This window comes from Mauremys reevesii, linkage group 19 (genome assembly GCF_016161935.1).
Source record: "Mauremys reevesii isolate NIE-2019 linkage group 19, ASM1616193v1, whole genome shotgun sequence".
Taxonomy (NCBI): domain Eukaryota; kingdom Metazoa; phylum Chordata; order Testudines; family Geoemydidae; genus Mauremys; species Mauremys reevesii.
In genome coordinates this window covers 19,187,312-19,259,400 of record NC_052641.1, presented here as the reverse complement: position 1 = coordinate 19,259,400, position 72,089 = coordinate 19,187,312, and the positions used below count along the sequence as shown (strand labels likewise).

At 44.6% G+C, this 72,089-nt stretch overlaps 1 protein-coding gene across 3 annotated transcripts; it reads right to left on the bottom strand.

Annotated features, from left to right (window-relative positions):
* Positions 1-18,781: 18,781 nt before the first annotated feature.
* On the bottom strand, positions 18,782-70,687 carry OLFM1 (olfactomedin 1). 3 transcript variants are annotated; one of them, XM_039507098.1, is made up of 6 exons: positions 69,806-70,687; positions 48,400-48,549; positions 42,601-42,756; positions 39,429-39,648; positions 27,051-27,157; positions 18,782-20,490 (listed from the first exon to the last, which is right to left on the bottom strand). In XM_039507098.1, the coding sequence occupies exons 1-6, from the start codon at positions 69,899-69,901 to the stop codon at positions 19,816-19,818; spliced, it is 1,404 nt and encodes a 467-aa protein (XP_039363032.1). In that variant the 5' UTR covers positions 69,902-70,687; the 3' UTR covers positions 18,782-19,815. The 3 variants fall into 3 exon arrangements, with proteins under 3 accessions (XP_039363032.1, XP_039363030.1, XP_039363033.1); XM_039507096.1 differs by lacking the exon at positions 69,806-70,687 and adding an exon at positions 51,856-52,257; XM_039507099.1 differs by lacking the exon at positions 69,806-70,687 and adding an exon at positions 49,703-49,823.
* Positions 70,688-72,089: the final 1,402 nt, after the last annotated feature.

Here is a 72,089-nt window from a genome sequence, read left to right as displayed (position 1 = left end):
CACTAGACTGAGACTCTGCCCACTCTTGCCTCAGATGTTCACTTCACTTGTTCCTCAGGATTCTTTCCTGTGCTTGCTTGCCTCCAATTTTTGCACAGGCTTCTTCAGCACAACCTGCCAGGAGTCCTTCCTCAGCTGAGAAACCAACCACACAGGTTGATCAGAACCCAGCAACTAGAGAGCATTGCCAGTGGCTTGCTTTTAAAGCACTTCCTTTTCCCAGCAGGCCTTGCACTCAGGCCTGCCTCACCCAAATAGACTACAGCCCCCAGAAATCCCTTGATCAGGATGGCAACCAGGCACAAGTCAGAGCTAAGTTATGAAACTCTCTTAAAAGCCTGACTCACCCTGTGATATACCACACTGCAATAAAAAGAAAGTTGCTTAGTATATAAACAAAAACTTAACTGTCATTTTCTCCACAGAGGATTAATCCCTGGTGTGCATTCAGTCCTGTTTGGGGGCTGCAAATTTCCAGTCTTCTGGTTTGCAACTGAGGTTGCACTTTGTATATTTATTTTTATGCCACTGACTTAATTAGATGTTCTTTTGTCTCAAGTGGCAGCAAGATGAATCAGCTTTTTTTTTTTTTTGGACAAGGTCTCAGATCAGCACTAACTCCCAAGAGTCAGGTAGTCAGTTTTTTCTGAAAACGAAATAAGGGTCTAGAAATGAAAAGTGCTTCTCAGCTAACTTAATTCTGGTAACAGAAGGCTATGTGGGTCACTCCTTTCACCTTCCTCTCCATGTCAGTAAGCCCCCTCACAACATTTCAGTCATTCAACACACACACTCGGCCTGGTGTTCTCTCATCTTGTTTTCAAGGGCAGCCAGAGTGTCTCCTTGACATTCCTACTCTTCACAGTTAAAAACAAGGTCATAATCACATTATTGATTGTGTCTAGGGCCAAAGGAATCCAAGGCCCTTTGTGTCCCTGAGAAAGATCAGTTTGTTCAGAGGTGAGAGGGGAATGGAGCTAGCAATTCATCCCTTCCTCTGCCCTCGTCTGTGGGATTCACAATAGATCAACTTAAGCTTGTGTTGTTACAACTTGTCAATCAGAAGAGCTAGAGAAAGCGGATGAAGCGGAGTCTTGTGATTAACCTTCTCTCTCCCTCTCCCCTCCTTTCCTGATTATTGTAAAACAGAGCAATTTCCTTCCTATTCTGCATGCAGCTACATGAACATATGGCCCTAGATTCTCAATCCTACTTGCACAAGATGGATTTCTTTTCCTTCTTAGTTCTGGTAATTGGTCCACTAAGGAAAAAGGCTTGTGCAGAGAGAGTTCTCTTACCTCTCAGCTATTCCTCTGTGTAATGATACCAGAAGATATCAGATACACACACATAACAGCAGCCATTGGCATCAGTGTGAGTGCTGCTGTAAGACAAAGGGGTCTTACCTTTTGTAACCCTGATCCCCGTGAAGGTACGGAGCCAAGAAATAAATGCCAGCAGCCTAATTTTCAGAGGCACTCAGCACCCACGTATCCCATGGAAGTCAATGGGAGCTGCAGGTGCTCAGCGTCTTTGACAATCTGGCTGCAGTAGCAGCTTAGAAGCATTGCTGTCTGTGCAGCAAACAAGTGCCGAACAGCACATATGGGACTCTGCTCAGTATAGCACGCAAGCTTTCTGCTCACCTCCCCTCTCCTGTTCTCTGTCATAATCCTGCCCCTCTCATGTGTTCTTCAAAGTGCTCCGAGGAAAATCATTGCAATGAATGCCAGTGGAGCAGCTTTGGTTGACGTTTAGGTCTGGCCTTGAACTGTGGCTCAAATTGGGGGGGAAATATTGATCTATTACAAAGCTAATTTCACTCTTCTTGTGCTCACTGGAAGACTGAATAATACAAGGCATCCTGTCACTGTGACTCATCACTCGGGGACAGACCCAGAAAGATACTGAGCATATACAAGCTCCGTCGACCTCAGCAGCAATGGCAGATGCTGCAGTCCTCTCTGGACTGGTTCCTTGCAGCCATAATCTGTAAATCAGTGCAGTTCCATTGTAACCCATGCACTGTAATCCTTGGGCGGGGGGGAAATTAAGGCCCATAAGCTTTTAATGTTTGATCAAGGACTGCAATACATATTATAAAACTTGAGCTGGTCAAAATAGTTTGGAAAAATAATTTTAAAAGTGGCTCCCCCCCCCAATTAAAAAATTGTACACAAATCCAGAAAAATTAAAAAATATTTAATGTATTTTTCCCCTCCCCCCAATGAAACCAATTTTTCCATCTTCATTGGTCTCGGTTTTTACTCTCCCTCTCTTTTTCCTTACTGTTGTTTTGGTTTTTTTGAAAATGAGGGGGGAAGTGGGAGGGGAACCCCCCACCCCCCAAAAAACTAACATTTTAGGTTAAAAAAATTGTAAACGTTTTCAAAAATCAGGTCTCTTTCAAAAAAACATTTTAATTTCAAAGTTTTTTGAAGTTTTGAAAATTATCATGCATTTGTTGTGTGTTTCCATCTAGGCCTAATCATAACATTATAAATATTATGCTGGAAGGATTTCTTTTTTAAACGCTCTTTAAGCAAATTGTCTCATGTGGGCTATGGCACATCCATGTAATCCAGCAAAGTCTATACAAGGCATATTATCGACCACACACTGAACTCACTCAACTCCTGTCAAATAGGTGCGGAGGGCATTTAGCCCTTTGCTAGACTGGCTGCATCTATTCCTTGACTTCAGTTTTCAGCTGGATAGGATTGGTCTGTTAGCAGATGGCAGTGGGTTGCAGAATTATTTGTTTACTACCTATTTATGGCAGCCGCACAATATTCTACTCAAGCAGGGCACGTTGCTATTTGGAAAAGATTGGACCTGCAAATGAAAGATCCCTAGTAGTTGCTTTTTTGTCATCACAAAGAGAAGATTTTGAGCCAGAGCTGCTAATTTTACTGGACAATTTTGCAGTGCTTATGTCCATGTTTAATTATTTAGTGGCACCCAGGTACAAAGTTGCTGAGCACCAAAAGTGTGTGTATAATAATAATACTAATATTGCCAATCACTAATCATTGATATAAGATGACTTTTACAGCTGGAGTTTGTGCAAACTTTTTTCACATTGGAATTCTGCCCCCTGCAATGGGCTAGCGCAAGGCCTATATACTATTTAAGTCCAACTTATACCATATTTTGAAGGCTTAACCGTTAACGGGTTCCTATTAGGGATGGTCAAAACATTTCCATTTAAACCATTGTATGATGGGAAAAATTGGGGTTTTGACTAAATCAAGTGTTGAAAACCAGAACCTATAAACCCCCGAATATTTCTATTTGGCTTTGCTGCTGCAGTGTTCCTGGGGGCTGTAGTTTAGTTGTCTCAGTCGCTCACTCTCCTCTCTGCAACATTCTCTCCAGCTGGACATCTCTTATGATGCACGCCAGTGAAGGATTCCCATAATGGACAGCCTTTATTCTCCCAAAAGAAGTCTGTGGTGCATCATGGGAGATGTAGTCCAACCAGGGAGGCCAGTGGGAGCATCCAGCCCCATATAGAGAAGAGGAGTATCACACATCCATACTACGACTCCCACAGGGCACCACAGCAGCACATCAACATCAAAATAGTTTGGTTTTCAGTCAAAATATTCTGGTATTCAAATTTTCATTGAAAAATTGTCCATTGAGAAAAGAAAAACACCAGACCAGCTCAAAGGCTATCGGTTATGCTTGCCCTGTGCCCAGAGGTGAATTTCACTGGCTCACACAAGCAGCCCTGTTGAAATCAACTAGCTACTCACCTGAATAGAATCTCCTCAGAATAAGACAGTGGTTCACTATGTATAGATACAGGCTGGGAAAGTCAAAGTCTCCCTGTAAATGTAATGAGAACGAGGCTTCTAAATCCCCTGCGTGGCTCTGGAGGTCTCACACATACCAAATTCACGGCTATTTGCTTTCAGCTACTAAGGCTGACCCTAACTGCCTAATTCATGAGACAGAGGGCGCTCCAAGAACCCAGAGTCATGAAAATGTAATGTGGTATATTGCTCACTGTCTCATCTACTGTACCTAATGGGGATGTCTGAGGACCGGTGTCAGAACAAACTTTTTATTGTACCTGTAGTTGCCTGTGTTATTACTTTCATGGTGGAGACAATATGATTTATTGATGCTTTTTTTTAATTTCCCACAGGTTTATCCAGTACTATATGTGTAGGGAAGATAAACTATCTCATTATTGTCCTGATCTCTAATCATGTCACATTTTCAATTACTGTAGCTTCTTCTTGGTGGCGGTGACATTTCTGTATTTCAGCCTACTATTATACAAATAATAAAATAAAAAAAGAACGAAGGGGCGGGGGGAAATCCATTACAAATTTATGTGTGAGAGAGTCCAACTTTAAAATAAAATTATTCTGTTTTCTTCAGGGAACCGGCTAATGAGACAAAGTTCTCCTGAAGCCTTCATGCTGTGCCTCTTATTTTATTTGCGGTTTCCCAGAGACGACCAATAGTACAAACAGGCAACTTAAACATGTATGATCCCATATGAAGACCCCAATGCTGTAAACAATCTAGTATGTAATTTTGGGCACATGAAGCACCCTAGAAGTCAGTGAGGCTGCTGCGTATAAAAGTTACACAGGTGTGTTTGTAGGTTCAGGGATTTACCAAGGCGCAAGTATGGCATACTGCAGGTCAGTACGCGCACTGTGTTTCAAGCAGGAATGCTTTGAACTGGAAATGTGAACTGGTGATTAAAAAGCTCCACATTTTATAACTCATCACCTATAGGTATAAGACGATCTCCAGCCAATGTAAATCAGCACAGCTGTATTGCAACCAATAGTTGTGTTGATTTACACCAATGGAGGATCTGGCCTGTAATATTTAATATTAAACACAACTGAGTATCTTGAGGTGCACAGACAGGTTTGTGTCCCTGGAACATCATTTTTATGGCTACTGTTTGTTTGTATTGGAGAACCAGCTAGGATGTCTCAGTCAGGGATTCACCCTCATTATGTTAGGCGCTGCACATGCAAGCCCAGGTCCACACGGGGCTTTACTTAGGTGCCTAAATCCCTGATTCAGGTGCTACTGTGATCCACAAAACCCCCACTTGGCTACCACTTCACCCCACAGGCATCACCATTGCCTAACTTTCGCTGAAAAGTGCCCGAGGCACCTCAGTTTCTGCCTCTGGGCATGCACACTGCTACCTCAGGCAGGTGTCTGGATGCCTAAGCCCCAGCACAATCCTCCAACCAGGCACAGGTAAGGGCCTAAGTCCCCTTCTGTATCCAGGCCACAGTGTCGGCTGGAAAGAGCTTACAGACTATACACATGACATCATCATGATGTCCTCAGGAAAAAGTGAAAAGGAACATCATCTGTTTGGAAGGCTGTACGCATTTCATCATGGTTATTGAGAGGAAGATGGAATCCTCTTCCCCCAGTATAGCAAGCTGACAGACAGCATGAAGAGGCCTCTGAATCAGCCATCATCCCTCCAAACAAAGAGAGCTCATGCATTCCTTCCAACTCTTCCGGAAATGAATTGCCACATCGCACCCTAGTGCACTAACTGCGAGTACTCTCCCATTGCCTGCAGACTGCCTCTCAACCTCGGCAGGATTTCCGCTCATGTAAGACTACAAAGGGCAATATCCGGTCTGTGCGCTCTCCATTTAAGAATGCTCTACTCCACCAGGCCCGATCTGGCAGATTCTTACACGTGCCAACAGTCCTTGCTTATGCCCATAGTCCCATTGACTTTCGTGGAGCTAGTCACACGAGTAAGCAATTACTGCTGTGGTGAAGAGTTTGCAAGGTTGGACTATATTAGAAATGTCTCCCTATACAAACCTGTCACACAAGATGTATTAAGCCCAGAAACCCAGGAAGCTGCAATCCATTAGTTGTTGGGCCCCTTCATCACCTGCATACAAGGTGGCATTCTGTATGTGGGACAAACACTTCATTGAAAAATGCCTGATTTTCTTTTGCTGTCATTAAGCAAGTGAACAATACAAGCCAGATGCTCTGAAATAGACGACTGGATTAATCAACTAACAACAGAGAAACCATAATGACTAAACATATTAGATAGTGAAAGAAAACAGAGGATTATTTCAACATGTAATTAGAGTACCTCTTATCTTCCCCCCCTTCAGTATTTTCCTTCTCTTCCCTTCTCAAATACATCCACAGCTGCTTACAGCACACATCATTTGGTGAAGAGGGAGGTGTTAGATATGCCAAAGTGTTTATTTTAACAGGTTCTTTTTTAGGGTTCTGCTGTGAGTACATTCCTGCCTTGATTCCGAGCACTCTTGTTGCTATGGGACAAAGCTGTCTAATTTCCCAGGTTTTTGTTCTTCTCCTCCCCTTTACTTACACATTATTCATACAGTAGCACCAAGAGGCCCCAGTACAGATTGGGGATCCATTTCGCCAGGCAACGTACAAACACTTAGTGAGAAACATGCCCTGTCTCAAAACCCTTACAATCTTACATCTGTCATTGTGTCTTCCATATCCCACCTCCCCTCTGTTTTGTTTGTTCCATCTTTCAGATACACGAATGCCAACAAACATGGAAAATGTGCTTCCTTTTCATGGGTCAGATTTCAAATGCCTTCCTCAGGGCCTGATTCTCCCTTCATACCAGCTTCAGACTGGTGTAACTGCACTGGGGCAGAGCCTCAGCTGATGGGAATTAGCGTAGCTTCATTGACTCTAAGCAATGCTGATTTACACCAGCTCAGGATCCGGTTTACTGCCATCAATGGGCAGGATCGTCCCCCAGTTCTGTACATGGGGAAGGAGTTCTAAATGCATGTCCCTCCTTGCTTCTGTGCAGAATTAGCCACCTCTATGGAGCCATATCTGACACACCCTCAGATTCTACAGGTGTCTTTGTGATTCTGAAGTCCACACTGGGAAAAAAGGTGGAGAATGAGTGAGCTACTGTCCCTCTGGAGAGTCTTTGGAAAGGATAATACTATGTAGGAGCCCTCTGAGTCCTGTGGTGCTGGGCGACATACCCATGGAAAGTTCCTGGTAATGCAGTTCCAATGGAGACATGCTGTCAAGGTGCCAGAGCTGCAGCAAAAGGCTGGGGCCTCTCCATGGGTAGACCTTTGCACCTCAGAATCCCCAGAGATCCATGTGCATAAGAGACACTGAAACAGAACTGTGGACCATTAAGTCTGGTATTCTTCCTTCAACAGCAACTAATGCTTCTGTATACTGTGATAAACTTCCATAATATACTCAACTAGCTAGTAACTGCCCCACAGCTTTTATCCTGTCCACTTCTACTGGGCTGAATTTAGCATGCCCCGTTTCTGAGCTCCTGAACAGAAAGGGATATATCTGCAGTCACGTCACTGATGTAACAAGAGTGAATGTTTCACAAAACAAGAACATCTGGCAGGAGCTTTCATTCACTCTCATTATTATTATTCACTAACCATGGCTATTAATTAAAAATCTGTCAGCTTTTCCAGTGAAAAGCCCCAATTCTTGAGGTTTTTAAGCTCAGGTACTTACAATAAAGTGTTATGGGCTGAAATCTGGACCTGTACAACTGAAACCCCAGTGCAACATTTGGGAAATCTGTCCATACAGCTTAGGAATTCCAGCTGCTATTGTGCAATTGCTATTATGAAATTGCTGTATTATGGAATTCCTCTCGGTCTATGTATAGCCACCATTGCTAGCTAGACCTTTGGAATCTCCTTCTGAGGGTCAATGGTAGGTTGTTAGAACTCAACAACTGCCCAGTCAGGGTGAAGACCCTTGGGACAATAGGTTAGCGGGAGCCTAGGAGAAGCTACATCCTCTTATTTGTCTGCAGGGGGTGACGGGAGAGTGTAAAATTCCTGAACAAGCGGGGGGTTAAAAAGGACTCCCAGGGGAATGACTCAGAGAGCCACACAGTATGTTTTGGGCAGTAGAAAGAAAGGTGACAGACGAGCTAAGGTCAAAGAACGCAAGTTGGAGAGAATGCTCCATGTGGGAGAGGAAAGCCATGCGTGCAGCAGGAGGACACTGGAAGGCCTCAGAAGACTCTGACCCCAGCCCTGGAGTGCTGAGGAAACTGAGGCAGGGAAGTGCATGCAGGGTTTATTATTTTTTATAGTTCTGTGTATTTCTTGAGTGATTATGAAAAGAGCAATGGTGTTAAAATCCTGTACAAAGTGTCTGTGTGTTGTGCATGTTACACGTACCACGGGCCCCTTGAAGAGGTAAACTGTGGGCCCAGTACACCCCCACAGCTGGAGTTTTGGGAGCGGGTGTGTTTAAGCCATGGGGAGGAGTGTGGAGTCTGAGGGGAACATCACTGGTTTCAGGCTCTGGGCAGTGGGCCGTGTGGTCACAGCTCTCAGAAGGGGGTGCAAAATGAAGCCTCCAGGGGGGATTCTCTAAGACAGAGACAGTACCAGGGCACTGTTCAGACCCCAGAGACTTAAAAAACATACAGGAGCCAGTGACAGGATCCCCTCACAATTATCTGGTGAGTGCCCCAGAGGGGCACTTGACAGGATCGGAGATCCTCAGCCACTCGGTGGCCTCAAGAAAGAGTCCCCATTATTACAAGCTAATCCTGTCTCCTCTCTCAAGGGAAATGCCACGCACAGATCCATTTCAGGGGTGCTGTCAGGCTATAATCAGTGAAGTGCTTTAGGATCTTTTCATGTGAAAAGCACTATAAAAAGGTAGGCTAGTCTTATCGTAGAAGCCCCTGAGTTCCTGGTGGACATCTGCATGCAGCATCCCCTGCACAGAGGCGCATGTTTTTCTGCTACTAAAGAAACCAGATCAGAGGGTCTGACCCTCACAATTTGGTTCTGGATCTAGAATTCTGACCGAGGCCCAGCTCTGGAAGCAGGTCCAAGTAAACTGGGACATTAACTCAAAATGACAACACAGCTCTCAGTTAAACGCATTAATGATCTGGCCTTGGAATGAGCTTCGTCTGATTTCTGCAGGTTACTGAGAACATCCACAGAGCCTGTCACTTCTGCCACCTGATTACTGACCTCTAGATATGACAGCAGCAAAGAAAGGTAGATGCTACTTCATCAGTAACCACAAATCAATGCTAGCTGGGAAGATGAAGTTTCACCGTGGCATCCAGCCACCTCTCAGCCCCCTGCAAAGACAATCTGCCTGAGGCAGAGGGATCGACGTGTCTTAAATAAAGTGCAGACACTGACTCAAGCCCTGGTGCTCGCCCTCTGCCAAAACACTCATCTAAGACACTGGCTTTGTCTTGTTTGGGGATGTTACACTCCCCGCCCTGCAGACAAGTAGGAGGATGCAGCTTCCCCTACGTGCCCGGGTGAAAACTGGGTCAAGGACACAAGATTTGACCCAGTGAAATGACCCAGTAACTGACGTTTGCTGCCTAAAACAGAAATTCACTGCTGTTACATTGCCTCAATCAGGGCTGCCCAGAGGATTCAGGGGGCCAGGGGCAAAGCAATTTCAGGGGCCCCTTCCATTAAAAAAAAAAAGTGGCAATACTATAGAATACTATATTCTCGTGGGGGCCCCTGCAGGGCCTGAGGCAAATTGCCCCACTTCCTCCCCCCTCCCCCCCCCCCCGCAGCCCTAGCCCCAATTAGAGTAGATCACTGGATTAGAAGATACATTACAGGAAGAAAAAAGGGCCCACAGCTGCTCTTCTTAGATTGTAAACTCTTTGGGACAGGAAAAGGTCTAACTCTATGTTTGTCCAGCACCTAACTCAGTAGGGTCCCTGGTGCTGAGTGGGGCCCTTTGCCTCTACTGTAATGCAAATATTACATTATACTTAATGCTAATGAATACATTACAGCCACCTTGTCTGACTGTGGAACCCCTGGTTCCAGCTCTCTGTTTTCGGAACCATTGTACATGTAGACTATTCATCATGGGTCATGGTCTACTAATTAGTAATCAGCTGCTGTCAGTAATCTAAGACACAGCAGCATTGTCTCATTGGTTTGCAGCAGGGCTTGCTTTGAAGTAACAGCAGTACTATGTGCTTATGGACAGGTAAAGACTTCTCACTGTATAGGAGGATTTGGCCTGGTGGCATTTTCCATCCTAGGGTTTCAAAGGAACTAATTACCTGAGCCGCACAATGCTCTCTGTACAGCCGGTAAGTAATTTATCACACCCATTGTACTGATGGGTATGGTGAAGCCCAGAGATAAGCATGAGTTGTCAAAGGTCACATAGCAAATAAATGAATCCAGAAATCTGGATTCCCAGTTCAGTGCTCTAAGAACTTACCTTTGAGGAGCTGGGCCTGTTTAGTTACCTACCACTCACTGAATTCAATTAAATAACTTTGAGGACTGGGCCATATACACTGCCATTAAGGCCAGGATGAACAGGGAAGGCAAACTCATACTTCAAAGTCGTGATTCTCATTTAAAAAACCCGCATTGTGCCAGAGAAGGATTTTCCCAGCCTGAGCACGACTGCAGACCCTTTGTTAGAGGTCAGGATCTCCAGAAAATTACTACTCAGCTTGTAATCGAAAATCCCAACGCAGCTATTGAGATTCACACTCATGGCTTTGTGTTGCCAAAATGCAATAAAACTTTAATTGAATGTCTCCTTCAAGAAGGGACCTCCTTCAGTTAATGTCAGCTCCTCTGAATGACCCTTTACAGCCATAGTTTCTCTTTTTTATTATAGCCTGCCATCGCCAATTTGATAGAAAAAGGAGACTGCCCTAAGTGAAATGAACTGCATGATCTATTGATAGGAAGACTTTAACATTCATTAAAGGTGACAAGCACCGTAGCGTAATGCAATTGATGAATGCTAAATTGCCAGAGATGGCAGATTTGTGTTCTCTTTCCCCGAGGTCACTTGCTCATCTTCGAGGTCTAGATGTACCTATTTGGGAAGAGACCTATAGTCTGGGTGCATACGCGGATGAATCGGTAGAGAGCGGATTTCCAAGGTGGGCACTGTTATCTGGAAACCCAGCACTGGGCTGCTCAGAAATAGGAATGTATGCATGGAAGGGATACATTATTCAGTGTGTAGGTTACAGTGCCTTTAAGAAAAGAGAGGGAAACCTCAAAGGGAGGGTGCTACTTTTTGAGAGTCAGAATTTGCCCATTATTGACATGGTAGTTTCAGCCAGGAGCTAACCAGGGGGTGAGAATTCAAACAGGGAGAAGCAGCTCCAAAGCTGAGAGGATGCTGATTGCACAGCATGTACTGCCAAGGTGAGGAGACAGACACATATCCATCAAAGCCGATGGAGAAATCAGGTGTCAAAGTGGATAGAGATGGCTCTGAACCAAAACACTGGCTCTAAATACTCCCATCCAATGAATCTGACCGCTACCTTTGTAACTGCCTTTGCCCTAATCAGCCATGGATGATAGTGCAGTGAATCATTCATAGTCTCTCCTTTGCTTCTCTCTCTCTTTTTTTTTTTTGGTTACATTTAACTTTTATTTGACAGATTCACTTAAAAACAATGTGGGAATATAAATGACATGTTCAATACAGATCAGCTCGTGGTTTTACAACATCCTAGAGAACATAAGTATCACATCTTCAAAAGTCCTCAGCACAGCCTGAGAACAGAAGCCTAATGCCCACAGCATCCAAGAGCTGCTGTTTGTCATGTATTCCACAGATCACTCTCCATCCCTGCTACATACCAAAGCTGCTTCCATCATTTTTCTCCCCTAAGCGATCCCCCCCTTCCTGTGATTCTGCAATGGCCTCTAATAACAAGGCACTTATCAAATCTGGCTCTGGGGCCACTTTTCAGGGGGAGGAAGCAGTTCAGTGCATAGTGCAGGGGATTGTGATTCCTCTGTTCCAACTTCTGCTGTGCCACTGACTAGAGACCGGCTCCAATGCCAAGATTCCCATGGACTCCAAATGGGATCAGTCCCCGAGAGGCTTTAGGTATATGACTTAACCCCACTAGCAGCTCACCCATATGTAAAGCCACCGTAGCAACATTCACCTACAAATTAAGATTTTTGCAAAGCCCTTTGAGATCCTTCAATGGAAAGTCCTACAGGAGGGAAAATTACTATTTCCAGAATAACGATGAGACGGAACCCCACCAGGAGCACTCCAAGAGCAAAAGCCTGTCCTATTACAGAACCCACATTACAGTTCCTTTGTCTCCTGTCTTGACCGAATGTCTATGCTGTTATCAGTCCCTCAGCCAAAAGAAAGGGAGCGGTAGCCGTCCACTGAGTTCTGGCAACACACTGAAGCTCTGTTTGTTGCTGTTGCTTTCACCAGGGACCAGAATTTTCCAGCTGCCTGGAAGAGGAGCCAAGCTGATTTCTGGTCTGGCACCAGCATACATGTTTTCCTAATGCATGTGTGTCCTTGAAAGCTCCTGTATTTACAGTCCCTGGTAGAACCAGATTGCACTGCCTGTGCTGAGAGCAATGCTGTACTAATGATATGGGAAATTCTGCCAATAGCCTCCTTTCCCTTCTTTGACGGGGGAGCCCCCAGCAAGTGTGATGGAACCTGTTGACTGTTTGAGGCCTGACCTCTATCACAGACAGCAAGAAAACTTGTGGGAGACCAGGCTAGCCTGGTGGAGAGTTGAATTTCCACCAGAGACCTGTGTGGGAGCAGGGTAAAGGGCTGGTGAGTTGCTTTGAAGCACTGGAAGCACATGCTGGCAATAGGAGTCCAGGTTGATACAGCAGAAGTGACAGGCAAGTTAAACTCCCAGAGAGCTCTGCACCCGCTCCCCTGTGACGTCTCCAAGAGTCAAAGTTGGTGCAACGTAAACACCAGGGAGCCTGAAGAAGATCTAAGTTAACAGAGGGGAGGTTACTTTAACCTTAACTGTCCACGGGCTCCTCAGTGTATGTTTCTGCAATCTGGACTCAGCTGAATGTGTGAAAATAGCTGAAAGAGAGAGTGAGGGGATTTAAACCTGCAGTGATTTACTCCCACACCAGACTCCTTAAATCAAGGTTCCCCTGCGTGGGGCTTATTCATTAACTCTTATTCAAGGTACAAACTCTTTAGCCTCCTCTTCTTCTGGGAGCCCAGGTGTCCCTGCCAGCAGCCCCCCGCCCAGTTCAGGAATCCCAGCGCTTCCCCCCGGGCCTGGGTAATAATTCAGGCAGACTTACCCTCCTTGTATTCAGGAGCATCACAGCACTTTTCCTGGGGCTGGGCTATTACCAGTCATTCGCTCCTTGGATCAGGAAACCGCAGCCTCCTCCTTCTTCCTCCTGGGGCCTATGAGGTTTCTCTTTCTCCTAGTGTGTCTAGAAGCACCTCCCTACCTAATCTCTGGCAGCCTTTTAATAGGGCCAGGCGCTCATTGATCAATTCAGCTGCCAAGCAGCCACCTAGGCAGTTAATTACTGAACAGGTGGGCTTGATCTCTTGAACGAAGCCAGTCATGGACAGAGTGGGCCCTGACTTTCCTTTCAGGGGCCAGCCACCCCGTGACAGTTATTCAGAATTTTCTTACCTAGACTTTCACACAGCCGCTTTCCTTGAAGAATCTTCAATAAGAGAACATTATCCACAGATGAATTTTTCCTCCCCTTCACTACGAGGCCGGTGTTAGAACCAGCAGCAGACATTTCAGAGAAGTATTAGTGAGATGTGTGCGAGTTTCATTGCTTCATAGAGGGAATCCATTTTCCTTTTTACTATCTATTTGCTCCACTCCCTCAGCTTTCAGCTTGCGCAATACAGTGAATATAATCCATGCCCAGCTGACCATAATTTATTCATAAAAGGCCTGAATCTGCAATAAGCTATTCGTTGAACACTCTTAATTCCCACGGTCTTTAGTGGGAACTGAAAACACTCAGCACCTAACACCATCATGCAGGATCAGACCCACAGTGACATAATGTAAAAAAGGGATGTGTATATTTGTTTTTACTATGTTGTAAAAGTAGATTTATTATGAAATCAGCCTATAATTACCCTCTTAATAATTCCTGCTCTTTGGCACTCACTAAAAAGAGCCTCATCTCTATTGTATCAGCTATAAAAAGAGCAGCCACATCGACATACTTTATGACTTTATTAAAAGTGGGGATTTGATATTAATAATTCTAGGAGCCACAGCCATATTTCCCCAGTGAAGGAAATGTGTGCTTTGGGCTAAGTCCAAGATAATTTGTAAACATAAAGTATTAAAAGGTTCAACAGTTCTAAAAGTTTTAATTGGAAACTCCACAAATTGCTTTGCAATATCTTTATACTTCAGTATAGAGCTTTCGGATAATGCAGAGCTAATTAAGGGGCCAGGATTCTTTTTTTTTAATGATATCTGTCTCCATATGGGCTCCGAGTTCACTGCTTGCAGAACTAATGTAGGTCATGCAAGTAGTGGGAAAGAAAAATGTTTTTTGTTTGTTTGGTTGGTTTTTTAGCTTTTAATGTAATGATGATGCTAGGCATCAATCTTTGTGTTACCAAGAAACAGACCTCTGGGTCAGGGACAGATGCCTGCATGAACTTTGTTGAAATCAAGTAACAGCTGCCCAACCTAAGGGTATAGAATCATTCTCCATAGCTTAGCGTGGAACACGCTCCTGAGGAGACGAATGCATTTCACTAGCCATCATGCATTAAGCATGGACTTTGCAACTTGTGTGTCACATTATCAGCCCTGGCTTCCAAATACATATGCCAGCCTATGACTGAGCCCTCAAAAGGGGTCATGCTCCCCTGTGGATACAAAACCAACCATCTGTACGCACAGATAGGGAGTTCAGAATCAGATGAGCCTTAATCACAAAAGTTCACTTCTGGATTTCAAAGTGCAGGGGTGCGCCAATACAGGATTTTAGTTCAGCCCATTATAAAGACAGAGGCTGCTTGAAATCTGAACCAAGCCATGGGCGTACATTTAACAAACACCTCCAATTTTGGTGGTCAGTTCAAGGCAGTCTCTTGCTTTGTGCCTACATCCTCTCTTGGGATGATGGGACGCTTGAGTCTGCTGGATCGCGCCGTCTAAGCAAGGATGAAGTGGGAGAAAAAGAGAATTAAACTGGAGAGAGGGAGAGGAAGATAAGAGCTCGGAGGGTGAACAAAGTGGAAAGAGGGGAGTGAGTGAAACGTACGGAGGAAGACTCAAAGGGGGAAATGTAGAAAAGGAACGGGGTAAAAAAATCAAGGGAGAGAGGGAAAAATAAAAGGGTGAGGTGAAAGAGTAGAAGTAGAGAAAAGAGATACAGAATTGGGCAGGGAGATTTGGGCAGAAGGAAGACGCAGCACAGAAAGCAGTGGGAGATGAGATGTAAGGGAGAAGAGGAGAAATGAAAGGGGCATTGCATGGAGAGAACAGTCAGAGCTGATCTCCCCTGCTTGGTTTATGAGCTTTGGACCATTCTTTTAAAAAAAAAATGGCTAGGCATGTTCTTCTCTCTCCCTCAGCTGCAGCTTTGAAGTAGACAAGGGCACAGTGCACTCAAAACCTATTGAAAGAGGGATGCCAGTGGGAGCTTTCCCTGAGTGGGAGGAGGAGTGATAGATACTCCTGGTCCCATGTATGTCTGATCATTATGACCCCATAGAAGAGAGTGAGGTAACTTGGTATAGTGCAGTGGAAGCCAATGAATCTACTAAAGGCAGGAAAGCACCGTGGCTTGGTGAAGCCCAAGAATGAAAGAGATCAGCGTTTGGCTGAGGTTATTTCTCTTTCCTCTGTAGAATCATCTGATGATCATGTGAACGGCTCGCTTATCTTACCATTAACTGGTACCCAACACATCCAGAACTACAGATGAACCAGCTGGAGATCAGTGGGTCAAATGAATCAAATGACAATGGTAGGCTAAGTGCTGACTTGAAATATAGGCAAATTTAAGGCAGTTGAATTTATTGCTCAGCTATAAACCGTCACCTGGGACTAAATATTGCTGTTGTAAGTGAATGCAGAATCTAGGCTCTGGAGTCCACTTAACACAATGCAGTCTCTGAAACCCACACAACTATTTAGCAAAGTTCTTTTAAAGCAATACCTTCTAAAATATTAACTTCTCACCCCCCCCACCTCCCAACCCCACACACACACACACCCCTCCAAATTTTTCATTACTGCAATTCATTGACTTCCTTGGGGAAATGCCAGTAGTGTGTTCGGCCCAGTGTACTTCATGCACCAAATAAGTCAATTGTGATAGAAATTAATCCTTCTGGGACACATTTGCCTCAGAATGGCTCATCCACTTGAAAAAATAAAGCACATCAAAAATATATTACCATATAGTGTCCATTTCCAGAATACGCACAACAGGACAAAGGTGCAGTCAGTTTGACCACTTTTCGCACCTCATTAACTTTGGCACATACTGTGGGGAACGCGGTTCGGCCTTTGTAATGTTCCAGGACACTAGATTGGTTCAGCTTTGCATTAAATGAATTGGGCTAGAAAAAGGAATTGAAATATAGTGTCTCTGCAGAGGCAATCCAGTGTATTATGTGTGGCACTGGATAAATATTCTACAATAAGCCTATGGTAACAACTAGAATTCAAATCTATAAAGGGAATGAGAGAGACAAAGAAAGGTATGTCGCAATACACATAAATACCTGGGCAACTCATGTGCTCTTTATGCAGTGAGGACCTACTCCAAAACCTGTTGAAGTTGAAAGGAATCTTTCCATTGATTTCAATGGGTTTTGGATCCGGCCGTAAATCTTTCAAAGAACAGCTGAGCTCTTCCTAAATGAGTCCCTGCTCACGGAATGCACTTGTTAAGTGGCTACAATGCAGGGGCTTTAAAGGCTCCCTGCTTAACAGATTTTTTACTGCACATTGAAAATCGATACTGTTGCCAATTATATCATGGTTCTTTCTTCCCTTTTTTAGCTTCTAGGAAGGAAAACAGTTGCTATAAATCTATGAGACCCATAAATGTAGCAATTCAGTGTATTAGAAATGTGCTGTGTGATATATAATCAAATCCCCAGAAAGCAGTCCCCGTTTCCGATATGAGCTCTCCTTTCAGTAAGTCATCACCCAGGTGGGATTCCAAGATTTACACAACTGGCTCAGAAATGTAGTTGTGAAGAACCATTCTTTGGCCATGATGCCATCTATTTGTGAGGAAACAGGGTTCTGTTCATGCTTTATTTTTTCCCCTTCATCTTCTACTGAAACATTGAGCAGGGATTATGCATTAGGGTCAAGAGGACGAATCCCATATGTTCAATTTGCTATGATTGCACCTCTCATTATGTTCAATTTTCTACGATTGATGAGCCTTTGTTACTTCTGAAGTGGTCAGTACTGGCTAACATGGAAATCCCTTTATGGAATTCTCTGCTAGAAGCCTTATTTAGGTGAAAGCAACATATCTGCACGCACTCAGCCTGAGCTGAGAAGCCTGATTGCTGGTGCTAGAAGACATGTTCATCTGCGTCTCTCTCTTTTTAAAAGAATGCAAGCTTCGTTTATGATAATGAAGGGAAGCATTCTTACAGTCTGTGTCAGGGCAGGCTGGGGATTGAATTCAATGGGGCTCCTCACATGTGTAAGAAATGCAAGACTGAGTCTTTAATTGTTACAAGAACACTCTCTCAGCCTGCCCTATATGGATTCAATAAAGGGATCTCAGTGTTGGATCATCTGGGATTTGTCCCTCTCCTGCACTAATCTCCAGCACATTGCAATAAGCCTTAATATTATTGCTGATGGTCAGAGGCAACTGGGACATGGCTTTGGGGAGAAAATGGTGATGGGGTACCTGAGTTTCACCCAGTGTGTTGGATCAGCTGAGCAGTGATCAGTCAGCAGAGGGCAGGAGAGTGAATCTAGTAATGGTGATGGGTCATCAACAGTGCAAATGTCCTTGGTAGTCAGGGAGGAGTGGGTCCGGGAGGCAGGGTGTCCAAGGATCATGGTTTTACAGGTAGTTAGGGGGTGCAACTGGCAGTACAAGGTGTGAGGGCAGATTCAGCTCTCGGACACCCTGGGATTATTTGAAGGCAAGGGCTGGTATGCCATGCCATTCCTCAGCCACACGAGCTCTTCACAATGGGCAAAGGCAAGACGAGACAGTCTTACGCTGACTTGAACCTAGTATCTCTGACACCGGGTCGAGGATGATCAGAGGCAATGGTGAGCCATTCCGAATATTGGGGTTCCGTGTCTTTCAAGCAGGAGGACAGTTTCATCATTCTAAAATTTTCTCAAAATATTACCAGGGTATGAAAACACGGTAGTTTCAGTCTTCAAGTCCAAGGCTCAGTGTCTTCCCCGCTGATGAATATGGTGGAGAGAGGCCACGTGTCAAATGCTGCTCTGAAATCCAAAGGGTTTAGTCAGGATGTAGAACAGAAAAGACTTGGCACTGCTGGGAGCAAAAGAGGCCGTCTTTGCTGGCAGTGAATCAATACAGCATCAATGCTGTGCTTCCTTTTGTAGTAGAGACTGTTTATATGAATGAAGTGAGGAATTTAACTCCTTAAAGCAAAAGATACTCAGCTGCCCAAATCCCAGGGGCTGAGTGAAATGCAGGTACACATCAGGCAGAGCTCACGGGCAGTGATGCATACACCATAATCTAAACATATGCATAAGTCCTGCAACTGAGACAGCAGCCACCTGATTCTTGGAATGATGCACATTGGAAAGCAGACAATCCTCTGAAATTCCTGAAGCTGCTGCCAGCTGTTGTACACAGTAGGCCGTTTTTATCTTTTAGTTATCCCCAACACAAGATGGTTGCAGAGAGATATAATTGAGAATTAGTAACTCTATAATTTACTAATGTTCCACCCCCTACATACTCAGAGCCAGTACACAATAAACAAAACAGGGAAGTCTCCTAATATTTTTATTGTTCCTTAGATAACTGTGGATAGTACAAAGTTTTCCTCTTTAAAAAAATTAATTTCCTTCACAAGTCCATCCTCCTAAGACTTCATATGGGAATCTGATGCCACAGAATATCCACAGAAGCTATTTCCATCAATCATAATGCTGTGTAGATATTATAACAGTAAGAGAATATTTTTAAAATTAGCAACATGAAGTTGATTACCTGTGTATAAGGGGTGAACACTGATTCATCATCATTTTTTTAAGAAACGAAACCATCATTTATTAATCCAAACTACATCATTGCGTTTACAACATTCATTGCATAAACTAGACATACAAAGTTTTGCCACCTCTGGTAAATAACAGACATACATGATACAGTATATTTGCTGAATACATAAGTTCAAACAATATGGGTACAACAACTTGTTCATAATACATACTTAAACCATCGTGTTTAATAATTACTAAGACACAGATCCATGAGCTACTTTGGGTCTCAGCACAGTTAATCTAAGAGACAAAACCACAGTTGAGAGACAGTAGCTGCAATGGAATGCAAGTAAAACTAACCAGTGTTAGTCTTAACCAAACACCCCCTGGAGGGGGTCAGCTTTTCCACTTAGAAATACAAATCACACATCCATCATAGCTGACCATGATGTAGGAAAATGTCCATGCAACTCACACGTGAGAGAGAGCGAGAGAGCGAGAGAGAGAGAGACTCCCCAGTGATAATTTCCAACAGTCATTGCCTTACTTCTTTTGCATGTACTGGAGATTTGCTATTGGAACCAAAAGCAAAACAAAAACTTCAGTGTTTCTTTAAGTGCAGTTCCAGCTGCAAGTATATGATTATTCTTAAGTCTACAGAACACAGGCTTGGACTTCTAGAAATGTAGAGGTAATGCTGATGTCAGGTGTATGCTGTATAATCCTCTGTCAAGTTGTTCTTTATTTTGGCAGCTGTTTTTTAATGTGTGTTTCCTTGATATTAGTATTTTTTTTTAAATTAGTTTCTAGACAAAAGTGGACTACAATTCATCAGACCTGATGACGTGGAAGAGGGTGACGTTGTAAAGTATCTGATGCCCGTTGTTCCAAGCGTAGAGGGCTCGGTCCTTCGGGTTGTAGTCTAACATGGAAATGTGTGAGTATTTGTTTTGGAATGGGATATCAATGTACTCGTATGTGGAGGCGTTGGTCTGGTAAGCATAGTGCACCTTGGTTCCTCCTGAGTACCCGTTGGTGACGTAGAGCGTACCGCAGATGATAAAGGCCTCGCCGGCGCTGCGTTTCGGGTAGCTGGTGTTCCAGGTCTGCAGGCTCTGCAGGGTGTTGGGGTCCAGCTTGCTAATAACAATGTTCCCCGCGTTTTGATTGGTAGCATAGACAGCCCACAAGCCATTTTCATCCACCATGAGGTCAATGTCAGAATGGCCACCCCAGGCGTAGTGGTACATGTTGTTGTAGCCAGCATAATCCAGGCTGCGAGTCTTGAGGATGCTCTCTGTTTTCAAATCAAACCTGATGATTATGTGGCTTTGGTATTTGTTGAAATAGATCGAGCCATTGTAGACCACTTGGCCGGTGCCAGACCAGGGGTGAGGGAGACGGTGAGAGGTGAAATTGTCTGTATTCATGAAATCCGACATGCTTTTGTACTCTCGTACAAAGCGGTTGTTGTGGTAGCTATCCATGTACCAGACCTAGGCAAACAATGGAAACACTTCATGTTAGAAGGCAGCAGAGAACCACCATAACAAATGAGCAATAGAGAGAGAGATTCCCTCCCACACACTTCTGGAAGATACATAAGGTGGAGGGAGGGATAGCTCAGTGGTTTGAGCATTGGCCTGCTAAACCCAGGGTTGTGAGTTCAACCCTTGAGGGGGCCATTTGGGGATTTAATTGGGGATTGGTCCTGCTTTGAGCAGGGGGTTGGACTAGATGACCTCCTGAGGTCCCTTCCAACCCTGATAGTCTATGATTCTATGATCATAAGTTACCTTAGAAATTAAACTAGATGTTAAAAGGGAACATTCTGAAGACTAAACTAAGGAAGCCTCACTTTGAGGAGAAAAGCCAGTCACTCTTTTCCCACTGTGTCTCATTATACCCGCAAAGAATGGACAGACTGTTTCTGGCCTCACTGGTTCTAGACGTGTTGCCCTCTAGCTCATCACCAGAACACACATTCCAAGACCCTGCTTATTCAGAGAATGACATGGAGGCCTGCAGCTATTAACAGTAGGTTTTCTCTTGGACAGACACCAAGGGCCACAAGAAATCCAGAGCAAATTGCTAGGAGGAGAGGTTGTAATTGGCAACCTGCTTGAAAATGATGTATTTGGAGGATGCTACCAATGATCAAAAAAATAGGCCCAATCTAAAAAACAACTGATTGATTTAACTAGCGCACAAAAGCTTTCCAAGATGGGGAAGCTAACATCTTTACAGCAGCTCTGTAGTTTAAACTGTTGCCTTGAAGTACTGGGTGGTTGTCTTTGTCCTTTGAAAGGGCAATTAACATCTCAGTCTGCCTGGATAAAAACAGTATATTATGTTGATGCCTCTTTTTTGCTTCCTGTAGGCCTCATCAAGGCAGCATGTATTAAATTATATCATCTGCTGCATGGAACTCCATTAATTTGGCATAGACAAGAATATGAATGCAATCGCTCAGTGTCATGGAAATTCATTGGAAAGTCCTTATCCGTTTAAAAATCATGCTCTCCTGCATCAAAAGCTCAAAGCGAGGCCGCTACAAGACAATAGATAAAGACATCAAAATCTCACTATTGTTAGATTATTGGTTGATGGTGGAGATATTTTAGATTATTACTTAAATGCCAGTTCACTAAGGACACTGTCTAGACTCCTTACAAAATGCTTTAGTCATCTGCAACCAAGACTGAAGCAAATTACAAAGCAATACAGTTAGCAAGGAGAAAAAAAATCTGTCCTACTGACGACATTTTGTATGCAGCAGCCTAACAATAAGACAGCTGTTTTCTAGATCAGAAATTGTCTCAGCAGGAGAGAGAATATATGAAATAGGAGTAGAGATGACTTTTAGGAGGTGTATTTGCACGTCTTAAACAAATACAACTTTTGTCTGTATGGTCGTTGCAAAACCTCCATCGAGTTCTGTGCAGGAAGATTGAGCACAGGTATCAATGGGAAAATTCATATTAACCGCAGATGTGCATAAGTGTATAAGAACATAATAATGGCCATCCTGGGTCAGACCAAAGGTCCATCTAGCCCAGTATCCTGTCTTCCAACAGTGGCCAATGCCAGGTGCCCCAGAGGGAATGAACAGAACAGGTAAGTATCAAGTGATCCATCCCCTGTCACCCATTCCCAGCTTCTGGCAAACAGAGGCTAGGGACACCATCTCTACCCATCCTGGCTAATAACCATTGATGGACCTACCCTCAACGAATTTATCTAGTTCTTTTTTGAAGAACTTTCCAAGGAGACAGTGTTAAAACCCATATCTGGATTAGAGTAGGGTTTGGGATTCAGATTTTACTTTGAGATTCTGGCCCCAGTGAAATCAACAACAGAACTTCTAGGGCAAGGATTTCATCCCAGGAGTTCAGGCTTAAACTGAAGAGCACTGACTGATCTCATGAGATTTTGACTCAATCTAAACTGGAAAACAGATACCTTTTGGTTCTGGATCTGCCCTGGAATCAGAACTGTAAGGGGTGGAATCAAGACCAGAGATTTTAATCTAATCTCCATCGCCATCTGAAATTTTGAAAGGGTTTGGATAGAAACCCTGGTTCGAACCTATCTCTACTTTGATTAGCTATCCTCAAAAAATGTCCTGGGAAGTATTTGTCAATTTCACACTGCCCTTGTTTTGATCAAAGATGTAAAAGAGAATTATGCTACTTCCAGAAGGAGCTGCACTGCTTTGTGTAACCAAAGATACAGTAGATGTAACTGTAAATTCATAAAACATCCACGGATCAGAACCCCACCATGCCATCATTGCCAGGGTCCTATGAAGTCATCTGCTCTCACATGGATATAAACATCCACACATTGGGTTTGGTTGTTTATCTTAGAATGGTAAATTAACTTTAGAGCTCTGCAAAACATCTGCCCTGAACTTCAAACACAGCCCAGGTTTGAAACAGTCTGCAAACATGGATGAAGGATGTACACACAACTGCAGTGTTCCATGCCCCTCCTTTGATAGGCCTGAGATGGGCATCAGAAGATCCCAGATAGAACAAGACACCGAGCCCTCGGCAAGATGGTAGAGACAGGACATCTTGGGAGAAGGGATGTAGAGTTTCCCCCTTCAAAGGTGGAGTTTATTGAATTAGGGGTTCCAATTTTGGGGTTAAAGACCATTTTACCTTAAACTGAATTTACCCAGGAAATGGCAATGCTTTATAAAAATCAAAACTGAGCCATCGTATTGCTCTGCTGCTCCTGTTTCATTATTTGGCATTAAAAAGTAATATATGCCAAGCTCAGTGGGTATTTTAAAAACCATAAAAGCAGAAAACCTTGCTATGATGCTAACATTTTAGGGTGGCTGAATCGGATGAGATTCCTTGCTTCAGAAAACAAGAGATTGATAGCATTGTCTCGAGCCAGGCGTAGTGCAATCTAACTTTGAGCTAGCTTCTTCCACACACAGCTCTGCCAGCACACATCAATCCCAGCCTTCAACAGCCGCCTGCCCTTTCGTCGCCGGCCTTCTCCAGAGAGACTCACAATCATGCCCAATTGTGTTCAGTGATATTATGACATGAACAAATGACTCATTTAGGGACCTGAACAGAAGAACACCCAGCAAACGTATTGTGCGTTGTGATGTAACTTGGAGGTGATCAGCACTTTGGTCACCATCCACCATCGACTTCAAACTCTGCCACTTAACCCATGAAATTCATAGATGTGTATGTTTCAGATAAAATCTATTGTAAATAATACATGTACTTCTAAACTTAGAGCTACAGTCCCTAGACAACCTTGTTGCTCCCTTCCTACCTAAAAATATCATCTACCGGAGAAAAGAAACTGTGTGACAGCTATTAAAGAGAGGGCTCCTAGATGCTAAGATAATACAAATAATTAATAATAACGATAGACAAATAGCTTTCTGAAGATACTAGGAACCACGGAAGGCCCTTATAATGCAATCAGCCAATTAGAGTTTGTTTTGAAGATGTAATGGGCCGGATTCTCCTCTTGGACCAGTGTAAATCTGGAGTAGCTAAACTAACATCAATGGACTGAGTAAATACTCCAAAATTTAGCCCAAGCAGAATAATCCTGTGTCTTATTGAGAGTGAAAAGCGAAGTGATATGAGTACAGGGTTCTGGTTCTGCTCCATAATTACATTTTTAATGATGATGAGCATAACGTTTGGTTTAATTCTTGTCAGAAGTCATATCAGACGGATCCTGTGCAGCCAATCCTGTTACTGAACAGCTGACCATAAGCACTTAAATTAACAAGCCAGCCAGACAACTTCATTGATTATGTACTTTAAAAATCCCTATAAGCTTATGGATAAGCAAGGCCCGGCCTGACGGCAGAATACAATAGGTCTGCTCTGAGAACCAAACAGCACATAGCAGAAGAAGAATGAGTAACGAGATACTGTCACTCTGCTGCGCCAACCTCCATCAGACAAAGTGATTAAATCTGCATCAGTTAGAAGGTACAACAGCAATAAACTTGTAATGAAAGTTTGTCACCAGATCACTGTGTTCCAGCCTTGAAAATAAGCATTTTAGCTTCACTTTGAAATTTATCATTATATGGCAACAGAGGCTGGGGTTTTTTTTTTGACATAATTTCTCATCATTTCTTAAGGTTTGTACCACTGATGCCTGTAAGAGGGATGCCTGGGACTAAAATAAAACCCCTTTCATCGGGATTTTGGATCTTGCAGTTGACGCAGAGTCTCTTGGGCAAAGCCACTAAGGGGCAGGCAAGGAACTGGGGAGTTTCACAGATGCATAAGAGTTTTAAGGCCAGAAGCGATTATTAGGTCTTCTAGTCTGACCTCCTATATATCACAGGCCAGTACATTTCACCCAGTTACCCCTGGATTGAACTCAATAACTTGTTTGTTCATTAAAGCATCTCTTCCAGAAAGGCATACCAGCTTGATCTGAAAACATCAAGAGATGCAGAATCCACCACTCCTCTTGGTTAATTACCCTCACTGTTAAAAAACCTCTGCCTTATTTCCAGTTTGACTTCGTCAGGCTTCAGCTTTCAGCCAATGGTTCTTGTTATGCCTCCCACTGCTACAGTAAAGAGCCCTTTAGTATCCAATATTGGCTCTCTGTGAAGATATTTATACACTATAATCAAGTCACCCCTTCTTCTTTTTAATAAACTCAACAGATCAAGTTGGAGAGAGGAAGGGACAGACTGTCTGTCCCTCTGCATAGTGCCCTTGGTTTAATGCACATGTTCAGAACTAAGAAGGATCTCTGCACTGAAATTGACTTTGGAATCATCAGTAGGTATCTTCTTTCTAGTAGGCTTCCTCCCAGTCTCAGCCAGAGAACCCAAACAAAGGGCGAGCTATTAAATTATTTGCGCTCCCACCCTGCCTTAACGGTGCTGCTGCTCCCCCTCTTTTGACTAAGGCTGCATTAAACAATAGTGAATTTCCATTTAGCCAAGCTTTTTTCTTTGTTTGTTTTGCATCCTACAATGTCCTCAGCAAATGCCTTCAGATATTTTCCATTCCATCACTCATTGGAAACCTAGATTGATTTTCAGCTAGTTATTGGCTCCGTACCTCCTTGTGAACAGAGCTGCACAGTCTGAATTGAAAAGACCAAAACAGAGCAAAACAAAAACCTCTCTTGATGCAGCAAATTAATTCTAAACATCAATGAAGGTAGAGGAAGGAGGAGGAGGGGAGATGTAGCTTGGTCAGTTGACTTTATCTGAGAGATGAGCAGCAGTGTTATAGAAATTAATGGGACTTTGATGGTCCCTTCCTGTTGGCTAATAACTATCGGCCTGATTCTATACAGACTTGCACCTTGAGCCATCATCTACACCTGTGTGAATTTTGTAAAGCATGAAAAATAAATCTAGACTTGAACCACAAGCCTAATATTGGACTCTCCCTCTCATCTGCTTTGTGGAGGACACATACCTGTTCATTATGCTTTAGAAAACAGAGAAGCTTCAGACAGGGAAGCCTTTAAAAAAAATCTAAGGGAACATTAATTTTATAGAGAGCAGGCTGTTGCCATTAGCTGGCTAAACAGAAATGTGTATTCATCAGACCAATAAACAGCAAATGGATTTTAACTCAAAGCTGGTAATGAGAAGCTCCTAGAGCACGTTTTGCACTTGTAACATACTTGGAATTTGCATTCAGGTATCCAGCCGGAAACAAGGCCACTGTTTTACTGAGCCCCCTAGGAATGTGCTTTATAAGTTAATAAAAATAATTACAGATGGTGAGTAGCCTGCCTAGAATGAGTGTGATGGGTCTCAGTCCAGTTCCTAGTGCACTCATGTCCTCTCCATTAAGAACTCAATTGTAATTGGCCATAACAGGAAACTTGGTTGGCATTCTCAGTCGACAGGCTGAGGATGGACTGACCCATGGAGATAGTACTATCCTCTCCTCCCCAGGGGCAGTGCCTGCATGCCAGAGTGAGGCACCTGTGGTGGGTGGTTGGTTGGTTGGTGGGTGGGTGGGAGGGGGGAATTTGACCCATCATTACCAATGGATAAAGAGAGAACTCGAGGTGGCTGTGAGTCTGGAACTTTTCCATGACCAATAAAATTAACATAAAAAATAATGTCAGGAATAAAATAAATAAGTAAACCTCCCCCTCAAAAAAACCCCCCAACAATAACCAAAACAAAAAAACCAACCAAGAGGCAGAGCTTCAAGAAGTGTTACAATGTGTGTGGGTTGCAATGACTTGTGGTCAGTCTCTCCAACTCCCTTGCCTTTGGGCCCATCAAAGAAGAGCCTTTAGAGAACCCAATCCAGGTTTGACACATAGCCCAGCACCTGCTGAGCCGGACCTTATGAGTTTCATAAGTGCTGTGTGGATATGCACGCAGTGCAGACAGGGTCAATAAAGCTCAGACGCATCAAGTCTTTCCACTGTCTTCAGCGGGCACTGGACTGGAGATGTGATGGTGGACCTCTATTCCGAGTCTCAGTGCTTTGATGCAAAGAGCTCTGAGTAACATGGGACATGCTGTGTGTGGGGCGGGGGGAGGGGAACTTTGTAATCTTACCTTGTTTTCACCTTCTGGAGCTAAAGGATCTGTCATCCATGATCCAAACCTTGATCCAGAGGTTTTTATTGTGACTGGGTCACTTATTCCTGTCAGCTTCCCACAAGCTGTAAAAGAGCGGAAAGTCAGTGAGCAATGAAACAAATGAGTGAATAGGCTTCGGCGTGTGTGGCAGACCTGAGACATTCAGAACTTAGCCGCTCTGAGGAGTGACACTGGCATTAAGACTCGCCTGCGTTGCTGTGACATTGCCTCTCTCCAGTTGATAGGGAGGTAGTTTAATTAAGGGCAATTAGATTGCAAACAGCTGTCGGATGCTTTTGTTTGTTTCATTCCGCTTAATAACAATTGTCCCTATCACAGTGCCCCTAAGAAAATGAACTTTCCTGAAAACAGACGTGCTGCGAATGTCGCAGAATAGCAAATGAGGAGATGAGTTAGCCAGCGTCAGGCTGAGAAATTAGCCTGAATAGTGACTGCTCAGTTTTGCTGCAACAGACCTGGTGCTGCTCATTCTGAGTCTCCAAACATTCCTCTGACAGGTTAAAAAGGTGGGGCATTATATATAAATATACTTATCTTCCCAGCAAAACTATCTACCTGTACCTATCTGTCTTTTCTCTGGTGCCCAGCACCATAGTATCTAAGCACTTCACAAACAGTAATGTCTTTTCCTCACATACAACCGCCTGTGAGGTAGGGAATTCTTGCTACCTCATTTGTACAGATTGGGAATTGAAACACAACACAATTAAGGACATGAGTTTTAGAGGCACTGCACCCCTGCCGCTGGCTTTACCTGGAGTTTTGGATGGTCAGCATCTCTGAAAATCTGGTCGTAGTGATCTGCCCACGATCACACAGTGGGTCTGTAGCAGAGCCAGGAATTGTGGCCAGATCTCCCGATCACTAGTCTAGTGATATAACCACTGCCCAAGCTAGTGAGCTTACCAGAACTGGGATTTGAACCTACACAGACACATGCGCATTGGAACTAAAGTCTAAGGGCCAGATTTTTAAAAGGTATTTAGATGCCTCAGGATTTTCCAAAGCACTTAGGCTCCTAACTCCCATTAACTTCAAACCCACCGAATTCAAGGGGAGTTACATGCCTACACCCTTTTGAAAAGGCACCTATCTGTGACTAAATACCTTTAAAATATTGGCTCTAATGTCTTAACCCCTCATCCATTCTCCTTGCTCCTTCAATTGTCTGTATCAATCTCTCTCTTCCATGGTTCCACATAGTAAAATATAATCTTGTATCTTTCTCAGGATTCACACAAATAAATGTCTTCTGTGCTTCATTCTTAGTGTCTAAACTATAGCCATATGGTGATTTCATATTTACAATAATACCCCAAAGTTTCAGTAACACTGCCATCCCAGGCTGTTGAAACGCTCACATATACGCACTAAAGAATGACAAGGGGAAAGTCAACGTAAGATGCAGCAGAAGAAACTGAACGTACTGTTGCTACAGGAGCAGTCGTCTAAAACCGTCGCACCGGTTCTGCAAAGCAGCTCTTATAGAACCATGTCCTTTATAAGCTGACATAAGGGTAGAAGAATATGGATAACAATGCAAACTAAACTTGGGAAGGTGTTCGCTGGCTCTTATCTTTAGGTTTTTAAACCTGTGACACTTCACTCAAGGAGAAGGTCTCAGCAGTAAAGTGGAGTGTATGCTATTGTCAGTGGATTTTGATGCTTGAACTGAACTGCAGCGAACACGGTTTCTTTAGACAAAACTGGAAATCAGGGGCCAGATCCCTCAGGTGTAAGTTGGCTGTAGCTCTGCTGAAGTAAATGAAGCTGTGCTGGTTTACAGCAGTTCAAATCAGGCCCTTGATTTTAAGCTGTTATTAAGTACATGCCTAAGATTTCTGGGATATCTATTCTTTGAGTTTCCAGTTGGTCTGTTCTAATTAGCCAACTGGACGGCTTCTTAGCTATTCAGTAGTGGGTGAGATAGTTACCTCTGCTCCAGCCCCTTTACACTGGGCAAAAGCACCAGAGCAGTGAAAAAGGCCCCTAAATTTTCCCTAAAAGCCCTGTATATGGCTGAGAGACGTTGTGAAAGAGAGCCGTAAAGCAGGCTTCTGAGGCCCCCCTCCCAAGCCCTGGCATGACGGCGTGGCTGAAAGTGGGAGGAACGCATCAGGGACGGGGACACAGACACATCATGCAGCTCTGTGGAAATTCTGGGCCGCCCTGTAGCCCATCGGCCAGCCCAGCGAGGCTGTGGTAACTTAGGGGACTGTCTAAGTTACTCCAGAGACCCCAACACCACCTAGAATCAGGAAGGCAAAAGGTGCCTGGAAGCCATGTCAGCTATCCCATGGTAAAAAGACACTGGAGGCAATGCACTTTCCTGTTACAAGGTAAACTAGGGTAAGTCGCCCCTGGGTGGGTGATGTAGCACTGACCTCGCCTAGCTACCTGGCAGTAAACACTACAAGTGCCTTGTCCCACGTTAAGATTTTACGGGGACATAGCTATTGGTGTTTCTTAGCTTGCTGTCAAAACAAACAAGAAAACCCCTCATTGTATCAATGAAGACAAAGCCTTAGACAATAAAAAAATACCACCATCCTAGTGTGTGCCCCTGACCCCCACCGATAACAATACCATGCAGCCCAAAATGTAGGTTGAACGATGAACACTTCTTGACATGGACTGAATTCAGCCTAAATCCCTCTCAGCCACGGATGAGGATGAGGTATTGGTGAAAGAAGACGAAGAGTTAAAAGAATACGCGGGTAATTTCTTGCAAATTTTCCTGCACAGGACCAGCCTTTGTCTACTGAGCTTCCAAATGTGCCCTGCCATTCTCATACCTCTACATTGCTGTCAATTGATTCACTATCCCTCTATTTTCCTGGAAAAAATACTTGTATCGAGCCCATTGATTTTTTTTTTTTTACACGGATACCCATAAACTGGTGTTGTTTGCAAGTAGTTAGGCTACAGCTCACTATGCATTTAGCTGGAGACACATTTATAACAGTTTCCCAGTGGGGCACTAGGGCTGATCGTATTCCAGGCTAGAAGTCTCTTTCATGGTTTAAATCTGTCATGAGCCTCAGGTGCCAGTGGGCAAAATCTAAAAAGCTGGAGCTACACTGCCAGGATTTAGAAACATAGGACTGGAAGGAAGTTCCTGGGTCTTTGAGTCCAGGCCCTGCTATCACAGGTAACCCCATCACACAATCCTATTCATAAATTTAGCATGTAGATTAAGAACCTACCACTTGAACAAGACTTGTACCCTGGATCCTCAGATTAAAAGTCAGATGCATTATCAGTTTAGCCACCTGAGTTCCATCTAAGGTAAGATAACATCAGTTATTAGGTGTTATTGTTCTGGATGGGCAGCTACAATCCTTGCATTGCATTGGGAATTTTTAGTGGCATTTGTTCATTCCAGCCAAGAAACAACTACAGACATTACACAATGGTCTTTTTCATACCATGTGCTTAGTGATTGCTGGATATAAGCTGTGAGGAACTGTGTGTTGTGAAAAACTCTACGAGGTGCTGAATTCTTTCTGCTAGGCATTTAGACCCTTCAATGTGAATCCAGCTCAGCATCTCACAGGATAGGATCCTTGTATAGCCCCTCTATTATAAATAATTTGCACATATACTGTCTCGGATCTCAAACTGCTTTGCATACATTAATGAGTTATGCCTCAAAAGGCCCTGGTGACTGAAGGTTAGGGTGACCAGACAGCAAGTGTGAAAAATCGGGACAGGGGGTGTGGGGGAATAGGAGCCTATATAAGAAAAAGCCCCAAATATCGGGACTGTCCCTATAAAACCGGGACATCTGGTCACCCTATTTAAGGTTCTTGATTGTCGTCCCGTTTTACATCTTGGGAAGTTGAGGCACAAAGAAATTATCTGATTTGTTCAAGGAGATACCGTGCAATGAGTCAGCGGCGGAGCTGGGACTAAAATCCAAAATTCCTGACTCTGCAGCCCCTGATTTAACAACACTGCCTGTCATAGAGCCTTTTAATTCTTAACTCCTCATTGAATGGGCCTTCTTTCTGGAACTCCTAAATTATGCTCCTTAATCACACCCAAGGGCTCACTCTTAGCAACAAAGAGCAACCCTTTCAAACTCTTAGGTGCTGAGCATTTGCCTACGTAGCAAACTCAGCCCTTCTGGGCTCAGAAAATACGAATAGCAGGGATATGTGGGCCGCCCCTTTGTTCTGTGTTCATACAGCACCTAGCGCAACGGAGTCCTACCCAGGGCTCCTGCATGCTACCACAATAGAAATAATTAATAATAATATGTGCAGGGCTCAGTCACGATCTTTATGCTTCTTTATACTCACACTCATGTTTTTCATACTGAATATCCCCATATTTGGGTAAACCCGAATAACCCCCAAATAGCTCAGTGTTTCTGCTTGTTTTTCCTATGACTCTTTTCGTGCTTCAGTTATGCAAGTTCAGACATTTGGAGGGTATTTCAAGTCCCTGGGTGGTCAGACTAGCATAAGATGACTTGGGTTTGCTTTATGTTGTCTCCACAAATTATTCCCGGATGCAGGGGGGGAAAAAGGAGGGGCTTGAAAAAAACAAACACGACTGCACAACTGCTATGGAATGGCAGGTTTCTTAAGGACAGGTGAGACAAACATCTGTCAGGCAGGGTCTAAGCATACTTAGTCCAGCCTCAGCCTGGGGGGGATGGACTAGGTGACATCTTGAGGTCCCTTCCAGCCCTACATTTCCCCAAGTATCGTGTCAGATTTATTTGGGGTCCTGTACAGCCCGACTGCACAGGGCTAGAGAGTGGCAGTCAGACTCACCCAAACACCAGGCTGGCTCAGCAAATATAGTTTGAGGCTGAGATTTTCAAGGCTCAGTTCACTGGTGTTCCACATGATCCCTTAATCACCCTCGAGGGAGGCGAGGGGATACCTCAGCCATCTAACATGGGTTCCAGCTACGGCTGTCATGTCTTCACTAGTCTTGTAATAGGGGTTAAAACACCTCTTTTTACACAGCCAGTGCGTGAGGAGTGGTGTCCGAGCAGCCATTTTAAAGCCATAGGATCTTTAGATTCATGGCTAAGGTCTTGCTTGATTTTGGACTTAACAGTTATTGTGAGTCACCAGCACGACAGGCCAAGTTCGGGCCTTGCTTCATTGCTGGGGATAGATTCCCCCCCACCCCCCGGACAGAGGGAATCCCATGGAAGTCAAGGGAAATTATTTGTATCCTGCAGCAGGACAGTGACAGGGCTCTACTGGTGGGGGTGGAGCAATCACCACAGGCAATCTGCTGGCGTGGCCTGAGTGAGCGTCTAATGCCGACAGACCCCGGTCGCCAGCAGGCAGAATTGAACCTGGGACCTCTGGAGCTTAGTGTATGAGCCTCTACCACACAAGCTAAAAGCCTCACAGCCCTTAGCTAAGGCTGTGGCAGACTCATTAATTTCTAAGTGGTCTTGGTGCCACTAAATGGGACAGAGCACCACACCCCAGAGGTGTGTGGGTTACAAGCGCTACGAACTGTGAGCTCTTTACATCTGCTTTTAAAGGAATAATATGAACTCACCCAGATGCTAGCAGGCAGCTCAGGGCATGGAGGTGGCAGCGGGGGAAGGGTTATGCCCCTTTGAGCCAGGGAGCGGATTCGCAGGCTGCAGCGCCTGTGTGGAAGCATAGGGAGAAGCCCACTTTGTCTTCGTCCCCACTACCCAATCCATCCCAAGGCCGTCAGACTTTCACCCTGAATTTGTTAATCCAGCAATGCACCTCCATTTGCACTCACTGGGGACGCATCTAGTCCAGTGTGATTTCACACACCCCTATTGTAACACTGGGGGCATTGGGATCCACTCTCTTCCTTTGCAAGGACAGTTCTGAAGGTGGAAATGGACTTTAGCAACTAGAAAGCTCAGCACTGATCTTGCCTTTGTCTTCTGGCTGGGAGACCTCTAATCTGACTGCTAATCAAAATGCAGCTGGGATGGACGAATGCGTGTGTAGTGAGGAGAGGGGAGAACACACTCCTCCAGTCCCAAAACTGTACGATTGTGGGGTAGAGTTTTGATGCTGTTGTTTTGTTTTAGGGATCAGCTCCCTACTCTGTGCCGAGCCCCATTTCATATTAGGGTGCGCACATTCTTCTTAATCCTTGGACAGAGAGCGCTTCAAGAATCAAGGGGAAGCTTGAAAGGGAGAGAATTCCAAACCTGCAGCTGCTATCTCACACTTGCCCTCTAATGCAAGGAGCAATTCTGGGTGATATTCTCGCTGCTTCTGCAAGAGTCCTCTTTGGCGCCTGCATGGAAACCTTCACATCGCCATAGAAAGAGCGATCTTTACAAAATGTGAACAGAACAACAAACTGAACCTGCCTTTGGATAGATACGCTCACCCCCCCGGGTCAGGCAATGTTGTCAGTATTGATTCTTCAGTAAAGCTTAGGTGAAATAAAAAAGCATAGGGGGAGAGGGACTTTGTCTAAAACAAATCGTTCTGCAGCAGCGTGGAGCTCAAAACAATGGGGGTTACGGGAGGAAAAATACCGAGGAACTGGGAAGGGGCCCTCAGACGCTGTGAGATGTCTCTGTCACGAGTCCAGCACCTTCAAGCTGGCCAGGCCCATGTGGGCCAGGTATTTGGTAGCTTTTTAAGTTAGTAATACTGTAAATACCCTCTAGACTGTGAGCATGGCTTGGACAGAGACTGTTTTCTTTGTTATTGTCTGTACAATGCCTAGCACGACAGAGCCCTGATCCTTCACTGAGGTTCCTTTGCACATCTCCAATACAATTTTTTTTTCCAGTTATAGAGCTGAGCAAATAACTAACAACTAACTTAGTCAGCAAATTTGGGTTCATTTTGTGCCGGTGGAATATTGGTGAGCAGATCAAAATTTCCTTGATTTTTTTGCTATGATTTTAATCAATTAATTCTATTCAGTTCACATTTTATATACTCTGAAGTAGCAAGGAACCTTAGGAATTTAATCCATGTTGGTTAGCTGCAGTTTACCCCTTAAACTACAAGACAGGACAAGCATAGAAGCACTTCCAGGGCAAATACTTGCAAGCACAAATTGCAAAATCTATTCCCACAAACGCTTGCTGTAGAATTCACTTCCTGCAAATATCTGAGCCAGTAACACTCAGATGCATGAATGGCGACAGATGGCCAACGCAAACCTACTTAAAATATACCAATACCTAGTTGCAGAAGGTTGCCTGCATGATTTGCCCAGCTGGGCTGGTCTACATGGGATTTTTTAGCCCAAAGTGTTCTGTAAATGACTGGGCTACCTCATCAGCCCAGGAAGGAATCAGGGCCACGCCTAAGTCGGTTTCAGGTGCTTGCCTCTGAGCCCATTTATCATTCAAGCACAAAACTCAGGAGACAACACCAAAAGAAATCAGTTCCCCAGACCAAGAGAGAATCTTTTCCCCTTGCCTGTCTCATCTCCCCCTAAAAGAGCCCTTAAATTCCCTGCTGAGTCTCGTGACTGGCAGGGAGCCCTTAACCCTTCCTCAACTGTTTTACCCTATTGCAGATCCCAAAACCTTTATAACCTATGTAGAAGAATTATTTCATCCATCGCTGCAGCGCAACCACCTCTGAGATGGAACATGTTAAACAACACACACCACCACTCAACAACAGTTTGGGCTAGATAACGACGAGCGCCAGGCCAGAGTGTTAGCTTTGGGACGACAAAGATTTTCAGCACCAGAGGATCTGAGCACATGTAGGGAGAATGCAATTACCCAACGTGGAGCTGAGCCAGTGGGGGGATAATTGGCATAGACTGTGGGAAGGACCTGCCATTCTTAACACCCACCTTAGTGCTCATTTTACAGCACTAGGTCCCCAGCAGCAAAATACCTGCTGGTGTTGCAATAGCCTGATTTTCAGAGGTGCTGAAATGAAGTGAACTACAGCTGCCAGCATCTCTGACAACCATTCCTTTAGCTTTCAAAACACATTCCTACTCAGCCGCGTTCCGGCGGGAATACAATGGGTTTGATTGAACCCAGCTCCGAAACGTACTAGAAGTCCTGCATGTTCAGGGCTTGAAATCAAAGGGCCCACTCCACTGCTGAGCGGCTCCACTTTTGCAGCAGCCTATCACAATTGAAATCAATGGAATCACAATGGCGTAAAACCGATGTAACCTAGTGGAGAATGCGACTCCAACACTTGGACAGAGACTGGGGCTGTGCACAGAGGAATTTTTGTTACCCCAGGAGCTGAGTACTAATAAACTCCACCGAGGGCCAGGCTGCCATGCCCTTACTCATGCTGAGTAGTACCTTACTCGGTAAACAGTTCCAGTGGTATCAGTGGGGTGGGGTTACATACGGAGCCGGGTGCTACTCAATTGGAGTGAGTGGCTCACAGTCTGGTTCTAAACAGGTGATAATGGTGAGATCGGAAGCAGAATTAGCAGCATGCGAAGAGGCTTATTTTCAAAAGACCCAGATTCTCCTCCTCAGAGAACCCGAGATCAGTGATATACTGGGACGGATCTGGAGCCACTTGTTAAAGTTCTGCCACCGAACTCAAGGGAAGGTCAACATGGGCTCCCTGCATCTGATGGAGTCAACTTGGGCCACACCCTCAGTTGGTGGCAGTCACCACAGCTCCACTGAAATGAGCTGGCCCCTTCTCTCTGGTCCTGTTGCATCATATCCCTAGAGCCATTTTCAGCCCTGGCTCTCTCCCACTTCCCCCTTCAAAGGAGCAGTACACACATGCTGTTGCAGTCTCAGTGCACCCAGGGCGGTTCTCAGGAAAAAGGTGCAAATGCTTCCCGCAAATGCACTTCACATTTGTCTGCCAAGTGCTGCAGACGTCCTCCGGGAGGAGAGCTGTGAATACAGCAGTCTGCAAATATGCACTCACCTCGGCCATGTTCAATGCCCCCTTTCCTCTCTTCCCCGTGTCCTTTTTCTTTTCAAGCAACTGGCTAAAACGGCATTTGCAAACTTGGGGCCCAGATCCTCAGCTGGTGTATAACAGCAGAGCTCCACACAAGTCAGTGACACTGCTGATTCACACCAGTTGAGGAAGCCGACCTTGAGTATTTAAAATCAGGTTTCTAAAACCCTATCAGGCACCTAAATACAAGCAGCCTGACAATCAAAGATGCTGAGTTCCTATAAGTACCATCGACTCCAATGGGATTTGTATATGCTCAGTATTTGTGATGCTAAGTCTATGTGCATTTAGGTTCCCAAATAGGGATTTAGGAGACTAGCATTGAGCATCAAGGTATGAAAATGTTGGTCCTAATAAAAGAATTAATTTTAAAATTACATGGGTGAGTTTTCATGCAAACTGAATTTTACATTCATGCACGCAAGCATTCCTGCTAAGAAGAGCTTGCATGCAGGATTACACCTGGTCATGCTGTCAAAGAAGAGGAACAATCTGATGTGACACCTCTGACCAATCCCAACTAAGCAACTGAATTCCTCAGTTGAGCATTTGTGGTCAAGCTACAAAAGAAACAAAAATTAGGGAAGTTATTTAGCTAATGAAATTTGAACACACACACACATTAGGGTAACGACTGGATCTAAAGAATTTTTGCAAAGAGGGCTGTGTTGTTTAAATAATTATTCACTGCAAATTATTTGCTTAGCTCAAATTATCAGAGGGGGAGCCGTGTTAGTCTGGATCTGTAAAAAGCAACAAAGAGTCCTGTGGCACCTTATAGATGTGGAGGTGAAGACGCACTTCTTGCATCTGACGAAGTGGATATTCACCCACAAAAGCTCATGCTCCAATACGTCTGTTAGTCTATAAGGTGCCACAGGACTCTTTGTTGCTCTTAGCTCAAATTAGATTCCCCAGTTCCTCCATTCTTCTCCTTGAAATCACACACACCTTTGGTCCATGTGGTATTTATCACATGTTCTGGGTGCATCTTTACAGAAGCCCTTGGTTAAAACATTGACAGCACAATACTGCTCCGCTTTCAGGTACAGCTGTGATGTTTTTCTTTCTGCTCTAGAATGTTAGTTTTTCCTACTATGCCCTCTCTTCGGTTCCTACAGCTAACGCGACTAAAGGTCAGCAGAGAGCTGGCAGTGGAAAACAGAAAGAGTCTCTTATTTCTCAAGAGACAGGATGGGAACACAAGAGACAACCAAAAGTGATAGATTTGAAGAGACGCTCTCTACGGTGGGACAGAAAATAGATCACTGCTCTCCATTTGTTACCTCATGTGAAACCCCGTCTCTTCCGTCAAAAGAGAAGAAGTAAAGACAGCTGCTTCCTCACAACAGAAGTCTCTTGTGACTAAGGCACTCGACTGGGCCTCTGGAGACGTGTGTTTAATTCCAGGCTCTGCCACAGACTTACTAGGTAACTTTGGACAAAACACTTTATCTTTCTGTCTCTCAGTTCCCCATCTATAAAATGGAGATAATGATACTTCCTTCGTCATGCTCTTCCCCTCTCTTGCCTGTCCAGATGGTAAATTCTGGGGGGCAGGGACTGGGCCCAATCCTATCTGAAGCCTGTAGCTACTACCATAATAATAATAATAATAAATAATAATAACCAGGTTCCAGCTTTCTTTCAAACATTTAGAGTGAAACTCAGAGGGCCCAGGACGAGGTCTGTGCACCACTGATTTGCCACTGAAGCCATACTTTGAGGTCTTAAATGGGGCACAGACCTTTGTGCTGTGAATTTCACCATTATAGCACAGAGGTGGAGAATTTTTCTTTACAATCCAAAAACCACTGCAATATTGTACCCGGTAAATAACAAGGAGCAGCAGCGGCATGCCTTGCATGCATCTCTTCAGCAGCGGGAGGGGGAGAAAGCAGCTTTTCCAAGTTGTTTTATTTTTAAATCAAGGGGCCTGATCCTCAGTTGGTGTAAATCAGCCTAGCTTCATTCCTTTAGACTGAGCTGATGTCTGAGGACCTGGCCAATCTTGTTACGTTTCCTTTGGACATGGGCTTTTCCCTTCCCCAACAGAGAGAGATGGTGGCATTTTCAAAAGCGCGTACGTAACTTACGAGCCCAAGCTTCATTTTCAAAACGAGTTAGGCACAGAAGAGCCTAAGTCCCTTTGACTTTGAATTAGACATGTACTCTAGAGACTGTGTGTTAATGACTTGAGTCACTTAAACACTTTTGCAAATTTTACCCACAGCTCCCATAGAAATTTGTCTGTGCATATATAATGTTCTAAATGAATTCATTTTCCTCTGTGGGCTTTTAGCTGACAGGTGGGTTACAAGGTAACAGATAACAAGCTAAAATAATAACAGCAATCAATTTCTAAAGGGAGGAAGCTTCCTAACAAAGGTGGAAAGGTCTAAAAACAAACAGAAACAATCCCAATAGCATAGACAGTAGAAAAATAAAATGGTACCTTGCCAAAAATATACAGTGATGAGAAGGCAGCTGATCTTTACTGAAGTCACATGAGAGTATAATTTCAAATGTGCTACCGAAATAGACTGGTGGATCGGTTAATGTGTTCAGATGACTTAAATTGCTTAACAAGCAAGTCAATAATGTAAGTGAAAATTAAATCAGGAGGGAGCTAGGTCAACAAATGTTGGGGAAATGTCTTGCAACAAGTACACAGAATGCAGAATCCCCCCTTTTTCTCAAACATTTTCACCCTCCACCTGGGGCCACATTCTGATTTGAGTTACACTGGCGTGTTCTCCAGAGGAAATCTACTGATTCAGTGGGGTTCTGGCCAATGGATAACAGCTGCAGTGAGATCAGAATCTGGCCACCTGTGCTTTACAACTTCTATTTACTTGGCCTGATTGATAGGGTTCTACTCCTTCACTGAAGGGAAGTGATGGGTTGGGGTGGGGGTGGGGGGGGGTGGGGTTATATTTTTTATAGAGCTGCAGCCCACACACAAACATGAGCAAATACTGGTGAGGGTGTGCTCTTTTCTGATAAAAAGTCATGCCCCACATACATACTATTTAAAATGGTATGTCCCAATTCTAGCTAGCAGAAAGACTGGACATTGATACATCATTTAAGTGGAGACCCAGTGTTTGCATTGCATAAGCAGTATTTAAAATAGACTATTTCCCATATTTCACTGCTAACTTTGCAAAGTCTCATGTCCAACTAAGGATATGATCCTGCATGCACTTGCGCCATGAGTAACTCTACTCAGGTGAGTAGCTACTCATGGTGGTAAAGTTACTCGTGTGCATGTGTGTTTACAGGATCGAGCCCTGCTTTGTGAGCTCATTTCTTATAGCCAGTGCAGTGAAGGCACAAGGAGATGTCCAGGTCAGCACCGCTACCTCCAGACGTTATATGTACTTTACATTGCTGGTGTTTTGCCAGTGCCACCATATTGTTCTGAGCCTACCTAATTTTTGCATGCATGCACGGAGCCTTTCTTCAAGATTTGACACTCTGTTCTGAAGCTCTTCGTAGTCATAGGCGCCAATCTCCTCCTGGAGTTCGTTTAGAACTGACGTCAGATTCTGGACCTCCTCTTTAAACTGCAATACCAATTTTGCATCGGCTTTGTACTCTTCCAACACTGGTATCAAAGGCCTAAGTTCCTCCATTTTCGCTTTTATTGCCTGCAAGGTTAAAATAAGCTTGGTTCAGTGCTATGCGTGCAAAAATCTGCAACACTCTGCCTTGATCTGGCTGCTTCCTACGTGAGTGCAATGTTCTTATCCCCACAATTATTCTTATCATTATTATTTTTTTGGTCCAAATGATGTATTAGAAAGCGTATATTAAACAGTCTGCAGAACACCAAAATATTTGGGAAAGGCCTTTATTTGTCATTTTTAGAATGCAACATCTTACGGTTACATGCTTCAGATCACATACACAAAGAGTTCTGGTTTTTTTTTCTTTAAAAAAAATTATGTATATATATGCATTGACAAGGGTTTCAAACTAGTCATGAAATGCATCTACAATTGCATGCAAAAGAAGATCTCAGTTGTGGTTCAAGGTTCCTTAGTGAGATATGGTACTAATTTGGAAAATAATAAATAACAAAATAAAGGCATGGTGCAAAATGCTCTGTGACCCTCTTTTCATGGTTACATGGGAGTGAACTGCTTCTTCAGTCACTGCAGCATTGAAAAAACTTTCTTTTAAGTTAGCCCTGTAAGCAAGAAAATGAAATACTGTTGAGGAGCTAGCTCACTAACCTGCCTTACACAGACATCCAGTCATAAACAAATAGTCTTATGATAAGAAAAAAACCCAAACGCAACTCCAAACCACTCACATTTTAACGCCGGAGTTGGCACAAACAAAATGCTGTGACTGCGATTTGAAATCATGCCTGGGCAGGGCTGGCTCCAGGCACCAGCGAAGGAAGCAGGTGCTTGGGGCGGCCAATGGAAAGGGGCGGCACGTCTGGGTCTTCAGCGGCAATTCGGCGGCGGGTCCCTCAGTCCCTGGAAGTGAAGGACCCGCTGCCGAATTGCCACAGAAGAATGAAGTGGTGCGATTGAGCTGCTGCCAAAGTGCCGCTGATCAGTTTTTTGGGTTTTTTTTTTCCCCGCTTCGCCGCTTGGGGCGGCAAAAAAGCTGGAGCCGGCCCTATACCCGGGCAGCAATTTATACAAACAATTCTTTAATGCTATTTTATCATGCTAAAAATATTATTTTTTAATTTGTTTCTCCAGAAACGCAGCCATTATTTTGCCAAACTGTTTTTGTTTGTTTGTTTGTTTTTTAATGAAAAGAAAGGCGGTCTTTAAAGGCATAGTACACAACATTTTGTTGAAGATGCTGAGATCCCTTAGACAACAATGCACATGTAAATATGCACGCACTTACCATTTAATGAAGCATTGGATAGTATTCATAATAGGTAGGCTTGGAAGGATTAGATTTTTATCGATAAATGTTGATAAACGTCGATTTCACCATACACACAGAAACCGAGGAAAAAATATTTCCATCAGTTATAATTGAAATTTACAGATAGGGAAAGTACGAAAAATTCAACCTGAGAACAGTTTGGGTTAAAGGTATTTCGTTTTGTACATTTCAATATATGATGGTGGCAATTTGTGTTTTAATAGTTATAGAGCTTTAACTTTCTGATTCTCAGTGTCTACTGTCATTAAATAATGATTAGCTTTGTGCCCCTCATTGTCCGACACCTCATACTTTCCCTCAACTGTGAAAATTTAAATTGATCAACTGGGGCAGGGGGAGATTAAAAATAAACATTTGTATTATCTGTCAAAATTATTTAAAAAAAAATAAAAATCGTATTCTACCAAGCCTAATAATAGGCCAGATTCTGATCTCAGTTAAACCAATGTAAATCCAGAATAGCACCAGTGACAGTTCCATTTCAGATTCTTATATAATGCCTAGGACCAGGGCATCTGAGTGTCTTGTGGAATTACTCTGGATTTATACTGGCATGAATGAGATTGGAAACTAGCCCATGTAGTGAAGCGTTATTTGTTTTCCATGCTGCTCTATTTCAGGTGACGAGTTCCCCTCCAGTGGTTTTATGTGTACTCTCTAGTGAATGCATCACCATGGTGTGCGTGCATGTGTGTGTGTGGGGGGGGGGGGAGATAAAATCACATTGTTAGAGCTGAAAGTTGTCTCAGCCTAGCAGGTCCTAACCTGAGATCTAAGCTGAAGAACTGAACTTGAGGGTCAGAATTAGTTGAAAAATGAGGGTGAAATTGACAATTTTCACAAATATTCTTTCCCATTTTTTTTTAATTCAGAATTTTGGTATTTCAAAATTGAAAACATCATTTAAATCTTGAAATGATTCAAGAAAATGTAATTGAAATATTTCTCAAAGAATGTGAAGGGGAAATTCTCTGGTGCCACTGTAGTATTGTATTCCGTTTGCTACTTAAATGGTAGCAATGCTTCAACTCATGGGCTGTTTCAGAGGAGAATAAATGGGTCCACGATGTCAGTCTGGATGGGATCTTTCCCCAAACCCAGTGAAATCCTGACCCCATTGAAGTCAGCAGTAAAATTCCTATTGACTTCAGTGGCACCAGGATTTCACCCCAAATCCTTTCCCGCTCCTTGGTCGATGGGTGATCTGTTTCACTCAGTGAGAATACTAATGCTCAAATATAGGAATTGCCTACCTGTTTACTGAGGCTACCTAACACCAGGACTTTGGGTAATTACTGAAAAAGAAGCAACGTATACACTTTACCAGCATTTTTTCCTCCTCATTGTTGCCATATCACTCTGGTCATTTGGTCTTATATTTACAAAGTAAGAGTGTACATTAGGAGACCTATTCTCAATGCACGCTTGAAAATTCCTTCCTGGAAATTCAGTGCATTCAAGATCTGATTCTATGCAGGCAAAACTCTTTTAGACATCACTGTTTGCAGAGTAAGGCCCAGAATGCAGTGGCAATAGAACCCTGGGGTGGTGCCACCCAATAGGTTCATCTACATAGAAGTTTGGAGAATTGTTTTTGTCTTCTCTGATCATTTGGCCCACGGTATATTGGGGCAGAGGAAGAGACACTGCAGCCTCATTAGCAGGCTGGAGGATGTACATACCTTAAACTGTCTTGCCAGGTGTTGTTTGTGACTCTCTTCCACTTGCTTGAATTTCGATTCCAACCCCTTCATCTGGTTCTCCATCTTCTCTACATATTGTAAGTCTCTTTGAGTTCGCCTGTCCAATACCTCTATGGACTGAGACATATTCTGCACCTGTCCAAAGAAATAAAAAAATAAAAAGAGGCAACACAATCAAAGGAGGAAGTTTTCATAAGAGCTAGGCAGCATCATTCGCCTCATAATACAAAACATTGACCTTTTCCCACTCAGTCAACAAAGCTAAAGAGGAATCCGCAGCTGCATTATTTACTAGTTAATCAGCAGCATCTGATGGTATTACGACCATGTGCTCCAAAACAGAGCAAATTGGTTTCATAAACATTTATTCTGCCATGCGCCAGAAAATAATCCAACAATCATGAATGCAAATAAGGACTGTAGGCAAGTAGAAAATGTATTAGTCTTAATGGTCTCTCTGATTGGCTGAGCCAGCGTACAATGCCTGCCTTTGCAAGTGGAAAGACTGTTAGTTAAACAGAAGAATATTTGACTAAGAATAATACTTCTGTTCATGTATGAATTATCACTGCTTCGTGTACAGAAGGAGACATTCACTGATTGACTAAGTGACAGCTTTAGACCCAGCTAGCAAAACCTCACTATTCAAACAGCGTGGTCTTTTCTTTATTACTAGTTGTATGTCACCAGTCACAAAGAATACATTCAGAGGTAGGCAATGCCGTATAAACTGGCAAATGATACATGCATTCACAATTAAAGGCTAATATTTCCATATTTCGCCTCTGATTATGGTGGTTGCCATTTCTGGCTGACCAACTTGAGACCTCTGATTTTAGTGGCCACTAACTCAATAATGTTTAAGGTTGGAATCGGTGCTAGATACCACCAGCGAACTCAGTTTTCAAATGTTTTAAAACATTTATCTCCATCTTGAGAGGTGTTGTGAGAACACTGACCTGATTTTGAAGGGTGGCCATCAATTGATTTGCTAAATTCCATTTCCCCCCCTCCCAATATTTGTGCCATTACGGGATGTTAACTATGACCCCAATTCAGGAAAGCAATGAAGCCTGAAAATAGACTGTAAGCTCCTGGGGGCAGAGACAATCTTTTTGTTCTGTATTTGTGCAGTTCCTAACACAATGGAGTCCCAGGACTCCTCAGATGTTACCACAATACAAATAAATACAATGCAATGCAATACAATAACAATAACTATTATTAGAACCCTATTGATTTCAGTTTGGAATACGCCAGTTCTTAAAGTGAAGTGTGTGCTTAAATGCTTTGCTGAACTAGGGACTTAGTTAGGGCACTGAGAGCCTGGTTCGCCTTCCACTGAAATTAACGGAATTCTTATTGGAACCCAAATCTTAAGGAAATATTACTCTTTGTACCTTGCCCATAACTTCCTCTGCAAGCAAATTCCAAGAAGCTCTCTGAGTTCCATACCACCACAATTAGCTCCTGTTTCCACATTCAATGCTCAGTGAAGCTAAGTGTAGTCATATTGGACTTGGGGGATGGGGAAGAGATGACTGGCATTCAGTATTTCCTCCAGGGAGCTTCACTGAGCCAGTCTAACTCCTCTTGAACACGGCTGTGGGAGATGTGTGTGGTACCAGATGCACGGGCCTCTTGGACTTTGCTGGAACCAGCCAAGGGACAAATACCAGCTTTTCTCTAAGTTTTGTGAAATGATTGAGGTTGCCCATAATTAACATTTGATGACAAGGACAATATGAAAAGTAACATTCAAATAATAAGGGGAACCCATGCATCAAGGTTTGATGGCTTGTGACATGCTAAGATGGAGAAGCTCATTGTCCAACCAGTGCAAATGGTTTCATGGCTAGTAAATTTCTCTCAGCTCTGGTCAGGGGACTGTGATGAGAAGAAAGAATCTTCAGTATCTAATTCCAGCAGTACCACCCATCCACACCCGGCAACAACTGACCCAGTCTCACCCAGGCCATTGCCGAGAATCAGGCCTTTAGGTAGACTGCACCGAATGGGGAGAAGGAGAAAAAGAAGTGAGTATTTTTCTGTGCTGGTGAACAGTAAGGCAGTAATTTCCTGCAATGGATGGGGAGGAATCTAAGGAGCTTTGCCTGCACTGGGTGGCATGTCTGTTACAGCCTGGACTTGTACAACATTTTTATCGTGTTGAGCCAGCCAGTCCTTCCATGAGAAAACCTGCCTCCGCCTATTGGGATGGCTTTGTACATCTGCTAATGGGAATGGGGATTAAGTCTGAAGTTGCCCAGAACTGGGTCAATTAATTCTGCCAGTGCTCTCTCCCGATAAAAAGCCCAACTGTGCACAAATTAACTTACAGCAAATAAGGAATCATGCTTATGTGAGGACATACAGTGAAACAAGTTATTTTCAGTGATGTGCTTGGTGTAAAGTTCAAATCCATTCCATTCATTGCTAATAAGGATTTTTTTTTAATTAAGTAGCAACCTATGGTGGACATTTTAAAATATCAATTACTATTTTTCCTGATCTTTGACAATAATGTCAAATTCATCATTTAAAGATCTACATCTTTTATTTCCATTAGCATTTTAAGGCCTTGATCCAGCAAAGCACTTAAGCACATGATTAAACTTGAATGAGACTGCTCATGGACTTAAGGTAAAGCACTTACGCACATGCTTGACTGGACCTGAGGCCAAAATACATTCTCTGTCTTAAATTTCCCTCCATTTCTTCCAATCACTTACAAAAAAGAGTATTTTTTCACATATTCCGAGTGCTCATGAAACCTCATTTTGCAGCTATCCAATGGCATAGACAAGCTAACGGTTGCCAAGGGGAAAAATAGTTGATTTTACCTTAGGGAAGCAAAAAATTAATAAGATGGAATTTAAATTTCGCTTCCAGTTATGCCAGCTCCTTTGACACTGATGGAGTTACTCTGGATTTATACCTGTGTAACTGGGAGCAGAATTTGGCCTGGTGACTCTAGCAAACCACATCTGCTAGATACTATCTCCTAGATCCTGACCATCCCAGTCTGTGGGTGCTATCCCTTTGGGGTAGCGTCTATGAGCAATACCCCTGCCTGGGCCATCTGGAGCTAAATGCATGTGCCTCCACTACTGGAGGCAAAGGACCAATAATACATTTACTTGAAGGCAGTAGAACTCATAATCCTCCATCTGTAGTCTAGCCACTAGAGGGCGATAGAGAGCTATACTGTGGTAGCATGGGGCACACCCATGATTTTTTTCAAGTTTTATTGTAACTTTGCCTTAAAAGGGGTTAAAAAACATGAGGTGCCAAGTGATGTCAATGTCCTTTGAAGCAGAATGAGATGGGGGTACTCACTGGCCCCCCTAACTTAATTAAGGCCCTAACTTAATTTTCATACGTTGGTGTCAATGTGTTTTAGAATAGATTGGCTTTTTACAACTTTGAACCTGATCTTTTGCTTAACTCCCAAAACTTCTGTGCAAAGCCTATAGCACCAATTTCTAAGGAAGAAATTTCTTCTACTTTTCAAAAAGAAAAAAGGAAAAAAAAGGAAAGAATTACTCACTCAAAAACGCAGCTTTGCTCAGACCAGTTATGGGAACGTTTTATTATCCCCAAAGGTGAATAATAGGTTATGGTTGCTTTCCTCCTTGGAAAATCCAAACACAATTACATCTTTGACAAGTTATGTTTCTGCTGCTATTTGTGGGGGAAAAAATGTGAGGCTAGTTCTCATCACAAAACTAGGGGAGTTAAGATGTCAGATTCTTGAAAGGGGCAGGAATGTTTGCAGCCAGCAACAGATCTTTCTTGTGAGCTTGGAGGTTTTCCAAAAGTGTCTGCAGTTACATTTTACTGAAAGGATTTTGTTTCAATGGAGATCCAGATCAGAGACCATCAGGAAGTTTAGACTTGAAATTAGACGAAGGTTTCTAACCATCAGAGGAGTGAAGTTCTGGAACAGCCTTCCAAGGGGAGCAGTGGGGGCAAAAGACATATCTGGTTTCAAGACTAAGCTTGATGAGTTTATAGAGGGGATGGTAGGATGGGATGGCCTAATTTTGGCAATTAATTGATTTTTTACTTTAGCGGTAAATATGCCCAATGGCTTGTGATGGGATGTTAGATGGGGTGGGATCTGAGTTACTACAGAGAATTCTTTCCTGGGTGCTGGCTGGTGAGTCTTGCCCACATGCTCAGGGTTTAGTTGATCACCATATTTGGGGTCGGGAAGGAATTTTCCTCCAGGGCAGATTGGCAGAGGTCCTGGGGGGGGTTTCGCCTTCCTCTGCAGCGTGGGATATGGGTCACTTGCTGGAGGATTCTCTGCACCTTGAAGTCTTTAAACCATGATTTGAGGACTTCAATAGCTCAGACAGAGATTAAGAGTTTGATACAGAAGTGGGTGAGATTCTGTGGCCTGCATTGTGCGTTGTGACTAGAGGATCATAATGGTCCCTCCTGACCTTAAAGTCTATGAGTCTATGGTGACCGCTAACACTCACCCCTTTATTTCTGGGTTCTCTTACGGGATGGTGTACGTGTAGAGCTAGATAGGTTCACACACTCATGAGCATCTGCCTTTGCACATCATTCTTCCCTTACTTTGTACCCTGGCACCCCAAGAGCAGCTTGTTGGCTAAGAAAAACAATGAACGTTTATATTTCAGCACCCTCCGCATTGGAAACGGTCACATTTTAGGTCTTTCACCCCACACCCACTGTTCACATTTGAATAGGACTTTGGGTCCAAACCTGCTTGTCTTATTCAGGTGAGTAGTTATACAAAGCCAATGGCTCTTTGATACTAGTGCTGCCCCTGTTCCTACTTCAGATTTTGTTCTGTTGGGCATGTTCTCTTTACTATGTGAGGAAACAAAAGCCAGAAGCTTATGCTACAAACCAAGGAGAAATGCCTCATGTCTCTGTTTATAGTACTCAGAGCACAGTATAACACATTAAGTGCAGGTTTATGACTGTTTTGAGTGACTAACACGTCAATTTTCTCCAGGTATCAGGATAAAAATTATTATGTCACATACTTCAGATGCTGGCATAGTACAGTATTTAGACACGAGGGATAATTACATGCCCCAATTCAAGAGTCTACTTAGATTTAGAAAAGAATGGCACTAATTCACAAGAAATGGGGTTTCTTCAATGGGATCCATTATCTAGAGAATTTCCTGATATCAGGGATGTGTCTTCTGATCTCTCCAGACAGCAGACTATTAGAAACGAACCATGTGAATATCAATGTTAAGAAGAAAACCACAAGCCCTCACGACCGTGTTATTTGATGTTGATGGCTCATGCTGTTTTATCCAACCTTTTTAATATCAATACAGCTAAACGAGCCTAGGCTCCATTTTTAATTGGGCTTCTCTCTTGCCTTTTCGAGACTCGCCCTTTGAAAATATTTAAGTGTTAATTCAATGAAAAACAATGTGATTAGAGTCAACTGCAGAATTTCCCCCCTACTGAATTACATGGGCAATATCATGTATCTTTGATCTTATTACATTTCACAAACCTCCCTCTATCTAGATACTTATACTTCATAGCCATAACATCAAAGCACCTTACAAACATGAATGAATTGATCCTCACACCCTGTGAGGTAGGAAGGTATTATCATCATCCCCATTTTACAGATGGGGAAATGAGGCACAGAATGAATTGCCCAAGGAGTCCATAGAAGAACTGCAAATTGCAGCCAGATCTCTTGAATCCCACCTGCCTTAACTACCAGACCATCCTCCCTCCTTCCCACAGGATGGTTCAGCCCATTACCTTTTCTAAGAGCTGCCTCAGCTGCTTTGTCCTGGCATCACGTGAGCACATCGTCTGTTGGGGAGCCACCACTGTGCATATACACCGCCCCTCGCTGTCTTGGGCAGAGCTGTAGACCTGCCAGCTTTCCTCTGGGTTGGTAGGCAACACCTAATTGATACATGGAAAAGGGAGTGGGTTAAGTAAGACAGGGGGACACTTAGAGGGATAGCGAGAGTGTAGGGAAATGGGTGCATGGGAAGTATTCAGTGCAACAAAAAAAATTTTTTTTTTAAAAAGCAGCAATAGAGCAACACCACAGAAACATAATGGAACCATGGAATAAATAAAGGAAAGGTTCCTCCGAGGGCCCAGGAAATATGAAGGATAGGATGCATTTTTAATGTAAAAATATGGATTGGGGACAGGTAAACAAAGAGTCTTATGGCATGAAAAGGAGAGCGAGAGTTGAAGCAGATAATATGGACACGATGGGGAAGATTGGAGATATGTGGGATGGAAAATCAAGGGGTAGTAGGGTCGGTTGGCATCATTCGTTCAAGTGAGTTCTGATGCACACCCAGCCTGTGGGAAACTTGATGCCATGCTATTATTAAGACACACACACAGTTTCTCCTGGACACACGGAGAATGAAGTGCATCCTGATGTACTAGTCAGTGTTCTCCTGACTCCAAGAACTGAGCAGCAATCAATGGGAATCTGCAGGAAACAGGAATTCGCTCTTACGAGGAAAAGGCAACCAGCATTTTTACTGGATTCCCCCCTCTGCTATTCAAAGTGTCCCAGGAGATTTTCAGGAGCGCTGCAATATTTCTTAAACTGTTCTGTTAACCCAAGGAGGAGAGAGAGCCCAGAATAACTGTGAGACAGCACGCCAGCTAACGAGGAATACAACCTTGAAGATCTAATCAGCACTATGATCTGGGCTTCCATAATGCATATGTGGAAAGGGAGTCCAGCAATGAAGCTAAACACATTCCCCACCCTCTGCAGAATCTCTGACCTTCATTTCCCTTTAATCACACAACATTTGCAAAATACATTATTTAATCACCGTCTCTGATCATTTTGAAGAGACCAGTATTTCACCAGCTAGAAGGAAAGATGCTGGTTTAGTGCTTAAATATGCAATAAATAACCTTGCAAACAGCCAGACTGATAGATAGATAGATAGATAGATAGATAGATAGATAGATAGCGTATGGAGTGTATGGGGGTAGATAGACAGACAGACTCCAGCTAAAATGATTTTGGGTCACATCACATTCTTGTAACAGGGAACAAACTGCCAAATCCACTCACAATTAACAGAGACACTATATCAAATACTCTTCATCTTGCAACAGTGAGGCTGCAAAATGCTAATTTTTTTAAGACAGCAGCATACAGCCTGGAGGTGAGAGGTGTCAATTCTTTCCTGCTAAGGGAAGAAAGAAGGGTTGTTATGCTCAGCCATTTCCAATAGATAAGAATCCAGTCTATAGAATCCTTTCAGAAAAGGCAAGGGGCACCATAAGGCATGACTAAAATGCACTTGCAACTTCCCTGATGCATTTTTTCATCCCGATAATGGCTATTGATTCCAGGCATCTGAGTGCATCCGTTCTTGTGGGTCTTACACCTGACTGCAAGCTATAGGGAAATGGCGAAACGTCATGACACAGAAACTTTTGATATTTTTTCAGGCAGGGAAATGCAAAGGGGAAGCCAGCCCCACTCCCAACTCCTCCCCAAGACACCCACTTTCCACCCGCAGGACGCTCTCCAGAGTCCTGGCTAACAGGTTGTTATGTAACAGGACAGCGGTCTAAGAGGGGCACCTTAGCTGCCCTGCAGAAGCACAAAGGCAGCTTTGCAAGGAGAGGAGTGGCAGGACCCACGAGCTCTGTGCCTTTCCTTCCAAGCAATCCACCATGCTGGGAACGTGCCTTTACCATGCCCTGCTGCTAACCAGGGCAATATTGCCCCACTGCAATGCAAATGAAGCTGTAGCTCCATCTTGACAACCTATTTAATGAGAACCCAAAAGATTCCTGGATTAACCCAGAAACATCCAGTCACATGAAAGAGAGAGGGAGAGAGAAGGAGGGGGTGGGGGAAGGGAATGGGACAAGTCACTATGGCACGATTAGATTTTCTAAGACCAAATCCTCTGCCAGCACAACTGCAAAACATCTTCATCTCCTCCCTGCTCCCCCAACACACAGCCACCGCCCCCCTAAACAGAAACCTCTGGGATTTTCCACCCGGCCCATTCCTGAGGCTCTACAAGATGAGAGAGCTCCCTTGGGAAACCTCTGAGAACAGCATTTAAACACACACATCCTCTCCTGGTCAGTTGCAGGACACAGGCCACCCAAAAATGGGAGCAAAGCTACTCCCTTCCCTCCCCACCCCAATGACTGGCCTCTGCCACCCACTTCGCTTCCCTGGACTCGGACGATCAGGCCAGACCTTTCGACTTTACAAAACAAAGCCAAGCCAAGCCAGCCAAACCAACCAGGAAAGTGATCAGCCGCGCTACCCTCACCTCCGCTAACAGAACACGCCCCTGGCACAGGAAACAAGGGCCAGCAGCATCTAGCCCTGATCCAGAGCAAACTCTGCGCCCCTCCTGCAAATTAAGGATCTGTGCTTCCAGGCCTCCCCCTTCCCACCCTGAGACACACACAAAGTGCTCAGATGTGCCTTGCACACCAGCCCCCTGGCGCACACACGAAGTGCACAGATGTGCTTTGCACACCAGCCCCTCCCGGCACACACACAAAGTGTACAGATGTGCCTTCCACACCAGCCCCTCCGACACACACACATGAAGTGCACAGATGTGCTTTGCACACCAGCCCCTCCCGGCACACACACAAAGTGCACAGACATGACTTGCACACCAGCCCCTCCGACACACACACACACACGAAGTGCACAGACGTGCCTTGCACACCAACTCCTCCGACACACACACATGAAGTGCACAGATGTGCTTTGCACACCAGCCCCTCCCGGCACACACACAAAGTGCACAGACGTGCCTTGCACACCAGCCCCTCCAACACACACACACAAAGTGTACAGACGTGCCTTGCACACCAGCCCCTCCCGGCACACACACAAAGTGCACAGACGTGCCTTGCACACCAGCCCCTCCCGGCACACACACAAAGTGCACAGACATGACTTGCACACCAACCCCTCCGACGCACACACACGAAGTGCAGACGTGCTTTGCACACCAGCCCCCCCCCGGGGCACGCACACACCAAGTGCACAGACGTGCCTTGCACACCAGCCCCCCCGGGGCACACACACACGAAGTGCACAGACGTGCCTTGCACACCAACCCCTCCAACGCACACACACACGAAGTGCACAGACGTGCCTTGCACACCAGCCCCCCCCGGGGCACACACACACCAAGTGCACAGACGTGCCCCGCACACCAGCCCCCCGGCACTTACCCCCGTGCTCCTGTCCAAGGTGCCCCCCGAGGCTGCGGTCAGCTTGGTGGTGTTCAACCCCACCAGGGAGGGCAGCGTCTGCGACATCCAGTTGGTGATCATGGCCATGGTGCTCAGGACGACTCCGATCTTGAGCAAAGGCACCGACATCTCGGCGGGGCTCGGCTCCAGCCGCCCTTCATTCTGAGCCGGCTCGGGGCTGCCCGCGGCTCACCGGCCCCCGCTGCACCGCCCCGCCGGCCAAGCGCTTCCTCGCCATCCCGGCTGGGGTCTCCGCGCTGCCTGGCTCCCCCTGGACACCCGCAGCGCCACCTTCCCCGGCGGGCGCCGCTGGGCGAACCGGCCCGCGGAGCGGAGCGCAGCGCGCAGGGGGCGCGGAGCGCAGCGCCCAGCCGGCCGCCCCGCAAGGGGGGTTCGGGCGGGGGGAGAGGGAGGGGTGCTGGGCGCTGGTTCCCAGTGTGGAAGGAGCCGGTTCTCCAAAACCCCGCGTCTCCCTGGGACCTGCAATGCACATGCCTGAAACTGACAACGGGGCGGGATGAAATGGAGGGGGGCGGGGGGCGGGGACCAGCGGCGAGTGGGAAAATACAACGCGCTCTGATGTCAAACTGCCGGGGAAAGGGAGGGGAGGGGGCATTTTGGGTGTTTGTTTTAGTTTCTCTCCCCTTTTGCTTCTCTCCAGCGCCCCCTGGCCGCCGTTCGCACAGACCGGCAAAGCCTTTGTGGACTTTTAAAAGCAGCAGAGTCCGGTGGCACCTTATAGACTAACAGACGTTTTGGAGCATGAGCTTTCGTGGGTGAATGCCCACTTCTTCGGATGCACCCACAAAAGCTCATGCTCTAATACGTCTGTTAGTCTATAAGGTGCCACAGGACTCTTTGCTGCTTTTACAGATCCAGACTAACACCGCTCCCCCTCTGATGTTTGTGGACTTAAATATCACAAAGGCCCAGGTGGGTAAGTACACAAGGGGGTGTCTCTCCCCCTTTAATAGCAGTTTGCATCAGCACCACACCCAGGCCGGGGGCTGAGGCGTCGGTGACCCCCAGGAAGGGTTGGTTAGGGGAGCTGCCAGGGAGCTAAAGTGTGGCACAAACCTGCGGTGCTCTCTTTTAGCAGCCTCTGTTGGCGAGAGAGAGAAGCGGGGCTACCCCCCATCGCTGCATTAACAACTATTAGGAAGAACCCAAACAATTAGGTGAAAAGAAAATAAGGAGGATGAGGAAGTGGATTATAGTCAGAGCCGTGGGCTGGCACAGCCTTCCCCTAGCAAAGTTCTCTGCCTGCCTGCTCCATATTTTTCCTTGTACAGTTCTGAAGCCAGACAATAATTGTCTGCACTATTGTTGTAGCATGTTGGGCCCAGGATATGAGAGGAATGAGGTGGGGGAGGCTATATCAAACTAGGGGACCTGCACGCTAGGGGCATGCGAGAATAATCCCGTCCCGGCAGACAACACATCGTGTTACCCCTTACAGACCGTCTTTTTCCCTGTTTTCATCGGGATATTCTGACCCTGTCTCAGATGGGGGCATGGGTAGATTACGTTGTCTGGAAAGGGGTATGCAGCCTAAAAAGTTTGAAAACCACGACTTTATTGGACCAACTTCGGCTGGCGGAAAGGACAAGCTTTCCAGCTTCACAGAGCTCTTCTTCAGACACTCCAGTTACCTTCCCCAGGTATTAACGGTCCTGTTTGCAGGGCACTCCATCTGCTCTCATTTTAACTGGAGCTCTTCCCCACCCCCCTTAAGAGAGGCTAATGCCACATGGATCTATCTACTTTTCTGCAAGACAGTGTGTTTCCACTGACCCAGCCTTACATGCGATGGCCATACAGTCAAAGTGGGGGGATCTGCGGCTCTGTTATTCTTGTCACTGTCTCTCTCCTCTGATCCAGCTGTGGTGTGATGTTCCATGCCACTGTCACTTAGGGTCTATCTGCACTGCGATAAAAGACCCGTGGCACAGCCGCAGCTGGCCCGCCTCACTCGTCTTGGACTGCGAGTCTGTAAAACAGCAGTGTGGACGTTTGGGCTTGGGCTGGAGCCTGAGACTCTCTGCCCCACGTTTTTTATCGCAGTGTAGACACAGGCTTAGATTGACTCTGACCCTCAGCACTCCCATCCTAAGATGGTGGCTCTTCCTCCACCTGCCCTGGCTGGCAAATGAAAACAAATTAAATAGAAAAGTCCCTCATATTTCCTTGCCTCGTTTATAGCCCTGCCCGCAACCAGGCAGCGGAATCAAAATCTTATCCACATGAGGTTGACTTCTCCTTCCTTAACCTTTAGTTGCTCCAGTTCCAAAGGAAGCCCAACCCCACCCTAATGGAGAACAATCCGGCAGTGGCAGACTTCAAAGAGCCCTCCCTGATTCTCTCTAGAATGCTCAAGACAGCAGGGTGGCAGAAGGTGGAAGACATGATGGAGAACAAGCATCTTCCAAGGAGGAGCTGTGATTCACGGGGAGGCAAATTAGGGGCATCAACTGGAGAGAGATGATCCTCCATGTCTGAATGGAGAGCGGGCTACATTCTGAACGTGTCTGTTTCATTGTCTTAAGTTTGGGAGAGAGGTTCTCCAGCACTGAGGAAATGAACTGCCCTCTCTACCTCAGCCCCAGCAAATCTGACGTCTCCCAGGGGTGGGGAGTAAGGTACCTCAGCTTTAATCATCATCATCAGTTGTGTTACAGCAGCTCCCCTGCCAAGGACTGTGTTAGTCACTACACAAATACGTCACAAAAAGACCGTCACTGCCCCAACGAGATGACAGTGTAAATATAAGATGAGACAGACCACTAGATACAACAGACCGATGGGGGAACCAAAAGGTAAGCACCTCAGCCTCCCCCCTCAGCTTTCTGTAACAGCTGGGGCGTGGCTGAAGGTCATGCATTTCAGATCACGTCTGTCCCATTAGTCTGGGGTTGTATGATCTAGATCAAACGAGTGGATCACTACATGCCCTCAGATGTGACCTCTGGGACTTCAGACCTAAATGATGAAGAGGCATCAGTTTTTACATAGCTGAGGCTGCAGCTAAGTTTCTGTTTAAAGGAGATTTTGCAGCTTCTGCCAAAAAACCCTGATCAGCCAAAAGTTGGCAGGTTAAATCATATAATACACATTGGGCCAGATCCTCATCTGGTGCAAATCACTGACGTCAGTGGAGCTACACTGGTTTACACCAGCAGAGGATCTGGCTGCTTGGTTTCTTTTTCAGAAAAATCTCACATTGCAATTGCTTGCACGGCAGTGAACCAAACTGTAAGTAGGAAGCCGCATGGCCATTTCATTGCAAACTGTGCTGATGGCTTTGTCAAAACATTTTCACTGAAAGTGGCTTCTCCATAAGGAAACAGTTCTCATTCAAGATTAAAAAAAAAATTCCTTAAGGGGCTTATATAACTTTCCCAATGACTTCAGAAAGGAAGCGTTCCTCTGATCGAAATTCACGAGTCCATCTTATTTTTTTCTAGGTTAACATTTAAATACCACATGCAGAAGAGAGATTACAAAATTAATCCTCTGGTCATGTGCAGGATTCCCTAAAGAATAAAAATCACATTTCTTGCTCCACAGTAATAAAGGCGGCTTCGGGGGAATCAGAGGCTTATCCCACTGCTTCCTGAGATTTCAAGAGGAACAAGAAGTAATCACAGCATTTAAAAAAATAATAATAATACAAACTCTTTCCTCTTCTCAAGATTTGAAACAGCAAAACAATTAAGGTAAGATGGAGAGTTATATGCAATTGTCTGTAACTTCTTTCAAGGAGCTGCAATGCATACGTTTTATTACTGCAACACTGGTTTTCATCTTTGTGTGTGTGTGGAGGGGATTTAAAGGTATTTAACTTTGTATTTGCAAAAAGGTCTAATTTCTTGCTGAAGTGCAATTGCAAAACAGTGACTGACATGCATATTATGCAACTCTGCTGCCAGAGAGCCTCTGCAATTGTTGGATTCGAGTGCCACCTTCTAGCGTAGATTGGTATTGCAGGCACCCCTTCAAAAAGATACTTTGTAATACAGTGGATCATCAGTGATAATAAATACAGTGGCGCAATGAATCATCTTACTTCCAGTCTCTTTGATAACTCCTTGCCCCCTCAGGGAATTTCTAAATAGCTCTGAAATGGATTTGTTAAGAGACAACTCCCAGTCTGCCTTTGTCAGTGTGAGAGCAGACGTTGGCAGTGAAATATAGACTAACAGAGAAAGTTTGGTGATGTCATTCAAGTTTTTGGTATCTCACGGGTCAGATTTACACTGGTGAAAACAAGGATCTGTTTCTGTAAGTAGGAATAACTTGCTGCTACGTAGCTTTTTAGCTAACTAATCATTTACAAATTCACTATCTACCATTCTTATCAGCCTCCCGTTACTGTCATATCTGAGCACCTCACAATCTTTAATGGATATATCCTGTGAGATACGGCAGTGCCGTTATCACGGTTTCAAAGATGGGGAACTGAGGCACACAGCCTAACGTCACACAGAGCAGGGAACCGAAGCAGATCTTCTGAGTTGCAGACTAGCATCCTAATCACCAGACCATATTTCTATCCTTCCCATAATGGGATAACCTGTCCCATATGCCATAGAATCCTAGAAATGTTGGGCTGGAAGGGACCTTGAGAAGTCATCTAATCCAGCCCACTGCACTGAGGCAGGACCAAGTAAGACTAGACCAGGGCTCGGCAACCTTTGGTACGCGGCTCACCAGGGTAAGCACCTGGCGGGCCGGGCCAGTTTGTTTACCTGCCACGTCCGCAGGTTCGGCCAAATGCGGCTCTCACTGGCCACGGTTTGCAGTCCCAGGTTGCCGACCCCTGGACTAGACCATTCCTGACAGGTGTTCGTCCAACCTGTTCTTAAAAACCTCCAGTGATGGGGATCAGCCAGGGCTGAGTACGGGGGCTTTGCCCAGGAAAACTCTATTGAGTGGGCATTTAGATTCCTCCCCCAGGCTGCTAAAAGGATCTGTTTCATGGTAGTAACCTCTACCCTGCCTGCAACCTGCTCCTATTAGATGACTGGAAAAACTCCCGTTGACTTCACCGGTGCTGGATCAAAGTCTCAAAAGAGGTACAGACAGTGGGGTGCCTCTACCTTGCCCTGAGCCATGTTTGTAGAAGCATCCCTCACAGAGCTGGTCTACACATGTGCACAATCCCACCACCTATAACCATAACCCTAGCCCTAGCTTTGGACCCTTCCGGGATCCCCACCACTCTTGCTGTGAGCAGGGGAGCAGAAGCAGGACTTGCCCTTCAACGAGATCAGGGGAGTTTTAAGAAACAGAGCAAAGCCAAGCGGATGCTTCACAAGACCCCCCTAAGAGGAGAGAGGCGAGGCCATGCACAAGTGCAGACTCCAGGCCTGCGGCCTCTCCCTTTGATGGCAGTGGGAGCTTTCAGTGGGATTGGAGCATGACTGGGTTCAATCTCTGGATACACCCAATGGCTGCAGATTGGAAGAGTTTAAACATGATTCTCTTCCCACAGCTAGTAGGACCCTCTCAGGGTAGAAGCGTGTCATTGTTCTTCATGATGGGCCATATACAATGCAAAAATTCCCACTATGCTTTGCTTCCCAATAACCCTGGCAAGCCTGAAACTAGCTAAAGTTTCTCTGTCACTCTTGACCTCTTTCACTGCACCAAATCCCGAGCTCATTGCTCATTTGTCACTCAGTCCTCAACGGAGGCAAAACCGTAATCGACTGTCATGCACGTAGTGTTGTTGTAGCCACGTTACTCCCAGGATATTGGGGAGACAAGTTGGACAAGGTAAAATACATTCTTCTTCTTCAGAAGAAGAAGAGCTCTGTGTAAGCTCAAAAGCTTGTCTCTCGCCAACAGAAGCCGGTCCAATACAAGATAGTACCTCACCCACCTCATTTCTGTAATTGACTTTGATGGCACTTTGCCCAAGTATGAACTGAATTAAAATGAGGATATGGCCCTGCATGTGCACACCGTGGCTTGTTATGACAGGGTTGCTCATATTGCAGGGCCACTGCCATTAGAAGACTTTTACTAAGGGAGGGAGGGGGAATTATCCCAAACCCTAGTGTCCAATCCTACTGATATTTCCTATACTGAATTTCCATGATTCATTAATTCCCATGCAAGGCTGCCATAAGTACTGGTGGATGGTAGAATATTTTTCCTTTGGTGCAAATATCCAACAAATAATTAGATGTAAATGTGTGGCTTCATTGGAACAACTCAGATTTACATTAGTGTCACTGAGATCAAAATCTGCCCCAGATTCTTACCAGGATGGTAGCAGTGAATGCTTATGTCTAAGGTAAAACTCCATCTGCAGAGAGCTCTGAAAGGAAATCACATCCTTCCGTTCTATTCTAGTCTGTTCAGGTTCTTATTCTAGGCTCATCACCACAGTATCTGAGTGCCTGATCCCGTACAACACTTACCAGTGCAGTATTTATATCATTTCAATGCTCATTCGGAAAGCAGGGTATGACCTAAAGCTCACCTCTCATGCTAGTCTTCAACAAATATATAGAAGAAGAATTAGTTCAGAAGCATAAAGAAATCATCATCTTTTTTAGGCCTTCACCTTCTACCCACATAGCATTTTTAACATATTTTCTTATATAAAAACTATAACAAAAATGCATTCTGTAGTTTTTATTCCACCAGGCATGTATAAAGATTCATTCCCCCTCAGTACACATAGGTACTTTTATTGGTATTCAGGAGTGGTAGTAGTACTATACAGAACCATTCCCCCAAGGATTGAAAAATGCTTTCCAAATGTTAAGCTTTATAACACCTTTGGGCTTGACCTTACTCTTGTGGAAGCCAACGGCAAAGCTCTACTTTAATGGCGCAGGATCAGGGCCTCTGTGAGGTAGGAGTTTATTAGACTTATTTCACAGATAGAGCAAATGAGGCACGGGGACCTGACGTGCTTGCCTGTGATCACACAAAGACACAGACTCCCATAGTCTGGGCTCTCAATCTATTCCCGCTCCTAGATCCCTATTCTAACCATCTTCCCTTTATGAAAATTATGGGCCACATCCTCAGCTGGTGTAAATCAGCATAGCTGTACTGCCTACACTGCTTTACAACAGCTGAGGAAGTGGCCATGCATAGGCTAATCAAGGGAAGAATAAACCCATTTGAATTTTTAGGCTCCTTTGCTTCCATATGCTCCAGCGTATCTATTCTCTTCTTTCAAGCGCCCGTTAACATAAGGGGAGTTATGCACGGACATCCCGAGAACAATGACTCTCTGAAATCATCACGGACAATTCAATGACTTGATGCATTTACTGTCTTTCCAGATCCCTGGATTGGAGCCTTCCTTATCAGACCCTAATTCCATTATTTATAGCTCAACCTCACATGGCAACAAATTGCCACAGCACTTTCTCCAAACAGTCAGTCCCACCTGGATGTAGCGGAAAGGGGCACACAGAGATACATCAATTCCAGCCCCAAATGGAGGCTTTGCAAAATCCATGATCAATAGTAATGTCTCTATTCTATTTTTTAAATGGCAATTATTAAGCGAGAAGAGGGTTTTTTTTGGGGGGGGGGGTCAGATTTAAATATTGGCACGCAATGTTAGAAACCCCAACACTGCAGCTTTATGCTAAGGCCTGAGCCCCAGGAAGTGAAAATGACCAGTGTATTGACCTCGCCCAAGCTAAGTGAAATGCAAAAATGAAACCCTCATTGTTACTGCTCAAGTGGACATCAGAGGCAGGTTCTTTCAACTGTTATGGTCTAAAAGGTGATAGTGAAAAAAGCCACAAGGACATCCAGGACATATGTTTAAATACATTGGGCCTGAACCGACATTCACTTACACTAAAGTAAATCAGGAGTAATGCCACTGAAGTCAATGGAGATACCGTGGTGTAAGTGCGAGAAGAATCAAGCCCACTGTTTTCAACCTGACAGCATCCTCTTAGGGATGCTTTCCAGTGCAATGCAGGATCTGGCCCTTAAAGAGAAACTGGCACCTCTTCGAATTTTTGACAAAACCTCTCTTAGTCTCAGGTTTGCCTCGATATCTCAGATCACCTCTCTTCTGACTGCTTCCTTGTTTATCACACAGGTTATCTGGCTTGAATAGAGGCTCCTTATGTCTCTGAGTTTATCTGTTCCCATTGTGTATTCTACACCTGATGTCTCCATGACATCAATCATTTCCAGAGCAGCCAATTCTGATGTCTCAATGAGTGAATTACAGCTGTAATGAGATAATAAGCAGCAGGGAAAGATGAACCATTAGGGAACAAAAGATCTCATTTGCATGCATATATCCTTAATAATAAAGGATGAGGAAAGAAAGATATAAAAAATATATGGTATAGAATTGATTCCACTTAATAGCAAACTGCTTAATGGAAAATTTCACTAATGAAAAAGTTGTTGTGCATGCATAATGTAAAATGAACCCAGCTGACGGCAATTGACCTGAGAGGCCAGCATTCTCAAATGTGGTCAATAAATTTGTGTCTCTATTTATGCATGACATGCTAATAAAATAGATCTTTGTCCCCCTCTAGGGGATGGTCCACCCACGTAAGAGGTTATGAAGTTGCCACAGCTACCAGGTGGAGACTTTGGGTCCTAGCCAAATCCTGTTGACCACAGTAGAAAGACTCCTGTTGATTCAGAGGGATTTTTAGCTCTGTTCTTTAGCTTAAGAGATACAGGCTCATCTTTTTATCAGGGAAGGTTCTAGGTGTCCCAAGCAGTGTTAGTTACACATGCGGAGCCTAACGTGTATTTATGTCAATGGCAGCGTAACGTGCCAGTTCAGCAACTGCCTGACTGGCAAGCGCAACTGTTATTTTCACATCCTATTTTCATGCTTCCTTGAGTTCACAAACAAGTGCATGCACATAAATGCAGGGGCGGATATGGAGGCGGGGTTGAAGTCAGCAGTGATAATGCCCTATGGATTCATAGACTATAAGGACCATTGTGATCATCTTGTCTCACCTCCTGTATAACACAGGCCAAAGGACCCCCTTGTTTGAACTAAACATCTCTTTGAGGTATGTTTTGTAGAGTTCTGGAGCACCAAAACCAGGATGGCAGTGGGTGGCAGCTGTGCTCTGGAAAAACTCTGACATCTCACATCAGTGCTCCTTTGGAAGGGAGAAACCTGAGAATGATTCCTCCTGCCTGCCCCACATAACCGTTAGGTGAAATTCACCACTGTGCAAAGGGCCAGCATGAGACATATGCACCATTTAAGTCTCACTCAGTTCCTCAGAATGAGGCTTACGAGGTGCCTATAGGCCTCATGCACCGGGGAGAACTTGCCCCATAAGACAAATCCTGTCCAAACAGCGCAGCCCAGAGTAATCAGGCTGGGTGGCCGAGTAGCCTACTGAGGCTGGGAGAATGAATCTTAGGGTACATCTATACTACCCGCTGGATTGGCAGATAGTGTTCGATGTATCGGGGATCGATTTAGTGCGTTTCATCTAGACGCGCTAAATCGATCCCTGAATCGCCACCCGTACTCCACCTCGGCAGGAGGAGTAAGCGGAAGCGACGGGGGAGCCACGGCGGTCAACTCGCCACCGCGAGGACGGCCAGGTAAGTCCAACTAAGATACTTCAACTTCAGCTATGCGAAACCCACCCCCTCGCTAGTGTAGCCCAGGCCTTATACTCTTAGACCCCTGAGCAGCAGCCAAGTCATTCTGTGGTGCCTCGGGGCTGCAATAATGCCCCCTCTGAGGGGCGGTGTCCGATGGGTTCATGTAGCAATAGATCTGTCAGCATTACGCCCATGTGTCCCTCCCTCCCCAACCCAATCAACTTCCTGCAAGCTGGGGAATTCCAAGCTCCTCGAGGGACTGTGTTCTGTGGCACGGTAGGGACCCCACAGCCTGTGTGTGTTTCCAGAACACTTGCCTCACCCCCAGTCTTTGGGCAACACACCCGCACACAACTTGCACTGTGTGCAGTGCCTCTGGGCCTGGGGAGCGGAGAAAAGGATCTTTCCCTTAGCGTCATTTATCACAGGAGTTATTTGCTTTTGAAGTGACACTGAATAGCTGTTATCAGGGGTAGGCAACCTATGGCATGCGTGCCGAAGGCGGCACGTGAGCTGAATTTCAGCGGCACTCACACTGCCCGGGTCCTGGCCACCGGGCAGGGAGGCTCTGCATTTTAATTTAATTTTAAAAGAAGCTTCTTAAACATTTTAAAAACCTTATTTACTTTACATACAACAATAGTTTAGTTATATATTATAGACTCTTAGAGAAAGAGACCTTCTAAAAACGTTAAACTGTATTACTGGCTTGCGAAACCTTAAATTAGAGTGAATAAATGAAGACTCGGCACACCACTTCTGAAAGGTTGCCGACACCTGGTCTAGCTGTAGGTGCAGAAAGTTCACAAGGAAGCTTTGAGAACTGGAAGTCAGATGGACTGGCCTCTGCTTTGGGAAATCCCAGCGAATGGGGAAAATGCGGTGGGAAGCCAATGTTCACATTAAACAGACTGGACTGCACTGGGCACGTGGGTGCATAATAGTGTACTGCAGATGGTCTAGACAGATGCAAAGTACACCATTCTAATGCAGATCAGGCTTCAGGGGCTCTTTGCCTGTGGGGTTTTGGTTCCATCTATGACACAGACAGAGACCACTTGCAAAGTACAGCTCTGGCCCTGGATTCTGATCTGGATTCAAACCCTTCCATGGGTGAGATGTTCATGTCCAGGATTCTACCATGGGCGCCTCTCTAATGTGATAAGTACATGGCAGTATATTGTACATCAGCATCCATCGGTGTGTGGCTAGACAGAGACGCACGTGAATGTGGGGTGGAGGGTTGGGCAGCAGAGTTACTATTAGAAAGAATATTTTTTGCAAAGTTTCCGCTCAGTTCTCCCAGATTCCCTCTGGGTTGTGAGCCCTTTGAGGCAGTGGGGACAGAAGGGGGAATTCTGTGCTTCTCCCCTCAATAGTGCTGTATAACCAGGGCTGGGAGTCACGGGAAAGGGACCACAATGCCCCACTTAGTGGCTAATAGCAGAAGGGAGCTCCCCCGCTTCCATCCATGAGTGGGAGAGCAGTGCTCCCCCTCCTCCTTGGCTGTGGCAGGGAGAGCACCCCCTCCTGCTTCAGTTGACTGTGACCCCTGTGCATGGCCCAATTGGAATGCAAGGGAGGTGAATAAACTGAGAAGATACTCCAGGAAGTGGGTGGGGGGGATTGACAGCAAGCAAGGAGCATTATTTCCTCCATAGTCCTTGAGCACCGAAAGCAAAACAAAGTTCATGGCCTCATTCTGCTGTCTTTGTGTCCCACAGCTGAAGTTAGGAGAGCCCAGATCCCCAGAAGGTATTCAGGGGATCAATGGGCGTTAAACACCTCGGTACCTTTGAGGAGCTGAGCCTAAGAGCTTTCATAGCACTAGGAACGCCTCAATAGAGCAGGACTGCACTGAAGCAATAGAAATGTTACTAGCTTCCTTTCACCTCTAATAGACACCTCTGCTTTATACTTACCCTGCACCTCCCTATCCTGAAAGATCCCAATGTGCTGCACAAACCATGGGCCTAATTCAGCAGAGCTTACCCACCCTGAACTCCCATTGATTTCAGTGGGAGTTCTGCACAAGGTATGCATGACTGGCTCTAGCCACATAGAGCAGCACTGAAATGCAGCCACTTCTGGGGTGAGGCACAGCATGCTGCACGGCAGTCATGAGGATGTTAAATTCTAGCTATGAACACGGGACAATTCCTTGCACATGGTACGTGCCGTGTGAGTTTTACTCTCTACACGCAGTGCAGAAGGCCCTGAATTTTGCAGCAAAAGGCTCATGCTCTCAGTATTACATTTGAACAGAATAATCCCCCTTTACAGATCTTTGCTTTGTACTAAATCTGTGTTCAGCTAAAGCTGCTCTTGACACTAAACCTACAATCTCATAGCAAATGCCAATATATGTCAGCAGTCTGCGAGCCCGGTACAGCAGCATTACAGTTAATGGGAGTTTTGCAACAATTTCAATAGATGAGGTTTGTATTAGGCGCAATTATCAGCATATCTTTTACGAGCATGTCTCCTTAAGGTCAATACTGGGGTGTGGAGGGGGAAATATTTCCATAGGTCGGTTTGGAATTACTGTCCAGAAAGTCTTTTTAAATGAATAAATAAGTATATCCCATTGTTGAGTGTGTCAATTGCTTTATACTATCATAATTAGTACTGAAGTCTGGCAAAGCACCTGCTTTAATCTCCCTGCTCTTGTCCTTCCCACAATATCTCACTAGATTTAGAGTATTGTCTACTGATCGGAGCAGAAGGGATTGAGAGTCAGGACTCCTGGATTCTACTTCCAGTTCTGAAAGGGGCGTGAAGTTTAGTAGTGAGAAGATGCAGGAGACTGGTAGTCAGCACTCCTGGACTCTGCTCTGAAAGGGAAGGGAGGTATAATAGTTAAAGCACGTAAGAGATTAGAAATCACTATTCCCAGCTTTGGCACTGACTCGCTGTGCTACCTGGGACTCAGCATGGCCTCTCTGCGGCTCAGTTTACCCGTGCGCAAAAAAAACCCCACTTCCTTCAAGAGTAACGATACTTAATGTCATTGACATTTGCAGAACTCTCCGAGATCCTCAGATGAAAGGTTGTGTGCAAAAACAAAGTGCAAACTTCTTCCCTTTCACAATGGTTCATGCACCCCACTTGCCTCATGAGAAGCTTAGCTTAATAATTATCCAATAACAAATCTGAAAAGAAACATTTTCCTTTCCTTCCCTGCCTCTGCATCTCTACAGCCATGTTAGTGTTTGTCTCGAGCATTACTATGGCCCTATGGTTCATGGTTTCATAATAGCAAGCAAAAGCCGCAGCTTATCACTCATAACTGAGAATTGGCTTCTTCCATTGTCAATGCAGTTTTACAGTCCTCATCTACCTAATTCAGTTAGATAGTAATTAGTTTTGTATTACTTTACACAGTGATGCTAATACTGATTACAAGGACTGATAACTTGAGTAATAAATATAACCCAAGGCTGACAATTACCTGTCTTTTTTATTGGTGAAAGCTGAAGTTAGCAAAACGAGACACTAATTGGTTTATGAAATGAGGCATCTGCCTCATGTTACGGGCTGCAGATTTGCAGCTTAATTCTACCAATGTGGCTCCACAATAGGGGATGAAGGAGCCTAGCAATCAGTGTGAACGTTTGAAAATCACCTCGACAGCTACAGCTAAACTAGCACAGTCTAAGGCCTGGCGTTAAAGTGAGTTAGAACTGAGCTGCATGGGTATCAATGTGCAGGGGGAGTCAGAGAAGTGCTATCTTCCTTCCTTGCTCTCTGGCTCCAAAATCTAAGGGCCACATTTTCAACTGCAAAGCAATGGGTGTGATCCCAAAAATGCATGCCTGGTTCTCCTCTCACTTTTGCACCAGCAGTGTAACTCCATTGACCTGAGTGAAGTTATTCCTGTTTGACTCCAGTGTCAATGAACCAGAAAGCCCCCAGCTTTGGACACTTGGAAAATTGTGCAAGGGGTGCAAACTGATATGTAGACAGTGCATTTGCACTCACAATTATGGGGTTTTACAGATCCATTGGAAGTGCACACTTCTTTGCCAGAGCACCCAGGGATGAAAACAGTATACTAATGAACCAGATATGCTATTTTGAAAATCTGTGGCAAAGTTCCCTTTAGAGCCTTAAATGGGAGCCCTAAATAATAACTTCCCTGCCCCAGGGAATGTATATTTCTTCTGGGGATTGAATTATTACTGGTTAAATAAATATCAACGTGTTTCTTACATCTCTATGTACCCTCAAAACTTCTGGAAAAAGCTATGGCAATTTCATAAGTACCTCAATGTGAAGTTAACAGCCCTGTTTTAAGAGAGACTGAATATATTACAAACCAGGATTGGGGATGGTGTGGGGGAGAGTCTGTAATCCTGATTGTGATCTGACACCTGTTTTCCATTCATCTAACTCCACTGGTTTAGATGGAGTTACTTCTGATTTACACCAGTGCAAGAATCAGGGCCTATATTTAAATCTGCAACTATAGCCATATATAATAAACCTTTTGAAGCAGATCCTCAGGTGGTATAAATTGCCATAGCTTTATTGAAGTCATCTGAGGATGTAAACCTTTATCTTTCTGGGGTTTCAACTGCCAAAGAAAGAAAACTCTTTCTGAGCTCAGAAGAACTTTGGCTAAACTTGCATGCATGTAGATGGAAGAATTGGGGTTTTGCCTGCCAATGGCAACAGGTACCAGTGACTGCCCTCCTGCCTAAACCCTAGAGGCACGGTTTAGTAGCTGCTGTAAAATCCAGTCCATTCCAATTCAACTGAATTATTCATCATTTCATGATCTGGATCACTGGCCTGTAAAAATGCAAAATGCAATTTAAAGACTTGGGCTAGCATAACCCTCGGACTCTAATATTCTGAATATTTCCATATGGAAATAACTCTGAAATTAAAAAGACAATAACATATACGTCTAAAGGGATAAAACGACAAGTGGGGAATCAAAGGGCAAGCTGGAATGACAAGACTCTGTGACACAGAAGTTTGGCCAACTCCTGTTATTTTGACTTGGCTTCCCATTAACTTTTAGTCAAGACCTGATTCCAAGCGTGTGCTACTTTTTCAGGATTTAATAGTCTGTTTGCAATGTCCCGCATGCGCCTGGAGAGAATTCGGGGCTGGGGCACAGCTAACCCTACTGTTCAGAAGCCAGCTGTGACTGGGATTACTTGAGAATTCAGCTCCAGTTTAGGGTGCTCAGATATGATTAGTTGGAAACAACTCTCTCCCTTCCCACAAGGAGATGGTTACCCTTCTGTACACAGAGCAGCAGCAGTTCACTGAAAGGAAAGCAACGTACTCACCACGGCAAAGTCTGTGCTAGCACCCCTTATGGGGAGTATTTGGGGGATTGATGTGCATGCTCGTGTTATTAAAGGGAGGAACGACCGCTTTTGCATTGTCACTGAAAGCTGCCTAATTAGAAATGAATCTTCTCTTAACCATGACCCCCCATTGGGCTCTCTGGAGGGGGCAGGGGAATGCGGAGGAGAGTGTGACTCCGGTGCATGTGATAGAGATGTTAATTTGGCACCAAATTAAACGTGGGAGGCACGGAACTGGGCGGCGTCAGGGATGAAAGGCCTATTTGGGGATTGCATCTGGCAGCTGTGCTACGGAAATGAGATGCAAAAACTCTGAAACGGATCTGCAGAGCCAAACAATTCTGCAGCTCCGCTGGAGAGCTTTCTATTCCCAGAGAACAGGAAGGCGGTTCGGAGAAAGGAGCCTAAATCAGTGTTGCCAGCTCCAGGTGCGCAAGGTAGACACTGAAAGAAAGCAAGGAGGGTACCTACTCAGCTCCGATTTGGGGGCTGGAGCACATGACTTATGAGGAGAGGCTGAGGGAACTGGGATTGTTTAGTCTGCAGAAGAGAAGAACTAGGGGGGGAATTTGATAGCTGCCTTCAACTACCTGAAGGAGGGGTTCCAAAGAGGATGGATCTAGACTGTTCTCATTGGTACCTGATGACAGAACAAGGAGCAAAGGTCTCAAGTTGCAGTGGGGGAGGTTTAGGTTGGATATTAGGAAAAACTTTTCCACTAGGAGGGTGGTGAAGCACTGGAATGGGTTCCCTAGGGAGGTGGTGGAATCTCCTTCCTTAGAGGTTTTTAAGGTCAGGCTTGACAAAGCCCTGGCTGGGATGATTTAGTGGGGGATTGGTCCTGCTTTGAGCAGGGGATTGGACTAGATGACCTCCTGAGGGCCCTTCCAACCCTGATATTCTGTTATTCTATGATTTTTGCTAAAATCTAGCCAAGGTTTATGTGTTTTTATTTAAAACCAGTGGGCTAAACATTGCTCTGGGATAGCTCCACTGAAGTCAGCCAGGGATTATTTTGGCCCAGAGCTTGTCGCTGGAGTGGGCTGATTTAGTTTCCCCAGACTCAAGTTGGGACAAAAGTTCTTACACACCCACGAAACAGAATCTGATACTCCACCAACACCAGCAGCTGCCTCCAGCACAAGGAGATGCAATTGCTAAGGTGTCCTTGCAGGAAAATGCCAAGGCAGAACAGGTGGGTGCTGAAAGAGAGAAAGAAGCCATTAAGCAGCTGGGGGAAAGAGTTTGATGCAGCCAAGAAATTCAAATTCCCCATGAAACAGATACTCTCATGCTCGCCTGGGGGCAACCAAGAAGGGGGAGAGGAGGAAAGATACAAGCTTGCAGAGAAGGCAGCCCAAGATCACTGGTGCTTATCACGCCAGAGGAGGATGGCAGGTGCTTCATCAGGGAGCACTATTTGTTTGTTTCTTGTCCGTTTCATCCTGTTTTGCCCAGTTTGGCGCATGCGGGTGTATGTGAGTGAGTATATACCCTGGTGTATTTACTCTCTCAATGCACACAACAGATTTTTCATTGGTCAGTCGCTTTAGCTATAATTCCTTCCCAGCCCTTCCACTTTACAGGCAACTTGGAATTGTTTTTAACAAGCCCCTCCCTTGGTCCCAACGTTTTAAGACTTTGCTTTGGAGATTTCTTCCTATTAGCAGCAGCTCAGAAATATTCTGTAGGTGAAACATGCTTTATCCACTAAATTTCAGTACCCAGGACAGTGACTTCAGAGGCTAGTGTGTGTGTGTGTGTAATAATAATAATAATAATAAACAAACTATCTAGAATGAGAGTCCAGCTGTTAATTGGTTCCATATCCAAGAGCCTCTAAGGGAGGCTCCATTCCTATGTATTTATTGCTTACAGGCAATGTTACAATTCACCCCCCCCTGCCCCCGCCACATAGAGTATCCCCCTTGTGATCACTTTTCTCCTTTTTTGCCTGATTAAAAGAAAAAGCAAAACCACCTTTGTTTCTCAAAGAAGTGGAATGGACTTTTATTTCCACTCCCACAAAAAAACCAAAACCCTTCCTCCCCCCCACAACAATAAGTGGGCTTGGAAGTACCGAAAGGCAATCAAAGAAAGAAAGAAACAGTCCCCAAGCATGCCACAAATGGAAACACAGAGGGACATTTAAATGTCACCCTAAATCAGGAAAGCTACCACCACTAGTCATTTATCTAGATAAAGGAGAGGGGGTGAGCGGGAATGAAACAGAAGCGATTGCAGGTGGAAATTACATGTTTTACAAGGGAAAATAGAACTCACACAAGTAGACAGACTGACTGACCAACCCTGGGCTTACCAATAACAGAATGTACATTTCAAGCTACTTATACTATTGCATTTTAAGGATATCACATACACCCCCAATTCCTGTCCATTTACCAGCTGGGAATTGCATTGAGATGGTAGCAACCTCATCTTTCACTGAGGACTTCTCAAAGAAGAAGAAGGAATTGAAAAAAAAAAAAAAAGCAGGATAACACTCAAGCCCACCAGTGATGAAACGTTGTGGCAGATGATGATGAATTCCCTTCCTCCCCTAGTGAAACAAAAGGCAGTCACATTACAGAGTCACCAGTTTCACCTTACCTGAATTTCAACTTTTAATTGGGGAGGGAGAGTTGAATTCAACCACCCTACCCCCATTCCAAATCTGGCTGCAATAAAAATCTACAGCAGCTCTGAAGGCACAAAGGCAACCTTAAAAAAAAATCTCCCTTTAAGTACAATCTCTTCAGCAGACACACATACACCTTTATCCCTCCACCCTGGTTCTCCCTATGCCCTGCGCTCCCCCTCACTGCTTGCCCGCATCGCAGGAGAGGAATTTGATGAATGACCTTTGCTGCATGTTCCAAAAAGAAGGAAGAGGGAGGCATGGGGGGGGGGGGAGTGAAATTGACAGAAAGATGCAATTTCCTACTCTAGTTTCTTTTGTGCTCTACAGCTTTGGGAGAAAATGGCGTTTGGAGAGAGAGAGAGAGAGAGAAACCTACTTGAGTTAGTTCTGTTCCCATCAGCAGAAGAAAGAAGAGACTCAGAAGCTTGCTTGTAGGTTGCATCTCTTGCACACAGTTCCAGGTACCTGGCATGCAGAGTTCCCCCTCTCCTCCTGGGTTATTTTCTTTTGCTGCGTTGATCACCGACTCCCCTTTCTTGCTTTTGAGTCCTTAGATTTTTTTTTTTAATTATGATTCTCTCAGTACCCCGAGAAAGCAATGCAAGAAATCTGCTTAGCACAGCCTTCACTTTGCATATTTAGTGAGCGCCCCGGTTCTCCTCTTCTCCCTGATCTGGCTCTCGCTGGCTTTTTTTTTGTTTGTTTTATTATTATTATTATTTAATGGCTCCCCTGATCGAAAGACATTGGCGAGGAGAAATTCAGCCGAGCACGAAATGATTATCTCTGCAATTGCCAAAAGTTTGCCTTGAAAAGGGGGGCTGATGGAGGGAGGACAGGGATTTAAAAAAAAAAGGGAAAAGAATTGGAAGGCAGGGGCTACTAGCAGGGATGGATGTTTGAAACAGGATGTGACATCAACAAAGGCGGGGGAAATTTAACTAGACACGGAGAAGGGAATGGAGGGAGGGAAGCAGCAGGATCAAAAATGCAGCCAGATGCAAAAGGGGAGGGGTCAGATTTGGTACTCGGGGGAGGGGGGCTGAGGACAGCAGACAAAAGGGACTGAGGCTGAATGTGGGAGGGTCCCTCTGCAGAAAATTGAAGGCAAACCCTGGCCCAGTTGCAGCAGGCTTCGAAGTGAGAAACTCCCGTGCATGGAAGCAAGAGAAAGGAAAAACTGCAAATAGGAGACAGCTGCTGTATTTTAAAGGCAAGGAGGATTTTCCTTGGGATTTAACAGCACCCCTCATTCGTTCCCTGTTCAGGAGACTCAGGATTGCAGGCGTATGAGGGACCTGAATTCATTTAAACTTCAACACCTGCATATTGCCGCTCATTGGCATTCAGCCATACCCCATGCACCTTCCATTGGTGTCAGAGATTAAAAAATAAATAAATTGATTGCTTGATTGATTTTGGAGAGGGTGGGGGTGGAGGAATGTGTCTGATCTAGGTCATGGCAATGCCAAAACCTCCACCCAAAAAAGGAAACAATTAGGGCTGTCAAGCGGTTAAAAATTAATTGCAATTAATCACGTGATTAAAAAAATTAATCGCATGATTAATCGCACTGTTAATAATAGAATACCATTTCTTTAAATAGTTTGGGATATTTTCTACATTTTCAAATATATTGATTTCAATTACAACACAATACAAAGTGTACAGTGCTCTCTTTAAATTATTATTTTTACAACTATTTGCATTGTAAAAAGCAGAAGAAATAGTATTTTTCAATTCACTTAATACAAGGACTGGAGTGCAATCTCTTAATCATGAAAGTTGAATTTACAAATGTAGAATTATGTACAAAAAATAACTGCACTCAAAAATAAAACGATGTAAAACTTTAGAGCCTACAAGTCCACTCAGTCCCATTTCTTGTTCAGCCAATTGCTCAAACAAGTTTGTTTACATCTGCAGGAGATAATGCTGCCCAGTTCTTGTTTACAATGTCACCCGAAAGTGAGAACAGGCATTTGCATGGCACTGTTGTAGCCAGCATTGCAAGAAATTTATGTGCCAGATGCACTAAAGATTCATGTCCCTTCATGCTTCAACCACCAGTCCAGAGGACGTGCATTCATGCCAATGACGTGTTCTTCTCGATAACGATCCAAAGCGGTGCCAATCGATGCACGTTCATTTGCATCATCTGAGTCAGATGCCACTCACAGAAAGTTGATTTTCGGTGGTTCAGGTTCTGTAGCTTCCACATTGGAGTGTTGCTCTTTTAACTCTTCTGAAAGCATGTTCCACACCTCGTCCGTCTCAGATTTTGGAAGGCACTTCAGATTCTTAAACCTTGGGTTGAGTGCTGTAGCTATCCTTAGAAATCTCACATTGGTACCTTCTTTGTGTTTTGTCAGATCTGCAGCGAAAGTGTTCTTAAAATGAACAACGTGCTGAGTCATCATCTGAGACATGAAATAAATGGGTAAAACAGAGCAGGAGACATGCAATTCTCCCCCAAGAAGTTCAGTCACAAATTTAATTAATGCATTTTTTTTAAACAAGCATCATCATCATGGAAGCATGTCCTCTGGAATGGTGGTCGAAGCATGAAGGGGCATACGAATGTTTAGCATATCTGTCACATAAATAACTTACAATGCTGGCTACAAAAGTGCCATGTGAACACCTGTTCTCACTTTCAG

Bases quoted from the DNA above. Each gene is read 5' to 3' on its own strand.
- OLFM1 (XM_039507096.1), bottom strand. From the start codon at position 52,005: ATGTCGGTGCCTTTGCTCAAGATCGGAGTCGTCCTGAGCACCATGGCC. The intron at 48,550-51,855 runs GTAAGTGCCGGG...TGTATCAATTAG, and splicing joins CCTTGGACAGGAGCACGGGG to GTGTTGCCTACCAACCCAGA. The intron at 42,757-48,399 runs GTAATGGGCTGA...TTCTTTGGACAG, and splicing joins TGAGGCAGCTCTTAGAAAAG to GTGCAGAATATGTCTCAGTC.